At 34.4% G+C, this 72,089-nt stretch overlaps 4 protein-coding genes, 1 long non-coding RNA gene and 1 pseudogene across 6 annotated transcripts; 3 read left to right on the top strand and 3 right to left on the bottom strand.

Moving 5' to 3' along the window:
• The first annotated feature begins 4,646 nt into the window (after positions 1 to 4,646).
• On the top strand, positions 4,647 to 5,811 carry LOC121245034. Its single transcript, XR_005936527.1, has 3 exons — positions 4,647 to 4,799; positions 4,858 to 4,908; positions 5,239 to 5,811. It is a non-coding gene; the product is annotated as an uncharacterized LOC121245034 (long non-coding RNA).
• Positions 5,812 to 13,083: 7,272 nt separating this feature from the next.
• Positions 13,084 to 15,150, top strand: LOC121245032 (transcription repressor MYB6-like). Of its 2 annotated transcripts, none has more exons than XM_041143307.1 (3): positions 13,084 to 13,445; positions 13,523 to 13,652; positions 13,762 to 15,150. In XM_041143307.1, exons 1-3 carry the CDS (start codon positions 13,313 to 13,315, stop codon positions 14,444 to 14,446), a joined length of 948 nt encoding a protein of 315 aa, XP_040999241.1. In that variant the 5' UTR covers positions 13,084 to 13,312; the 3' UTR covers positions 14,447 to 15,150. The 2 variants fall into 2 exon arrangements, with proteins under 2 accessions (XP_040999241.1, XP_040999242.1); XM_041143308.1 differs by having other exon boundaries at positions 13,085 to 13,445; positions 13,765 to 15,150.
• Positions 15,151 to 30,361: 15,211 nt separating this feature from the next.
• LOC121245031 lies at positions 30,362 to 30,841 on the bottom strand (annotated as a pseudogene).
• A 4,437-nt stretch (positions 30,842 to 35,278) lies between these two features.
• On the bottom strand, positions 35,279 to 37,191 carry LOC121245030 (peroxidase 7-like). The gene is made up of 2 exons (XM_041143306.1): positions 36,783 to 37,191; positions 35,279 to 36,168 (listed from the first exon to the last, which is right to left on the bottom strand). The coding sequence occupies exons 1-2, from the start codon at positions 37,035 to 37,037 to the stop codon at positions 35,422 to 35,424; spliced, it is 1,002 nt and encodes a 333-aa protein (XP_040999240.1). The 5' UTR covers positions 37,038 to 37,191; the 3' UTR covers positions 35,279 to 35,421.
• Positions 37,192 to 56,433: 19,242 nt separating this feature from the next.
• On the top strand, positions 56,434 to 59,114 carry LOC121245029. Its single transcript, XM_041143305.1, has 5 exons — positions 56,434 to 57,324; positions 57,409 to 57,466; positions 57,558 to 57,641; positions 57,743 to 57,878; positions 58,286 to 59,114. The coding sequence occupies exons 1-5, from the start codon at positions 56,652 to 56,654 to the stop codon at positions 58,577 to 58,579; spliced, it is 1,245 nt and encodes a 414-aa protein (XP_040999239.1). The 5' UTR covers positions 56,434 to 56,651; the 3' UTR covers positions 58,580 to 59,114.
• An 11,402-nt stretch (positions 59,115 to 70,516) lies between these two features.
• Positions 70,517 to 71,747, bottom strand: LOC121244235. Its single transcript, XM_041142255.1, has 2 exons — positions 71,559 to 71,747; positions 70,517 to 70,846 (listed from the first exon to the last, which is right to left on the bottom strand). The coding sequence occupies exons 1-2, from the start codon at positions 71,745 to 71,747 to the stop codon at positions 70,517 to 70,519; spliced, it is 519 nt and encodes a 172-aa protein (XP_040998189.1).
• Between the last annotated feature and the right edge of the window lie 342 nt (positions 71,748 to 72,089).

Below are 72,089 nucleotides of genomic sequence, written 5' to 3'. Positions count from 1 at the left end.
TGACATATTCTAGTGAAGAGAGCAATTCGAGTGTCCTTCAAAATTTTGTGTCTAGGACAAGGGCATGACCACCAACTTCTCTCGGAGTATGCATGAGAGGAAGGATACTAGTTTGCGGTAATTGCCATAGAGCTTATGAGGGTGATTGCCGACAAACTCTAATCTTATGTTTCCGCTATAGGCAAATGGGACATTATGTGAAAGATTGCCCCCTGGCACCACCAGTGCAACGAGCAAGACAAGGCAGAGGAGGCAGAGACCATAGGCAGACCATGCAAGCCACAGTGTAAGCACTCGCTCCCAAATAAGTTAACGAGGATGCCCCAGAGATCAAGGAGGTAGGCTTTATCAGAGGTACGGAACCATAGTTTACGACTAGCTAATCATGTTCATAGGTATGTAATATAAGTAGTAAACCATAGTTAATCGTACAAATACTATTAAGATACCACACTTATCCACAAGCACACTATTTGACTCAGAAGCTTCAAAATCCTTTGTATTCACTACCTTCGTTAGGACATTTTTGTATTCAAAAATTCTCATGGGTCTAAAAAGATTGACATTTTCTGGTAAGGGAGCAATTCAAGTGTCCCTCAAAAGTTTGTGTCTAGGATAAAGGGATGACTACCAACTACTCTCAGATTATGCATGAAAAGAAGGATAATTGCCATAGAGTCCATAAGGGGGATTGCCAACAGACTTTGTCTTATGTTTTGGGTATAGGCAAATGGGACATTATGCGAAGGATTGCCCCCAAGCGCTACCAGTGTAGCGAGCAAGACAAGGTAGAGGACACAGAGACCATAGGTAAGCCAAGCAATCCATAGTGTACATACTCGCTCCTGAATAAGTCAACAAGGTTTCCCAGAAACCAAGGATACAGGCGTCATCATAGGTACCGAACCATAGTTTATGACTAGCTAATCATGTTCATAGGCATGTAATATAAGTAATAAATTGTAGTTAATTGTACAAATTAACATTGTTAGGATATCACATTTCTACGCAAGCACACCATTTGACTCTGAAGCTTCCCTATCCTTTATATCCACTACATTCGTCAGGACAATTGGTTTTCAAGCTGCGGAACCAATGAGTCAAAAAGTCTCTAAAGCACTACCCTATGAAGGGATAATATACTATATTAAGTTTGTTAGAGAGTGCCCTTTAGAGATAGATGGAACTCCTTTGGAGACGAACCTAGTAGTGTTTGACATGTCGAGATTCGATCTCATTCTAAGGATGGACTGGTTGTTTAGGTATTTTGCCAGTATAGATTGTTGATCAAGAACAGTGACACCCTGTGTGCCAGGAATGGAGGATAGGATCTTCCATAAAAGCAAGATGAGGTCAATGTCGAAGGTAATTACCTTGCTTCAGGCCAAGAAGGATTTGGGGAGTGGGGTTAAGGCCTATTTGGAGCATTTAGTGCATAAGGAGAGAGAGCCTAAGGAAATTGAGGACATACTGATGGTAAGGGAATTTTTGGAAGTCTTTAGAGAATTAGTAGGATTACTCCCTTTAAGAAAATTGAGTTTTTGATTGAGATGGAACCAGAAGCAGCTTTGGTACACAAAGCACCTTAACGAATGGCTCCAATAGAATTGAATGAGTTAAAAGATCGACAACAACAATTGTTAACAAAAGGACTTATCAGGCCAAGCATTTCACATTAGGGAGCACCAATATAATTCGTGAAAAAGAGAGATGTGACCCTTAGAATGTGCATTGACTATCGAGAACTGAATAAGGTGACTATGAAGAATAGGAACCCATTGCCAATGATAAATGATTTATTTGACCAGCTGCAGGAAGCGATAGTGATTTCTAAAATTGATCTTAGGTCTAGGATATCACCAATTGAGGATTAAGGAGGATGACATACCAAAGACAGTCTTTCAGACTAGGTATGGCCATTTATGAATTGACGGTGATTCCTTTCGGATTAATTAGCCCCCCCCCCCCCCCCCCCGTGTCGGGAGGAAACTTTTATGGACATTGTGAATGAGGTGTTTCAGTCATTTTTGGACTTATTCGCAGTAGTCTTCATAGATGACATTTTAGTATATTCTAGACGTATTGAGGAGCATGAGAGTCACCTAAGATTGGTATTTGAGACACTCAAGGACCATTGGTTGTTCGTCAAACTCAGTAAGTGTGAGTTTTAGTTGATGAAGTAAGGTTCCTCGGTCATGTGATATCCAAGGAGGGAGTCTCAGTTAACCCAAGTAAGATTGAGGCGATATTAGGATGTCAGTGACCTACCTTTGTGCAGGAGGTGAAGAGTTTCCTAAGATTGACCAGGTACTATCGAAGGTTTATGGAGGTATTTTCTAGACTGTCGAGTCTAGTCAAAGCTAACTAGGAAAAATGTTAAGTTCTCTTGTATTGACAAGTGTGAACAATTAGTGACACATGTCTCATAAGTCATTCACAGTGTTTAGTGACTCATCGAAGTACAACCTAGGTTGCATTCTGATGCAGGAAGGTATGGTAGTAGCCTATGCATCCCGGAAATTGAAGGATGACAAGAGAAACTAACCAACTTACAACATGGAGTTGGCGGCGATAGTATTTGCCTTGAAGATATGGCGGCACTACCTATATAATGAAGGATGCAAGGTTTATACCTATTACAAGAGTTTAAAGGATCTTTTCATCCAAAAGAACCTTAACATGAGACAACGGAAGTGGTTGGAGGTTATTAGAGACTACTAATGAGAAATAATTACCACCTGGAAAAGACCAATTTAGTCTTCGATGCCCTAAATCACAAGTCAAAGATGAGAAACATAAGAGAGCTCTCAGAATGGGACTCACTCTTGAAAGGGATGAGACACCTGATGATAAAGGATCAACCACCGAAGAAATTTCCATTATCCTGCAGCAGATTAGGGTATGCAATTTCATCGAGCTAAAGGACCATCAAGAAAGGGATCCAAAATTGTTGAGGATTCGAAAGAATCTGTAGAGGCAAAGGATTTATGCATTTCAGCTTGGGTGAGGATGGAACCTTACTGTTCAAAGGGAGGAAAGTGGTTTTGACTAATTTAGAGATTTTAGAATAGATACTAGTCAAAACTCATTCTCACCATATTCGATACACCCTGGAAGAATGGAGATATATCGAGGTCTTAAGAAAGGATTTTGGTATAAAGGAATGAGGCGAGATATCGCCAATTTCATTGAAAGATGTTCAACATGTTAGAGGGTAAAGGTAGAGCACCAAAGGCTAGAAGGGAACTTACAACCTTTACCTATTCCTGAATAAAAACAAGAAGATATCACCATAGATTTTGTGGTTGGACTGCCAAGAACCCCTAGTGGAAAGGATGCCATATTAGAGATCGTAGATCGGTTGACTAGGAGTGCTCGCTTCTTTCACATCACCATTATGGACACAATACGTAAACTCTCCCGGCTGTACATAAGGGAGATTGTTAGATTACATGGAGACCCTAAGACTATAGTATCGAACCAAGATCCGAGGTTTACCTCCCACTTTTGGAAGAGTTTATAAAAGGCGGTGGGCACCAAATTGAAGTTCAGTAGTGCCTATCATCCCCAAACTGATGTACAGTCGGAAAAGATGATACAGATGTTAGAGGGCACGCTGAGAGCTGCGCGTTGGATTTTAAAGGACCTTGGAAAAATCATTTCCCACTCACCGAATTTGCGTACAATAAAAACTACCAAGCGACCATCCAAATGGCCCATTACAAGGCGATGTATGGTAGGAAGTACTGTAGATTGCCGATATATTGGATTGAGATGGGGGAAGCCAAGGTAATTTGACCAAAAATTATCCAAGAGATGGCGAAGTCAGACTTGCATTATGTCACTTTTGCAGTCAACTTGTCTTTTATCACTGGTAATAAGCTTTCAAAGGGATGGAACCTAGTTCATGTTACATTTTACTTGTTAAAGATAAAATCACATTTTACATTCATGATTTGATGTTATGTCTAACACAACTTCATCCATTTATCTATCATGGAGCAAACTACTAGACCGCCTCCATGTATGTTCAGTAATGGCCACAACATGGCCACGAAGACCAAACCATTTGTGGCAACCAATATAGCGTGTAAGAACTTGTCAAAAATGGTAGATTCAATTATTTCAGCTAGCTGATAAAACTTCTTGTAGTTAAGTACAAGATATTACTTCAATATTGAATAACACCTAATCTAAGAAGAAGAGGTAGCAAGCATTACAACAAATTTGTCCATTTCCCATAAGTTTTTTTCCAAGACATAAGTTGGTGGAAAATACTTACATAATGCTACAAACACCTTCCGTGGGAAAAAAAATAACATTTTCCCACAAAATCACATTTGACGACAATAAATTCGTGGGAAAAAGTCACTTTTTGCAACAACTTGTTATCGCCGCAAAAATTCTACCGTATCAAACAATAGAATGAGAAATAAACTAGTTTTTGTGGCGACTTCATGTCGCTGCAATTTTATTATTTGTCATTTGTTGCTTTTTATGGCTACATTATCTCGCGGAAAAAACTGAACAGATGAAAACTGAAAATTATGGCGGGTTTTAATTCTTTTGCAGCGAAAGTAAATCGCTGCAAATGTTCAAAATTGAAAACAAAACCCTTCCCCCGAAAATGGTGTATTTTCCGTTCCCCCTTATTTCTTCCCCCCCCCCCCCCCCCAACCGATGCCCTATTCCTCTAAGTTTTCTCCCATCCCTCCCCACGCCATCCGCCAATTGACAAATTGCCGGCGCCTCACTTAGCCGGCGAGAGTCTTTTTCTTCCATGGGAATGTTCTCTCTGTGTGTGTATCTCTCTCTCTCTCCCCCTTCGTGATCTTAACTATTCTTTTTCTTTGTAAGGCTTGGTGTCTCGTGCTCGCTCTCTCAAGGTTCAGTAAACATTGATCGAAGGTAAGGATTTTTTCAACAATGCCTCCATGTATACTATTTTTGTATCTGTCTTGGTTTTATCCGATTTGGTGGGGTGATTTTATGAGGTTCTAGGATTAGGGTTTGTATGATGGTTGTTGATTTTGGGATTTTAGAAATTTATTTCAGAAATTTTGTGTTAATTTGTCGTGTTCCTCTGTCATGAAGGATGTGAGTTTTCTATTTTCCTCATATCGAGTTCTATCTCTATTTTGATTTGTTTTTTTTTTTTTTTTTTTTTTTTGTGATTTTTGGTTTACCTCTTGTGGGTGTTTTCAATTAATCTATTATGTTGTGATTTTGTTGTCAAAGGATGAAGGGTGAAAAATCAAAGTTTGAATTTTTGATTGAATGGACCCTTACTAGTTACTATGCCTTTGTCTACAAATAGCATGCCACATTATTCGGGATTGAGAGCCTCAAGCTTGAAGGGCCATTGTATGTTTGTATAGTGGCTGCACAGATTTGTACATTGAATGTATTGTGTGAACTCTTGCTTGAATAATGAATGTGTTTGAGTGGATAAGTAGAGGAATATAATGAATTGAACTTATGCAACCATGAGTATGCTTGTCAAGGGGCTTATGAGTTCAACCTACTGCTTGATGAGGTAGAATAAAATTATGCTCTATTTTGGTTTAGGCAATATGAGTATGCATGCCTTTTTGTACCTTCATAAGTGCAATGATTATTTATCTAAATTTGGCTTCTAGGTTGTTGAAATTATGGACAGATATGGTCAGTTTCTAAGGATACGATATTTGTTTTGTTTTATCTTTATTTCTATTTTTTTGGTTATTTTTAGACAATGCCTTATATTTCCAATCATGCTAATTTTTATGGCATATTGCACTGAAAAAGTAGTTATTAAAGAAATACATGTCGATATGGGTCTAACCCATCTGACTTGAACTGGCTGGCTTGAACTGGGTCTTGTGGATTAAAGGAAGATCTCTAGTTATTTAGCAGACTAGTCTCATGATATGTGAATTTGGTTTATGATTGTACAGTTGTGTTATTTATTGTGTTTCCTCAAGTGTTAAATGGATAAAATATCTACATTTGTGTTGGATTGGATTACATGGGTAGCAAGCATGTTGGTATGCCTTACAATTTGACTCTTTGAGTTATATATATGGGAGTGTGAAGTGGAATGATGTGAATTGGTACTAAATATTGAAGTGATATGTTGATTAGGATTGTTGTTGGTGTGTATGAAACTTGAAAGAACATTTATAGATTGATATTAACAGTTGGACAGACTATGTTGAAAGTGATTTTATTGCATTTCTCTTTTTTGCCAGAACAAGTTTTTGCCACCAAATGCTCTAGTGGGTAATACTAATACCCACCAATACCTCTCGCGGTAATTGCTCCTATTCCCACAGGCAAAAAGGAAAATGGACGTGCTTTTGTGACGAGCTTCGTCAGCTCTTGCTTCGAGATGTGTCGTGGGAAAATGTAGGTATTGGCCACAAATTAAACTTTTCGTGGGTTATAATACTTTTTGTGGTGAATTATATGCCACGAGCTTCCCACAACGAAATTTTGTCGGAATAGGGTTTTTTCCACAGAAAAACCATTTTTTGCCATGAAGTTCCTCCCTGGGAAAACACAGTATTTCTCATAGTGAAGATAGAGCAGAAAGACTTAAGTGCGGTTTGAATACTGAGATAAAATGAGATGAAATGGTTTTAGATGAAAGTTGAAAGTTGAATAAAATATTGCTAGAATATTTTTTTTTTAATATTATTATTGTTTTGAGATTTGAAAAAGTTGAATTATTAATTATATTTTGTATAGGAATTTGAAAAAATTGATGAGATGAAATATTGAATTGAGATGAGATAAAACATTTTCACTATCCAAACGGGGCCTTAGTTCCTGTTGTATAAGACTTGGCTTAATTAATATTAGGCCTCAAATGGAGGAACAAAATAAGTTGTCTCATAATTTAAATACATATGCATTCAAGCTTCTTTTTTCTAACCCGGCCAGGTCGTCCGCTGGCTTATAGTACGGGAAACAACTTGGCCAAGGATCACATATGAATGCAAGCTAGCTACCTAAAGCCAAATCGACATATATTTATCAAGAATATATAGTTGTGTAACGTACAAGTCATGTACGTGTGTTGATGGCCCTGCACTAGATCGAAGAATTAGTGCTATCCTCTTATATATTGACGATAAGATGTATAGTTAGTCATGGTATATTGGTCAAAGTTAATATTAGTCATGGTAAACACTTGAGCGTGTGGTTAAGTCTACGAGTTGTTGATATAATCTAGCAGTGCACTTCATGTGTCATGATCATGCACTGAAAAATATTTAATTATTAATTTTATTTACAACATGATTGTATAGTTTTTTAAATGTGACATACACTCTATAGTTTTTTAATAATAGAAGATCTTCTATTATTAACCGTAAAAACTTAGATATAAAAGAAATATGAGGTGTAGGAGAGAATACAAGGCATTCCACACTCTTAGGATTCCATATATATATATAAATATATATATATATATATTTATATATCTACTCTATTATAATAAGTGGCTATCTAATTATAAATAGTAATTTTTGTTTTTTTTCGTTAAGTTTGTTAAATCTTGTTTTATCAAAAAGCCCTTAAAACCCTTGACTATTTGACATGTAGCTTCCTTGTAGAATTTAATAAAGAATCTTGTTTTATCAAAAGGCCCTTAAGACTCTTGACCATTTTACGTGTAACTCTCTCGTAGAATTTAATGATAGATCATGTTTTATCAAAATGCCCTTAATAGCCCGCAGCGCACATGAATTGACTTCTCTTTTTCATGTATTTTTTATTCTAAAAGTGTACTTATTTTTCTTTCTTTTTGTTTGAATTTTTTTTAAATAAAAAATTAATAATATTTTATTATTATATAGAGAGTAAATAGATAATCCAATAATATAGATGCAGACCAATGCTCATATTTTGCTAAAGTTTAGATTTTTTTTTCTTATTTCTTTAACCTTGTATTTTTTTTTTCCCAGACAAATAAGCTACTAACTTTTTCAATTTTTTTATTTAAATCATTATGTCAGGTGCACCCTAGAGCTAACACACCCGGGACCATTCCCTAGTGTGTGTGTGTGTGTATATATATATATATATATCTAAAATGTTAATATGATGATATTTCCAATCTTTTGGTGTCTAATAGTACAAAGTATTTCAAAATTTTAGAAGAAAATCGAACTCGATGACGTGGCTTAACATGGAGCGAAAACCTCCTTGAAAATTATATATTTAGGTTATAAGTTATTAAATTGATCTTAAGCTAAAGATTTAGGTTAAGGTGGTCACGTTTATCCCTTAATTTATAGCAAGGTTTTGCTTGGAGACAAGTAGTCATACCAATATTAGTGGTAGTTGTCTTTTCTTGTCCCCTCTAAACATCATATATAATATCATAGACCATTCAAAATAATAATATGTTAGAATTATATAATTGATTTGCTTGAATTGTAAGCTTAAACATCCAGCAGCTAGCTAAGGCACTTCATCATCTGCACCCTTTTTCTTCATCGCAAGGGTTGAAAAACCAGTATTTCTTGTGAATATAAGAATAGTTAAAAAGAAAGTACTGCAAGTTTGAATTTATATGACTTTTCTCGGCTTCTAGATTTCATGATATGTGACTCATCATGGAATATGTCGTTTAGGAAGAAATTGATCAATTAGCTGTACTTATAATGGTGAAGACTTCTGTTCTGGATAAATAAAACAAAACCAATTATCACATATAGTCATTATTACGTCCTTCATGATTAATGTCTTGCTTTCTTGGGTATTTTTGCTAATCATTAAAAGAAACATTGATTAAGAATGTGACAACTAATTGGGCATATATATCATCAATCTTTAAAGAATGATCTATCTAATTCTCAATTGGTCAATCAATCACCTAAAATAAGGAAGATTTTTACCTCAAAGATAGATTCCCTAGCTATAATAAGCTAAGGTTTTTTCCATAAATACTTTATACAATTCAATCGACGACAATTTCCTATGGGTAAGTTAGGCCATATCGTTAAATAATAAAACAATTCTTCTCATCAGTTACTATTCACCATTATACACCTAACATCATATAAATATTTTCCCACGCTCTAAGAAAACAAAAAACAAAAAAAATAAATTTCCACATCATGTGTGAGGTGTGTAATGTGAATAGTTGCTGATTTGTAGCAAAATTCATACTCACGTTATTTTGTGATCAACCAAGTTACCTTCACACAGAGAGAGAGAGAGAGAGAGAGAGAGAGAGAGAGAGAGAGAGAGAGAGAGAGAGAGAGAGAGAGAGAGAGAGAGAGAGAGAGAGAGAGAGAGAGAGAGAGAGAGAGAGAGAGAGAGAGAGAGAGAGAGAGTTGCTGGTCGAATTTCATGATTTAGTCAAATAGTCGAGTCATAAATAATGAGAGTTACAATATAGCTAGATATGTTTGAAGTGTTAAGTTTAATTATCCACAAGAACACTCCATCTACAAACTGTTATTTTTCTTCATCAGAAAGGCTGATCAAAACCTTTTCCTTTCTTGCAAATAAGCCCAAATAGTTAGCAAACCTGAAACAAGCATATAATAGAACTTAACATTAAGATTATTTTTAGTCAATTCCCAAGAAAAATAATTCCTTTAGATCAAAGAAACTGATCATGACGAATTAGCTGTTACGGGGTGCATAAGCATTGCTTGAAAATTTTTGGTAATCAGTGTTACAAGAAAGTCATTAGAAGGCGGGCCAGAGCACTCTTTTTTAAGTCAATAGCTTACTCAAACTATGCAATCTTTTGGTGACAATATGAGATAGAGACATATCTGCAGACATTCATGAAAGAACGTCAAGAATGGTAAGACTGCTACGCAACCCTAATTTTTTTGTGCTGACAAAGATCAATTAAGACTCAGTACTCTATCTGCAGAAAGGGATCGACGGTGCTGGTTGAAGAACATTACCCTACCCTTTATGTTTGCCTCTCATTCTTAGCCGTTCAAAGTTTTCAACATTAGTATTTGATAATTAATTCTTATGGCGTGTGGAACAATGGATGAGGGCCACCATATATATAACCAATTGTCCAAATATTAATTCTATATATATATATATATATATATATATATATACCAGATGATTAAGACATTAACACTACAAAAAAACTGTTTATTTGTTGTCAGTTATTTCGTGCACAAATACCATTTTTGTTTGTAGTGACATGATATTGGTCCAATCTCGACCACATTGCTCAAAACTAAGAAAGGGTTCTTAAGAAACGTAACGGCCATTAAATTAAATAAACAAAAAATGGAAAACAAGTAACTATATATAATTAATTGAATGGTACGTGCATCATATAATAATTAATCACTTACTTTAAAAATATAAATTAGAATACCAAAGTAAATTTTGGGAGAGAGTCAGAGAGAAGTAATCACACTACATACATATAATAAGGGAAATGCTACTCTCACTGACAGTGTCTACCGGAAAAAGATACCGATTACGTTTTTATTTTATTTTTTTTTTTACTTAAAGACGTGATTTTAAATATTTAAAGAGGTTTTAAATTTTTTGAAAAAAAAAATCAAAAGAAAACAAAATTTACACTCCTCGACGGTAGGGCTCTGGGTGGCGCTAGCCTGCAGCATCATATATAATGTTTACGTAGAACCAGATTAAATATTAATAATATTGTTTCAAATAGATTTTGATCTGGAAGTTCAAAGAAATTAATGGAAATATTTTTTCACTTTTAATCCAAATATTAATTAATACTATATACCTATATGTCGTGATTTTCTAAGCAAAGTCTTTTTGTTTCTATCATGCCATGCACCTCAATATTTTATTTTTATCTTAATTAACTATTCAAATAATTTTAATTTCTTAGAAGAATTATTTTATTTCTCATTTAATATTTATTTCAATAACCTTTCAACACAAAGGACTTGAAATCTTAAAGACCCCGAGTAATTAAACGACACAAATGATAAATCACCGAGGACAAGTGTTGTAGTTATAAAAAAAATTTATAAAAATAAACTCATAAAATTAACATAATTTCATATGATACGTTAGATTTATTTTAATAATTTTAATCTAACGTACCACATCAATCGATAAGAGTGACAAAAACAAGTAACAAACAGAGGACCGCGGCATGAATTACAGACTAAATACTATGAAAATCCATTGCCTAATCGATCATAACAACACATGATGAAGAAAAGGTTGTGTGTCATTGTCGAAATGATTAAGGCTGCGGTGTATTAATGATCTTCCAGTTGGAAATGAGTACTAAATAAAAATAATAATGTGTCCTTCGATAAATATATATATATATATACAAATAATTAACTTTAATTTTACAGCATTTAATATTTAAGATAAAGTGATATTACGTGATATTAAAGACTTTACCGACATTTATATTGTATCTTTTTAAAATAAATATAAATAATTAAATCTATTTTTTTCATGGATTGAAGTTTTTTAGACAAATCATGGTCTCTGATCACATGATATCAAAGACTCTAAACTTCATTCATCAATTATATTCGTTTTATATTTTTTGAAGTTTAATTAATCTCATATATTTATTAGCTATATATTACCCTCTTAAATAGCAATCCAACTATATTTGTGTGTTTATAAGATCAGCAGAGACATATATAGAGAGATCGATGCTTAAAATCTTTTCACCCACTCTCAGCCATAAGAATAAAATAAACTAATTATATACGTTTTTGGGTTTGTGATTTTGATCTCTGTATGTGGTTTTTACTTTGTAGTTTCTTTTTTCTTTTCTGTTTTTTAGAATTATAGTGATAAAGTTATATATATGTTCAAGGATTGAATATCGTTGATGATGTCAATATGGCATTTTAATAAAAGTATTAAAAAGAAGATCGGCCATATAATCTTGAGTAAAGTCCCTCAAATTTTAGAGTGTGTTTGAATGTTGAAGTGAGTTGAGTTGAGATGATAAAATATTATTAGAATATTATTTTTTAATATTATTATTATTTTGAGATTTGAAAAAGTTGAATTGTTTATTATATTTTGTGTTGAAATTTAAAAAAGTTGTAATGATGAGTTAAGATGAGTTGAGAGTAGTTGAAGAGATTAGTTTTCTTTTTAGAAGGAAAAAAAAAAAGAAAAAAAGAAAAACAAAAATGGTGAAGGTTTAAAGTATGATCATGGCCTTCTTTATAGCTTGAGAAATGCATGATAGACAAAAGGGTTTTTTCAGAAAAAGGCTTATAAATAATAGATATAGGTTAATATGGTATATTAGATTATAAAACCTTTTTTTTTTTTTTATAGAAAGCAGATTTAGGCCCTCGTTTAGATTCAAAAAGTGTTTCATCGATCTTATCTCATATCATCATTACAACTTTTCAAATTCTCACACAAAATATAATAAACAATTCAACTTTTTCAAATTTCAATTCAACTTTTTTAAATCTTAAAACAATAATAATATTAAAAAATAATATTCTAACAATATTTTTTTCAACTTTATCTTTTATCTAAAACCCCAATCTAAACAGTGCCTTAATATTTTATATTAAGTTAAATTAGTTTGTAAATTTACTTTTGATAGATCTCTTTGTAGACCTATTAACACTTCTCAATTCCTTATTTTACTTTTTTATAGCACGAAAGTTTAGTTATAAACTTATAGCTTTCACACTCTAACAATATTCCAAATTAAAGCTAATATTCCAAATTAAAGCTTTCCCATATATATCAGTTCATTTTTGGAGTCCTACATACATACATACATACATACATATATATATATATATATATATTGGTCAATGATGAGTTTTGTTGTCAAAGAGTGGGGCGTTATATTAATTGGAGATGAAATGTCCAATGGTTGAAGAGAGAGCCACCACACACTCATGAATTAGAGGTACCCCTCGGGTCCTCCTCATGATGAGTGCAACCCAAGTTACCCATCCAGCACGTTTCTCAAATGGAATTTTCTTTTGGGCCCAAAGGGTCATGATGATCGGGTTTTTTCCTCTTACTTCTGGAGAACAACGTAGCTATTGAAACCTAACCTGAGAATTGGCCAAAGATTAATAATCAATAATATAGATGTATATATATTCATTCACTCGTGGCTAGCTTAAGCAATTTATTACAAACATGAAGACTGATATTTGTAAGGAAACATAACCCGATTGCAGTTATATTTGTTGTGCTAATTATATTATATATTCAGCTTTATGCAAGAGATCTTTCCGTTTCTTTTCAAATTTTTTTCTATTTTTTCCAATGGTGGTTCATTAGGCTTTAGCCAAATTTCTCAAGAAGTTGATCAAACAAAATACACTAAAAGATCATGGGCAGTCATCGTTGCTGCAACAAACAGAAGATTAAACGAGGGCTATGGTCTCCTGAAGAAGATGAGAAGCTCATCCGATATCTCACCACCCGTGGACATGGAAGCTGGAGTTCTGTCCCAAAACTTGCTGGTAATTGCTGCCTCTCTCTCTCTCGCTTGCATGAAACCAAAGAATTGTTTGCTAACTAAGCTGAATTGAAATTGCAGGTTTGCATAGGTGTGGAAAGAGTTGCAGATTGAGATGGATAAACTATCTAAGACCAGATCTTAAGAGGGGTTCGTTCACTCCAGAAGAAGAACAGATCATCATTGATGTTCATAGAATTGTAGGCAACAAGTAAGGCTCATTTCTTCAAAGAAAGCTTAGTATTTCTTCTTTATACTTCTCGATCTCCAACTTTCTTCATCTATATGTTCTAATAGCGTTTTGTGGGGTTAATATTAAGTAGATGGGCTCAGATAGCCAAGCATCTCCCTGGAAGAACAGACAATGAGGTGAAGAACTTTTGGAACTCGTGCATCAAGAAAAGGTTTCTCTCCCAAGGGTTGGACCCAAACACTCACAATCTAATATCTTCTCACCAGAAAGCCTTCGGTAAGGTTGCATGCAGTATATCTCAAGGCCGCCATGATCAACAACCCATTTCAGTTTTCACACTGAATTCTCAGAACTCAGATTCTATGAAAATGGAAATACCTAATCCTCCGCCTTCGTTGCTTCAAACCATGGCCATAACCACCACTGAAGATCGAAACCCTAATGTTGCTTCAAACTTTGGCTGCACACCTTATATTTCTTCATCTTCCTCTTCCTCCTCCTTGAATTCATCTGGGTTTGGGATCATAAATCATGAGAGGGATACTGCTCCTCTCCAACACTGTGGGACACCAAGAATAGAAGGAGAGCGACCAATATTGAGACAAGAACAGCAATTTGAGAAAAATGAGTATCATCAGATTTGTGAGATGGAAACCGATCAAATCAGTGAATTAGCTAAGGGTAACCAGAACATGAATGCTTCAGTTGGGAGCTCTGACTTGGATCTTCTTGATCAGTATATGGAGTCTACACTTATGTCTGGTTTAATGTATTATGATTTGAGCTATATAGACGATCTTGCATGGAAATAGCTATAGCAGGCTTTCATTTGTGTCATGTATAAGTGGGTTTTGCTTTGTAAATCTGTAATGCCCTTCTTGCCCATATATACACAATCGAGATGCTATTTTGAAATCTGGTGACAGGGATCAAGGTGGGTTGAATTTGTAACGTTTGAGATGTGGACAAAAAAAAAAAAAAAAAAAAAAAAAAAAATAGGGATTAGTACATGTGAGAAGAGCTAGAAGCTTGTAAAAAAACAGTGTTTCATATTGGAGTTTTGCCTATCTCTCTGCTCCTCCAGAAATAAAAGCTAGCTCCTCCAAATACCCGCCGGAAAAGTCCACCGGGTAAAGGGAGAAACTCCTCTCCTACTCTAAATTCGGCCTCCCCAGCTCATACTTCCCTTTTTTTCTCCATCTTCCTCGTACTTTTCACTCCATTTTTTTCTCTTTTTTCCTTATTTCTCTTTGCTAATTTGAAGATAGATCTATACATTGCTCCACCTAACTGTTAATCAAGAAAATCAGACGAACCCCAACATCATTAATATTCTCACTCAACAGCCAAATCTTCACAGCTCACAACCAAATCAAGTTCAATCTCCAGGTCCTATTTTGTAGGACTTATCTCATCTTTTCTTACCTTACTTATATTTGAATTGTAATCTTGTATTTGAATTATCTATCTCTTGGTAATGTTTAAATTCTTGTACTTTCTATATATATGAAAATCACTCAAAAAAAAATCTACACAGCCTCTTACTATTCACACAACCTCCACACACCGCACTTTTTTTAATTTTTTTTTTCTTTTATCAAATATTAGTATAAAAAGAATAAACTCAAAAACAAATTTAAAAAAATGAAGTGGTGTGTGGAGGTTAGAGAAGTTGTGTAGCATTGTACTCAAATCACTCATAGTGAGGATATTTTTTTACTGCTAATTTCATTCTCTGCTTTTCTAAACCTTTTATGGTATGTATTAGAGCAGAAGTTCTAAATTCTATCCCTACTTTACTCTTCACCCAATTAATCAAGTACTCCACAATCCAAATGATCGGCTCACTTCTTAAGGAGACTGGTCATCACATGAAGGGATGTTAAATAATATAATAATTAAATCTATATTTTTTCATCAGTTTAGAACCTATTTGGGTTTGCGTTCGGAGTCTTAAAAAGTGCTAAATACCCTTAAAACTTTTTTAACGAAAAAATTAGGTTGTTTGGGTGTTACATATTAAAGTACTTTTTAATTTCAAATAAATTAAAAAGTATGTTTGAAAAAAAAAAACGTTATTTTGATATTTTTCCTCAAGCTTGCTTTTCCATATAATCCAGAATGTAGTTCAAATTCTAAAAACATTGTCAGTAGGCGAAAATATTTATACAACTTTCAAATAATTACAACTTTCAAACTTTTAAAGATATGGTCGTAATTTTTAAAAAAATCAAATGATCATTATTTCTACATCAGAAAACACTTTTTTATAAATTTGTTTACAAACAAATGTGCTTTAAACATATTGTTACCAAACAGTAAATAAATTTTTAATAGTAAAACTTATTACTTAAGCTATAAGTTATAAGCTTTAAAGGTATAAGCTATATTTTCCACCGCAATTATTAATATGCACTTAAGCTAGCCCTTTGAAATAAATCGTGATTTCAAACACACGCCCTCTACCGTTGGAATCGTCACCTACTTCTCCTCTACCCCCCCCCCCCCACCATCCGTAGCTCCAAACCACCAGCGCGTGAATGCATGCTATGCATAACCATGAAGCCATAGTTACTAAATCTCTTGATTTACAATCATATGCCTGACTACAGCCACCGCACGCGTGTTTCCTTGTTCTTATCACTCAAGAATCTATCTTTCGACACTCATGTTGGAACAAAACTCTGAAGCATGTTGGAACAAAACTCTGAAGTGCAAAGGCGGCTCACGTGCCTCCCTTAGTTCAATAGTACGTACGTAGTCAGTAGTACTTCCTCCCTTCCTCCTCTAATGAACAGATCTTTGCCTCCTGTTCTATCGGAGTCACGTGTGTGTGTGTGTGTGTATATATATATGCGTCCTCACTTTCTTTTTCAAGGATATGGAAGTGAAGGACACGGGAAGCTAAATTCTTGGAAACAATCGAGTCTAGTGCAAAATATGCGTGCGGCCAATTAGATTTGCACAGAAAATTGCCTCTTATAATGTTCGTTTCCGTCGAGGAATATGGACTGGCCTGAACCTTTTTTGGGGGTATTTTTGGGGTATTCTTGTATTTATATTCCTCAAAATAGGGGTATTTGCATCAAGCCAAATCTATTGCATATCAGATGCAAAAGACATGTCAAGTATATTCTTCTGGCAATTGGTCGCAAAAACTCAGTTGTTGCAAGCAAGGTAAATATTTCAACGTAGAAAAATCCTGGTGAAGAAAAAAATGCATCAGCCAGCTAGTAAGAAAGATTCTTATAAAACAACTCAAGTAAATAGCTTAGGGATTTACTATGCATCAATCACTATTCATTCTCACACTCCACATCTATTGTTTTTCATAAGGTATAAGAGTGTTTTTCATGGAGTGTAGAGTGATAGTGGCTGATGAGAAGAATTTTTCAATGGCTTAAATGTCCACTTCGAGCAAATTGTTGCCAAACAATATAATAATGGTTCGTAAAAGTTTCTAATCCAAGCAATATAAAATTAAGCTAGCGAGTCACTTTAACCATATGTATAGCCGATCTATTGCCCTTAATTTATTAAACTACTTGCAAAATAAATAAATAAACAATAATTAATTAATAAAATTAATTTAAAGGATAAATATCAGTGAACAATATCTCGTGTGCTACACCCAAACACATGTAAAGCAGAGAAATCAAATGAAATATCCAACCAAGTATTGCCCAAATGTTTGGACATTAGAAATCATGCATACATGCATGTACCTTTTCATTATACACGTTACAAATTAATGCTCCCGCTTGAGTAGTACAAGTGGTCTAAGAATCTTAAATTGCAAGATAATTATAAGACTTCACCAATCACTAAAAAATCTCACCATACTATTACACATTCTACAGTTCTAAAAATACTCTTTAGTATTTTAAATTTTGATTTTATCCCGAATTTTCAAATTCATAAGAAAAATATTTCAATTGATTATATGTCTTCTTTTTTTTTATATAGGAAACATCACAAACTTTTCATTAAAAAACAGCAAACATTACAATTGTTTATCAACCCAAACAGTTTGTTTAATAGAAATAGGAATATCATCACACCAAACATTGACATCTTGGAGATTCAAAGCTAGTCTAGCTAACTTGTGAGCCACCACATTGCATCTCGAAATACATGATGGATAGAACACTTAGACACTCTTTGCATCAATTGTTTAGCATCCTGAAGAATATGCCCCATCAAAGATGAAGAACCAATTGGAGCTTGGATATCTTGAACCACCAATAGTGAGTCACATTTAATCTGTAATTCATGAATACCCATAGGAAGACAAAATTGTTTGTAGTCCAAAATTGCATACCTGTCAGGACTGCAAGCAATTCTACTTCATATGAATCTGTCATAGCCAATTCTTTCTTTGACATTGCCATAAGAACCTCTCCCTTACTGTCTCTTAGTACTAAACCCACACCTGTTGCACCTTGTTCATGAAAAATTGCTCCATCTATATTCAATTTGAGAACATCATTTGCAGAAGGAGAACATCAATCTGTCACATTTGTTTCTTTGAGACAGCTTGAGAAACCACCCATTCAGCTTTTAGCAGTTTGCCGTCAAAAATTTTCTAGTTTCTCCTATACCAGCAGTTCCAAGACAAAAACAGCATAAGTTCCCCCTCTTCTTTAGTTTTTGTTTCGAGAAAGTTTCTTAGAAAGACTAAAAACTGCACATTAGGATCTGATATCTGCAAATCTGGAAACAACTACAACCAGCATTCTTTGATTTGTACACACTGACAATATACATGCACGGTAGTCTCTGGTTGCATATTACATAGCAGGCATTCTTCATTCAACCCTAGAAGTCTCAATTTTAGATTCACTAATGTTGGTAGGCCCTCCAAGCAACCTCTCCATGAGAACACCTTAACTTTATTTGGAATATTCAGTCCCCAAAAAAATTTCCAAACTCTATTCTGGTTACTAGTATTGGATGATTTAGGCAGCCCAGTTCCCATCTCTATTTTAGAAAATAACCTATATGCACTTTTTGTGGTGAAGCAACCACTTCTCTCCATACTCCAAATCATTAAATCTTCATGATTCTTAGAACTTAAAGTAATTTATAGGACCTCATCTGCTACTTGAAGTGGCAGTTCTCTATCCACCCCATGGGCTTGATTTGGAGTATGGATTTCTACGTCTCGGATCACTCCAAAAAAAAAAAGGGGGATGGTAAGGATGTTGTGGGTAGTAGTGTGTGGCCATCAGACATAATTGAGTACTTAATGGCTATTGATTGCAGTTGAGAATGTAAGAGGGTATCTAAAAGTACAAGTGAGTGTGCATGGCTTTGGTAGACAAGAGTCCTATCACGTTATCAAAGTGTGGTAAAAGTTATCTTGGTAGGTACTGGAATGGATTAGACTCTGCGTTAAAGTATTTATGGATTTTAGTTTTAGAAATTTTTAAGAAGTTATTAGAGTGCGCAACGGAAGCGTGATTTTTGATAAGACGATGGTTTGTGAGTAAATTTGGTGATCATTGGGAAATGAGTTATGATGTGAGATCAAGTAGGTTTTTAATATCGAGGCTGTAGATTTCGAGTTTGATGGAATTTAATATTTGAGGTTCTACTGACTATAACAGGTGAGGTCTTGGATATCTATGGCTTTTAGGGAATAATGTTCATATTTGAGGTGTAAGAATTGAGGGACTATAAGGATGATGATGTGGATATCTAAGGTTTGCGATTCTACAAACTTTATCGGTTGAGTTTTGGAATATGAGGTCTGGAGTTTCTGAATAAAAAACAAATGAGGTCAAAAGTTTTGGAAATTCTGTAGGTCCAAGATATGGATACTAAAGGTTTCCGCATTGCATACTTATGGAAGGTTGATGTTAATTTTGAGATTTTGTGGTGTTTAGATTAATCATATTGGAGTATTTGATTTGAAACTGTGAGTTGTACATGTTATTGAAAACTTTGAAGTCTATGACTATATGATTGAGACATGATATTGAGTGACAAGTAGTAACTCTCCGAGCAATCCGGGACCGGGGCGTTAGATGATATCCCTGGTATCCAGTTGTCCTTCCATATTTTGATCGATCTTCCATTACCTAGTCTCCATTTGCAACTAGCAGCCAACCTTTTCTTCACTGACCAAATTCATTACCATGCATAACAGTTGTAAGAGTTGTTTAAGCCCTTTTTTTATTCCATGTAAGTTTTATTAGGAAAATATCTGGCCTTGAATACTTTGTGTAACAAATCGTCCTCACATTGCATTAGCCTCCAACCTTGTTTTGCAAGAAGTGCATCATTAAAAATACTCAAACTTTTGAAACCTATGCCACCTTTAGACTTTGGAGCACACATTCTTTTCCAACTTACCCAATGAATCATCTTCTCTTCCTTTTTCTAGCCCCACCAAAACCTGACCATCATTTGCTCTAGGTCATGACACAAAGAAGAGGGCAACTTAAAATAGCTCATAGAGTAAGTGGGGATTGACATGGCTACTTCTTTAATACGAATCTCCTTTCCACCTTGAGACAAAATCTTTTCTTTTCAATTTTGTAACTTATGTCAAACTTTGTGTTTTATGTCTGAAAATGCATTGTATTTATCCCTTCCTCTCAATGGTGGTAGACCAAGATACCTATCATACTGTTGGAAGGCTTGAATTCCCCTACATTAGAAAAGTTCTAATGGCAGGTTGTAGATTTGCACTGAAAACCGTGGCAGTTTTTTCCCTATTAATCTTTTGTCCAGAAGCTTATTCATAAGACTCTATTAGGTTGTGTACTACACAAGGTTTCACTGACATTAGCCTTACAAAATAGAAGACTATCATCTACAAAAAACAAATGAGTAATCAAAGGTGCCCCTCGACAAACTTTAACCCCACTCAACAGAGCACTTTGTCTTGCTTGATTTATAAGAGAGGTGAGTCCCTCAGTACATAACAAGAATAGGTAAGGGGATAGAGGATCCTCCTGCCTAACACCTCGAGATGGAAAGATAGGACTAGTAGGCTTACCATTAATAAGAACACAAAAACTCACCGATCTCACAGGGAACATAATCATTTGTATCCACTTATCCTAACATCCCATCTGCTGCATAACCCTTCTCAAGATAGCTCCATTCAAGCCAATCTTAGGTTTTACTCATGTCAGTTTGAGTGACATGTAACTCTCATTTCCCCTTCTTTTATTCCTCAAAAAATGAATTATTTCATCGGCCACAAGAATGTTGTCTGATATAATCCTCCTAGGAACAAAAGCTGTTTGAGTTTTTGAGATAATACTAGTTAGAATTTATTTCAGTCTATTAGACAAAACTTTGGAAATGAGTTTATAGATAACATTGCAAATACTAATAGGCTTATACTCACTCACTCACTCTGGTTTTTTTTTTTTTTTTTTTCTTAGGAATCAAAGCAACAAAAGTATGATTTAGTGAACCTGGAAAATGGCCATCATTCAATGCTTGTAAGACAACAGTTGTTATTGAACCTCCCACAATGCTCCAGTATTGTTGAAAAAATATTGGAGCCATTCCATCTGGTCTTAGGGTCTTAGCTAGATTCATCTGATTCAATGCTTCCTCAACCTCTTGTGCCATGAAAAGCTTGGTCAGTTCTACATTCATCTCATTTGTCACCCTTCCATTCAAAGCTGTTAAAAACTCCATCTCTCGTTGCTGAGAAATGGTTGTGAACAAATCTTGGAAATATTGCATTATCAGCTCATCTCTATCTTCCCCTTCCTTCCATGCTCCAACATCATCTCCAACATCATCTTTGAGTCTTATAATTTCATTTCTTTTCTTCCTTTGAAAAGCTTTCCTATGAAAGTATATTGTATCTTGATCACCTTCCTTTTGCCATAGGGCCTTTGACCTTTGTCTCCACAAAATCTCACTTCTTTCCAGCCAAACTTGTAAATATTCCTAAGTTTTATGCAGTTCTTCCCTCTTATGAGTAGACAAAGACTAATTCTGAATGTATTGCAATCTAGTTCTTGCTTCTGAAATTTTTTATTGAACATTGCCAAAAGAATGCTTGTTCGACTTTGCTAGGTTCTCACTGCACACTGTAATTTTTTCCATGATGTCTTGCATACCCCTAAGACCACTATCAAATTGCCGAGATCTCTCAATGATTGAACCACAAGCTGAATCCTTTATCCACATGGCCTCAAACTTGAAAGGTTTTGCCCCTTCCTTCTCTTAATGCTGCCCTCCAACTGAATAAGAATGGGACAATTATCTGAGTATGCAATTATTCAATGAGTAACCCTTGCATAGGGAAATAAAGAGGTCCACAACTCATTGGCCAGAAATCTATCTAGCCTTTCACAAGTATAGCTACCCTCATCTCAATTATTCAACCAAGTAAACTTTGATCCAAAGAAACCCAAGTCTCTTAACTCACAATCATCAATAACCTGTCTAAATTCCTCCATTTGCTTCTCAGATCTTTTCCTTCCCCCAAACTTCTCATTCCTATTTAAAAGCTCGTTCAAATCACCAAACACAAGCCATGCCATACCCTCTCTTCTCAATGATCTCAGCAAGTCCCATGTATCCTTCCTTTTTGTTGTTTCAGGATGACCATAAAACCAAGTCATCCGCCATGTTACAGCTCCCATCCCTTCTTCATTTACTAAGGCATCAAAATGAAATCTGGAATAGCTTTTAATAATGATACCACATGCCTTCCTCCACATCAGCACTAAACCTCCACTCCTCCCTTCACTGGCCAAGGACAAGCAATTTTCAAAATGTAACTGGAATTTCAACATTTCCATACTAATAACAATTGACTTAGTTTCCATTAAAAATAAACATTAGGATCTTCCTTCTTGACAAGGTCACGAAGGGCACGAATTCCACGTGGATTTCTAATCCCACAGGCGTTCCAACTTAAGATTTTCATTACTTTCGGTGGGGCTGATCAACAACCTCCACCAATAGATTCAAAGTTTGGTGCCCATGTCCTACTACCCTTCTCAGCTTCTTTCCCCCAAGGAACTACTTCATCACTGTTCATATCAGGAAATTCCAAAGTTTCTACCTTCCTTTTCTGTTTGTGTCCCATCATAGGTTTAGAAATTTCTTCTCTGCGACCTCTAGTTTTCCTTATCCATTTTCTTGCTTCTGTTAAAAGAATAGCATCAGATTTCTTAGTAACAGAATCTGCTACTAAACTTCCCTCTTATGCTGCTTGAATTGCTCTCTACTCTTGATATCAATTAATGATATGAATAACAACTTAAAACAATAAGACCTATGGCAGAAGCGTAATAACTTGTAAGCGATTGCAATATGAGTAATGCTTTTTGAACCGATGCAGGATCGATGCTTTTGACCAATTCTTGTTTTTTTTTCTTAGTGATTAAGGAAGTGAATATTATTGAATTTTTTTATTTTTTGTAAAAAAAATTATTTAAAGATGTTAAAAAATATTTAAAAGAAAAGAAAAAAAAACTGGAATTGCACTTATCAGTTGGGACTATCAGTTGGGACATCAATCCCAATAGCATCATTCTTGCAATATATAAAATTATTAGGTCTTCAATTCAGAGCTAATAATTTGGTAGGAATTTGAAAAAATTATAATGATTAGATGAAATGAGTTGAGATGAGTTGGGAGGAACTTTGTATCCAAACCAGGACTATCGATATCTTAGGAGAAGCCTTTTTTACAGTATATGGACTATTGAAGATATTCTTTTCTATGTGGAGAGAAACTCTCTCATTAGTACACGAAAATGATTTGTTCCTTCTCTCACTTTGGATTAGAATGGGTATATAAACTTTTTCGTTTTAGAGAGAACGCCTTATTATCTTGTTTTGCATCTTAGGTCTCTATTTTATAGAAGGTCATGGTTGTTTAGAAGGTCACATCTTATTATCTTTAACAAAACCACAGACAAAGTACTCATCAACCCATCTTCAATGAAGTAACCAAGTCTCCAAAAAAAAGATGATCAAAGATCAATAGAGTGATTAAGGCATGATTTGGATAGTGAAACTATTTCAACTCAAATCTCAAAACAAAAATAATACTAAAAAATAATATTCTAATAATATTTTATTCAACTTTCAACTTTTTTCTTGTCTCAACTCAACTTTCAAATTTTAACTTTAATCTCATCTCATCTCAACCCACTCTCCATAATTGTGTATGGAGAGAAAAGACTTTAATGCTCAATATCTTACAAGAAACAAATAGGTACTTATCAAGTAATTATGCTCAAGATCCTAAAAAATGTGCATCACTAGGATTAGATACACTACAACGGAAGTCATTTTTTGGCGACGAGTTTGTTGTCCCCAAAAATTGTGATTTCATCCCAAAAATACTTCTTGGGAAAAAAAAAAATCCTCTCACGGCCATTCCAATAACAGTGTCCCAAAACATATTTTAGGACGAAAGTATCGATTTCGTCCTAAAAAATGTCTTTTGGGATGAAATTAAGCAAAATCATTCGATCGCATTCGAATGGAAATTTGTTTTTGGAACGATTTAGTTTCATCCCAAATTTTTGATCGAATGGTAAAAACATAATGTTCGACTGTTAATTATTTTCGAACGAATACTTAATGAGTGGTCGACCAAAACAAAATTTGTTCAAAAGTAAAACCGTTCCAACATTAACTTTAGTGGTCGAATAGACAAATGTGTTTGAACGTTTTCGATGTATTCAGTAAGCATTCAAATGTTTTTTACATTCGAACAGTTTACGATTGATGTTTGAACGGCTAATATGGAGAAAATTTAAATGATCTATTTCATTGTTCCAATGGTTTAACTGTTTTTGTTCGAACAATTTTGGGTCGTTCGAACAATAACAAATTGATTTTATGTAATAATAAAAAAACCAAATACATGTACATAATATATTAAAAAAATACATTCTAATTTATTCAATACACATAAAATTAGTCTCATAAGTGGGAACAAAATAAATAAAACCGTACTAGTGTTCATCATACAAAAACAAATAAATAAAGTAGTTGCTTGGAAGCCTAAACTGTGCATAAGCATTTACATTTAGACTTGCATCTCTCTCCTAAACTCCTCTTGTTGTTGTTCTTATTGTTTCATGCACATCTGCATATCTGCTTGTTTCGTCAATTGAGTCTCTAACTCATAATGTCTTTTACTCAATTCCTCGATCTTAGAATTTGCTTCCTCTAATGCTCCAGATTTGTTGGTGGCAAACCCAGATGATGAGGAAGGCTAGAAGGCTTTTACATAGCGACCCAAACTCCTCAGATATCCTGAACGTGGACCCAGAACTTGTGTAAAGCTTTCGACATCACTTGTTTAAGAATTGATCTGACGCAAATTCAGTATGTATGGTAACCATTTTTTCTTACGCACAAGAAAAATAATTAATATCGCCACAAATATTCAAATATGTTTAATTAAAATAGATAATAATACTTACATAATTTTCACGAGCATCAGGATGAGTCCACTCTCCATTACAATAAGTATGTGATGCAGCATATAATTTTGTCAAATCATAATTGGTATCAGACTCTTGCTACAAGAGAGATATTTGTTGAAATATAAAGTCATTACAATACATCCAAATAACATACAATATACAATACAAAAATACAAAATAACATTACCAATTTCTTATAGAAGCGATGGAAAGATCTTAAACATGCATGATGATAAGTCTTCAATTTCGATCTATTTGTTTTGTTTATAAAACTTTGCTTCTATATAAAAGTTGTAAATATTAGGAAACGAAAATTATAAAATAGGACACATAAAACAATTAATTTAATTTGCCTTATATGATGGATCCTCAACATATCACAAAGGATGTTGGCTTGCCTCTTCCTTGTTTTCGAACTTATTATAATACTCGTAATACCTCACCTTATATTTGCGAAATGCATTACACATAAGCTCATCGACAATTTTACGCTCCTCTCTCAAACTAAAATTTAGTTTGAAATCATCCTTGAAAAAATAAATACACAAAGAGATTATCACTTGCATATTCTATATTTTTCACACATATTAAATAATATTATAAATTAAGAAATTTTAAATATTACCAAACAGTGTTTTTTATAAGCTCTTTCACATCTTGAGAGACTTTCTGGCATGAGCTCGTAACCAAAGATGCATAAGTTCGTGTAAGAGCAACCACATGCAATGCAAGCCAAGTTGTTGTTGTCCTTCATGAAGGTGATGACCTCCGGTATGTTCGTCAGGAATGTTAACATTAATTTTACCCACTTTACGATATTTTTCCAACGTCACGCCTCTAGTGGTGTTTCAACCTCGACAAGATTGTACTATTAACTCTAAAAATATAATATTCATTGTAGAAACAAAATAAATGATGGTTAGAAACGATGTAATATGTATGAATTACCTTAATTGAAACAAAATGATTATCAGATTTTTACCTTCTTTTGTAGAGTTTACCCTGAGTCAGACAATGAGCTGGGAACCGGTGGAGACAGGCTATGAACTTCTTTCCTCTTTGGTGTCATAATTTCGAAGCACTGATACATTCATTACATAAAACATTTGTCATAAAGTGTCATTTGAACACAAAACCGGTCCATGATTTGTATTAGCTTCAGGTGACCATTGGCCCTCGTCATCTGTAGATATTTTAGATGACTTAAAATTTTACTCAACTGATACACCAACAATTTTAGCATCAATATCTTCCCTATATAATGAAATCATCTCATACTGGCTCAAATCCACAAAAAAGTTAAAGACGGTTTGACTCTTTTGGTATGCTTCTTGAGTAGAGGGATCATGTTCCTTTTCATCTTCTCTCTCCTCCTCGGGGATAATATCATATACATTTCTTGGAGAAAACTTTTATACCACTCGCCATTGATTTCCTAACTCAAAATCATCTAAGTAGAATACTTGAGACGATTGGGAAACCAAAACAAAATGATCATCTTCATACCATTCTTTTGATGTATTAACACTCAAGAAATATCATCATCACGCACTCCCCTTCGAGAATTGGCTAAATCTCACTAATCACACTTAAACAAATAAACCATAAGCCCCCCCCCCCCCCCAAAAAAAAATATCTCATTCCAATTATATCGACAATAACCTCATAGAAATCAATATTTTCTCTGTCACAACTTCCTTCGACTAGAACACTACTATTTTGCATTTTTGAATGGTATTCTTGATTCATTGTGTGATACTAGTTCCCCAAGAAATACGTGCAGAATATCGAGCAGCGCGTCTTGAGGGGCCACGCGCCAGTGCATACAGTTCGTCCAACATATTGTTTGAATTACTCGCATGCATTTGTACAACCTACATATTGAATAAAGCATAAACATAAAAAAAATAAACAATCATAATATTTTTTTGGTAATTCAAACTCACATCTGTAATGTCATTACCTATTGTTCAAACTATTTCGAAAAATCGTCTTCATGTTTTTTATTTATATCATTTACTCTCAATTCTTTGAGCACATTCATATGATCACTAAAATTAAAGATTAAAAAATACTGACAACTTAATTCAAGTGAGTTTCTATCTCAGGGCAATTGTTTAGCACGTACCATTGAGCTTTTTCGAACTCTCTTCCACACAGATCATAACCACGCGCTGCACCAAGTGGACATACGTATTGGGAAAACACAGAAAACCCATTTCGTTGTCTTGCTTGGTCAACATCAAAATTTTTTTTTAGCCGATCAAACCTCGTGTCAACTCCATGGAAGTATTTGGAATAGAATGTATGTTACTCATCGTCAATATATGTTTCTACAATTGACCCTTTTGGGCAGGCCATGTTACCCACTATGCGTTTCAATTTTCCAAAAAATCATTCAATAGGATAAATTCATTTATACTATACTGGTCCTACAAGTCAAGTCTCACATGGCAAATGAACGGCTAAATGAACCATGATGTCGAATAATGACGGTGGGTAAATACTCTCTAGTTTACGTAATATTATAGCAATTTCTCATTCCATATGATCCAAAACTTTTACATTCAACGTTCTAGAACATAAGTTTTTAAAAAATACACCCAACTCAATCAAAGTCACGCGCATATCTCTTGTCAAGTACCCACAAATACCAATAGGCAAGATACTTTGTAAAAATACTTGACAATCCTGACTTTTTAATCTAGTAATTTTTTAGTTATTTGTTCACACACACCTTGTTAGATTCAAGTTATAATCGTCCGGTAATTTAATATTTATTAACCACTCACAAAATGTAGTCATTTCGTTCCTTAACAATGTGTATCACCCAATCGATATGTAAAAAGATTCTACCGATAAGGCATAATACCTTTTTTATTTTATGTTTTATTTTTTTTAATTTTTTTATTTCTTTAATCAAAAAAATATGTCGGTAGACACCATCGCGACCTAAGTTTCAGTGGGTTTAGCTTTATGTACAATGTTAGGGTGCACACCAAATATGCACCCAAAATATGCACACTATTGCAAATGACTTTTTTTATTTTTCTATAAATATTTTTTAAACATCCTTAACTAATAGTCACTTTCTTAACCATTAAAAAAATATAAAAATATATATATATGAGTGGGTACATTTGGTGGGTATATTTGAGAGTCATACTATCATTTTCCTATCTTTATTGTTAGTAGTATATTAGTGCATACGAGGTACCCTTCGAACGTCAAATATTGGCTTTCGAACAGTACCTCGTAGACAACATCAGTCGAATGTTTCATTTTAACATTTGAGCAGTATTGTTCGAACGTAAAACACATTTAAACAGCGTCTGAACTTCCTGATAGATCGCATTCTCTCTCTATAAACCCCACACTTTCAAACCCGTAGAACGCTCCTCCTGCCTTTGAACCATCGTCGCCAATGCCGTGTCATTATTTTGTGTTATTGTCATTATTTTTTTTTATAAAAAATAGAAAAATGAATAGTTTTCATCAATATAGACCATAGGTGGCCGGAAAACACAAGGTCGGGATACTTTTATGCACATCCCAGCCTTGTATGTATATAATTTGTGGAAGAATGAAAGGAATCGGTGGATTCCTCTCGTTTCAATGGCTACCGAGTTGACTCGGCCATTGCTGAGCTCGATCCAAAAATCGTTCGAACGGGTGTGACTCATGCATCAAATGGTTAAATGACCATCAAAAGCGTTTTAATACAGATGTTTGATGTTCGAACGCTTTTCTGCTTTCAATAACGTTTGAACGATTGTGTAACCATTCGAAATTTTTGTATTGTTTGAACGCTTAGTTTTTTGTTTGAATGGTATAACACAAAACAGTTTTAAATTAAATTAATTAGTATATAATTTTGTGAGGTTTACATATGATATTTTATAACTAATTTTCTTAATTTTATTTTTTAAATTTCAGGTTGACAATGTCTTATAGGGGATGAAAGCGTATTTTGTTAGAGGACTATTTTGTTAGAACGTCAGGTGAAGATCTCTGACTTTCAGGATCTTCTCTAAGAGGGTCATTACTTGCCAACTGTCTTCCTCGAGCGTGGTTGGACACCAATCCTCGACTAGAAGGATGAAGCATGGGATCTTGTTTCCTATATCGACATCGTCTTAAAGTTTTATATAGAGCTTGGTCATTCCAGTCGAGATGATGATGAATCATATATTTTTTTGGTCTCCAAAGCCTTAGTTACATTTTCAGTGGACAGACTCGTCAATTTCATTAGTATCCCACGATTGCGTATAGTGTATTCGAACGTAGTGTCCATGGAATCTTCAGCTACGAGTGATGAGAATACGACTGAGGATGAGGGCTCTAATAGAAATGTACACAATGGCCTCTCTAATCATGAGATGAGACTATTAGTTGTTGGTCCAAATGCTCCTCCCTATAATGGGACGAAGAGCATCAAACAAGCAGATCTATATAGTTTCTTCAAGATCATGAACTTGATCATCGCCAACAACATTGATCATCGACAGCACAAGACAGAGGTTAGCATAGATAGGGCGAAGTTTATGATACTCGTCACTCGTGGGGTGTTTATCGACCTAGTGGGTTATCTATTCATTACAATTCAATTAGAAGTCCAGTATATTACAATAGATATATTGCCATTTGGGATCTGATCACACGATTTCTACTACATGCCGGGGTCCTGACAGATATTATTGAGTGTGTTTGGAAGCCGATTGAATCGATCAATGCCTCCACCCTATCACGAAGCACACCCAAGAGATCATGGAGTATCAGCCAGTATGACATCCATGTAGGCCGAGACATCATGCATATCTACTCATGAGGAGATGGTAGTTATAGTGCATGTAGAGATCCGTAGACAGATATCAGTGGTGATTGATGCAGTGCATACGGAGATACATAGTGTCATCTCTAACTTACGTACAGAAATTGATGTCATGTCTACGACTTAGGTTACGATCAATACTCGGCTAACACAGCTAAAGACACCCTTAGCTGCAGTCGAGGATGTGTGCAGAGAGTTGAGATCGTAGTAGTCTATATCTTTATCAATTTTGCTAGGTATAGTCAATATATGCAAGAGGCAAGTAAACGTGAGAATAAAAAAGTAAAAAGGACAAAACAAACTAGACCCCTCTCTCTCTCTCTTTCTCCTTCTTCTTTCCCAAGAACTTTTCTTTCCTCTTCATTTTTTTCTTTCTCATCTCTCTCTCTCTCTCTCTCTCTCTCTCTTTTTGGGATCAATTATTTGTGGTTGGTTCTGTGTTTTTGTCCAACAACAGCACACGTTCAATTACTTCCAACTTCTATTGCCTTGATGACTAGTTTCTTCACCTTCGCTTTGGGAACAGTAACAGTGAGAGCCCCGTTTTCTATCACAGCCTTAATCTCATCCATCTTTGCATTCTTTGACAGCTTGAACCTCCTCAAGAACTTGCCACTGTTATGCTCCACCCTGTGCCAGGTGTCAGTCTTGTCTTCCTTCTCCACATTCCCCTCCCAGCTTATCTAAAGCACTCTGTCGTCTTCAACTATAACATTCACTTCCTCCTTCTTAAGCCCAGGGAGATCCTTGAACACGTGGGCTTCTGGGATCTCCTTCCAATCCACACGAGAATTGACAAAAGCAGACTTCTCCCTCGCAAATTAAGATCCTGATAGAGAAGAAGAAGCGAGTAGAAAATTCTTAAAGGGATCCCATATTTTGAGCGAGCATGGATTGAAGACATTGCTTCATCTGCCACAAAATGAACTTGGAATCAACGACATCTTCACTTGTTTTCTTGACACTTAGAATGGTGGGGTCTCCAATCCAGTAGAGAACGGGCCATCATAAAAAAGAAGTGGAGAGAAAGTGAGAGGAAGAAAGTGAGTTATCAGAAAAAAGAAGTGGAGAGAAAGAGAGAGGAAGAAAGTGGGAGGAAGAAAAGAGTGGGACCCAATGTCAGACGATTGTATTTCGACTGCACACAACGATTGTATGTAGAGTTTTCTATCTTTATTTGCATTTTTTGTGTTTTTTGTATAGAAAATATTTTGTGTTTTGTAAATTTAATTTAGTTATAAATCATATTTGTATTTTCTAAATTAATTAATGATTTCTATTGTATATATTATTTAATTGCTAATTTTTATATAAATTAAATATTTGTTAATAATTAAGTAAGGTATTGTCATAAAAAATTTTAAAAATTTATGTCACCATTCGAACGGAATATACACAGTTCAAACATTTGTCAATTCCCGCTAGATATTTTTACAATAAAGCTCTATTCAAACTCTTTATTTTACATTCAAATATTAATTAACCAATTCGTTCGAACCTTATAATAATATGTTCGAACGGTAAGTCAATGTTTCTCTAAATTTAGTGACTTGACCTGCCAATTTCTCATTCGATCATATATAATATATGTTCAAACATTTATTAACTTTGACATTCAAATGTTGTTGTATATTGTTCAAATAGGTCAATGTCCTGCTAAATTTTGTCACTTAACTTCTCATTCGACCATAAATAATATCCGTTTGAATGTTTATTTTACTTTGTTTGAACGTTTTTAGTCAATATTCGAACAGTTATTTTATTATGAAGGAAATTTTTCATCCCTACATATACCGTTCAAACGGTAAACATCTTCCGTCATTTTTTAAAAACGAAATTTGAATTTCGTCTCTACATCTCTTTTTTTTTTTGGACAATTTTGATTTCATCTCAAACAAAAATCGTCCCAAAATTAAATTTTTGTTATAGTGATAAGCGGTGCTCAAAGCAAGTTTAATTAATTGGGATTTAGAAATTACCTGATATGCAACAAATTTCGGCAATATAGTACTTGGTTGGGGCTTTTCACTCACGTCTAGCAAGTCAATTTACTAATTGATTAAACGTCTTAACGAGACGTTTAGCGTGAACACTCTCAAAGTCTCAAAGTCTTGGTTGACCAATTAACCATCTCACGAAAGTCAAGTGAATTGATTTAGTTCTTCAATTTTAATCAAATTTCAAACCAGACTAAGCTGTAATTACTTTGTCGTTAGAATATGTGATGCCGAACCAAATAAGAATTATTTTGAAGATTAGGTAATCCACAGAAACTAGAGATTGAGACTAATAATTAAGAAAATATGAAACAAAAAAAGAAAACTCTAATGATAGTATTTACTAATAAAAATCAAAAATTGATTCTGAACCCTGCATCAACATGTCAGTATTATAATTATTTACATTAATAAATTATGAAATACACATTATTTAAATTGAGACTTCATATTTACTTTAAAGTCAACATCAAATGATGTGTTTATTAGGTAATTATCCCAAAATTTACCTAGCAAAGTTGATGTATATGAAAAATGAAATTGCTGTATAACCTGATCCCCATATTCATCCGTGGTGATCTACCCACTCCCAAAAATAATGCCTCTTGCATAGATGTTCTGCTAAAAAAAAAAATATCAATTCCTTCCGGAGGCATGTTGCAAATGACATCTAGAGAAGTGACAAAAGCTCTGTTCAAAAGTGGGAAAGATTTGAAGATGACTCTCTGTTTATGTGGGATAAATGTAGGAGTTCTCTAAACAAGGGCCAGCTGGGGGAGATGACAGTAACTCTTAGGAAAGTTTGGCTTCGAGTGAATGGTGTGGTCTTTGAAAACATAATGGAATGTCCTAATAGACTAATGCTATCTACTAAGACTATTGTAAGGGACTACCAAGTAGTGTAGAATTTCAGCAATTCAGACAGTCAAGTGCAGATCAGAGGTGCCAACATTCTGAGGTGGGAAAAACCAGATTGTGGATATTTCAAAATTAATTGAGATGCTTCATTAGATAAAAAAAAAAATGAAAATAGGGATTATAATTAGAGATGAGACTGGAAAGGTCTTAACTGTTGTGTGCGATCAGAAAGAACATGTAGAAGAGGCAATCATTGCAGAATGTCAACCATTGAGGATAGCAGTGGAGCTGTGCAATGATCTTCATTTGAAGGGGATGCAAGGGAGGTCATCCTAGCAGTTTGTAGTGAAGAAGAGATGCTAACTTGTTATGGTAGATTAGTAGAAGATGTTACATTTCATTTTAAGAACAATACACACTGGTCAATACAATTTGCTCATAGAGAGAAAAACATGATTGCTCATACCTTAGCCAAAAAACCTTTGTTTATAGAAGGAAAGAAAGTTTGGATTGAGGACTTCCTAGAATTTATTGTGGGATGCCTAAATAGCGATCAATTGTATTACATGATAAATTAATGAAATGCAGAGGTTTATTAAAAAAAAAAATAATTCCTTCATGAGGGAAATTAATTACTCAAATTTGTTTAAAAAGCCCAATCTTTCAAGTGGTTGAGCTCTGGCCCAATCCAATTAAAGAGCACTTGACCCAATCTTTAAAGCTATAAGCAACCTTAGCCCAGCTGCAATCCAGTTCACTAGGGTGCCAACTCCAGCATGTATACCACAGCTCAAGCATTTGAGTTGTGAGCTCAATATATAATTGTGTGGCATTTGAGCATTCCACGACTGTATCTAACATTACTAAAAAATATGTATATATTATGTATGTAAGCAAAGAAAATAAAATTGATTGTACTTTATACTTATATGTTCCATTCAAACTTTATATAATTTGAATAAGCTTAATGTGGATCTATCAATTGATTTTCTTCTTTTGTACCTACATGATACGAAAAAATAAAATTATAAATTACCAGTAAAATTAAGTTACCGCTTTTAACGAACTATTGACCAGGTTGATCAATAACCCATCAAAAACCCTTTACACAAAAAAGGTTGAGGGAGTTAATAGTTTAGAAATCTAACATTCTATATCTTGGTATGTACCTAATAATTAGGAGGAATATATATAATAGGATTTCCAGGAATATAATATAAGCTTCTTGTGATTACTCTATGAGTAATGCTATTACGCTCACTAATTTATATCACTCACTTTACTTCTTTAACTTTGCACCACAATATTGTATTATGTGGCTTATTAAAAAATTAAAAAAATAATAAATAAAAAATTATATAAAAAGGTAGAGAGAATCTAGAGTTCTAGTCTTCTTATTTTTATATTCTCGGGCTCCATTTTATTTTAAATATATATATTTTAAACTTTTAGTTCCTAGCGTCCGGTCTATTTTAAGTACAAGGACCTTCAATTCGTGGTTTTCTTTCAATTCCTAAATAGAATTTGTATGTATCTAACACAAATTTTAAATTCATTTTTATCTATCCAATTAAAACCTTATTTTTTTTTCCTTTTTCAGTGGAATCAAATAGATACTTGTTTTTATAGGGAGATTTTATATATATAGATGTTCATAATGAAAGAAACAAAAATAGATTTAGTAAATAATGATAACAAAATTCAACTTAGAGAAATTAAGTAATTAACAAAAAATAACCATAACAATTTAAAGTTTTCAATGAGAAAATGCTATATATATAATTTAAAACCTGATCATCAAGGTTATTTTTATCTATTAAAGTAAAACAACTCTCCAGAGGTGATGAGAATGTAGATTTCAACCAACTGCAAAGGAATTCATATTCCTTGGAAAGTGGGTTGGGTGAGAATCCAAATTCCCATTAACATTTGAAATTTCTTCATTTAAATGAGCCTTGTAACATAATTAATTTATACATATCACATCAAGATCTCCTAAAGTGATTGCTCTCATTTTGGAACTTAAAAAGTGGAAGATAAATAGGCACATAAAGTATGTATTACAATGTCTATATTTATTCGAGTGGCTTTCTTGACCAACATATTAGTTGAGATTTGAATAATGAATTGAAATGAAATTAATTCAGATGAAAGTTAAAAGTTGAATAAAATATTATTAGAATATTATTTGTTAATATTATTATTGTTTTGGGATTTAAAAATATTGAATTATTTATTGTATTTTATGTTGGGAATAGTATATTCCGTTTGAATTTTGATCTTAACAGCATCAAATGCTCATAAATATTGTAAAAGTCACAAATTTTTATGTATTTTATCTCCCACTTCAAAGTGATTAACAATTTCACAACAAAATGAATCCATTTTAATATTTGACAGGAAGTAGTACTACAAGTTTGATAACTATAAAAAAATTATATATTCTAATTAATATATATATATATATATATATATATATATATATATATATATACACTCCGATTTATAAGAAGCAAAATCTTCGTCAAAATACAAGAGTTATCACTTATAATTAATGAACCAATATTCAAACTCCCAACAATATTTCAAATCACAGAAGGTCAGGTTTCATGAGTTATTGAATAAAAGCATTGGGAAAATAATTTGGAAGTACTGAACAATATTACCCTTCAACGGGCATTAATATAATTGCAATTCACTCGAACTTCACCTTCATTCCCAGTAAGAACTTGAACATTTCCAAGCTTTGTCATAGATACCAAAAACTGGTTCTCAAACAAGAAGGGTTGAGATGACATTGCTTCTACAAAAGGAGCAGTTCTTGGATCTGAGTAGAGGTCTTGATCTGTTGTTAACAATCCAGCCTTCCTCTTGAGATTTGTGTAGAAAACAGTGTCAAAAGTCCTCGGAGTTATGGCATCGAGATAAACAAGGTCAGTTGAGTGCCTGCATCTCTTCTTCAACAGTTTCAAGTAATAGGTATTGAGAGAGGGATCAGGCTTTCTTGTTCCATTAAAGTTATACAGCCTATTTAGAAATGGACCACAAGTTGATCTTCCAATGGTGTGTGCCCCAGAAAGAGTGACTAAATCAAGAATATCCAATCCTTTAGCTTTGAAAAGTTGGATTAAAGCTGTAACATTTTCATGGCCTTGAGGAACCATTTCGGCTTCTTTGGCTAGAGAAATTCTCCCATCTTTACGCCCAAATGGGACTTCCCAGAATGGACCTCCAGCAAAAACAGTGGCATCTCTAGCTGCAGCAGTGAGAATATCAGCACAAGACACTGTTCTTGGACACTTCTTCTCGAGTGCTTCCTTAATGTCATCGATCATTTGGAAACCTCTCAGACTGCTGCTGACATATGCTGCCCTCTCGCTTCCTCTATAGTTCAACAGAATGGATGCATCACAGCCCTGCAATAATGCACAATTATTAATTTCTTTTTTCAGAAAAGCTACACCTCCGTATAATTACATGATAAACTATTTCGAGATAATTTTGAACGTAAAAATTTAATCGTTTAATTTATATTATAGCATTAGCCCTTGTGAAAAATGATATTTGCAGTCATAGAGTGTATAAGCGCCGCGCATTCTTTTTGAAAAAGTAAGTAAATCTAGGATCCAAATGAAAAAATTAATTTTTTAATAGTGAACCCAACTCTTTTTCAAAATGAGTACGTGGTGCTTGCATAACACATGAATATATCTAGCATTACTCTATATATAACTCATGCCTAATTTTTTTTTTTTTTTTTTTTTTTTTGAGAAAATAAGTTTATCTATATATCTCACATACAAAGGCGCACGCATATCACACACACACATGTATGTATGTAAATGTGTATGTATGTTTGCATAACATTTATACTAACTTATTATCTAGTGTAATGTAATTGGACAATCTTCCCTTTCTATGCAAAGTGATTTTCAAACTTATAATTAACTTCTTATTAAGGAAAATTATTAGGACTTTCATTTGATAGATAGAAACTGTATCAATGTTAGGTACATGTCCCTAAGCTTACCCTAACAGCACAATCGTGGAAGTGCAAACGAATGATGCTGGCAGCCAAGGTGAAATCCTTCTGAATCCAGGCTCCTACTTTTTGCTGGATGATGCCCTCAGCCTCTGGACATTTTTTAAGGTAGTAGCCTAAAGATAGGAAATCTGCCGGATTCCGGGAAACACCCTTCTTAGGAGCTGCTGCATTTATAGATTGAATGGCCACCAAATGATGAACAAGGATGATAAAGATTGCCAAATAACAAAACTTGATCATAATTGATGCTGGAAATTAAAGAATAGTAAGCTGGAAAGGTGTCTGTGTTTGCTGAATTATGCCTTAGTCTGTTGTATAAATAGTTCTTGATAATTGATGCTGTTTTCCTGTTTAAAGAATAGTGAAAACGTGAGAACCACTCTCCATACATAAGGTTGACATGCAAACATGTAGATTTGGCAAATCACTCTCAAGTCAAAGAATAATACTATATTTATTTAATTATATATATAATTTTTTTGGGTTTTTAGTGGTGAAGACAGCATCAAGGGGAAGCCTCATGTGCTGTCAAAATGGGCTAACTGTAAAGTTTCAACAGTGCTAGCTGTATTATTTCTCAAAGATATATAATTTAAAATATAAAGTCCATTACCACTTTGTTTCCTTAAAAAGTCAGATTATAGGAAATGTTTTAAGCTCCCAATGATGATTTCAGTTCAAGTTGTATTGGAAGTCCTGCAAAATAAAGGAAGAATGTGACCACGAAGTCCTTATAAGAAATCTCTTTCAATGTTGATTATCAGTAGTGACAATGTTTGAGGATATGTAAGAGACACATGATATCCCTCTAGGACTAGTAAGCTGTATCTCTGTGTGTCCAAAATCATTCTGAAGATCAGTCATATATCATCTGATCATCAAGACTTTGTTGCATTTTCTTTTGATTCGAATCACGACCAATTTAATCATCTTAAATAAGACACCATGCCAGCCTAGAAGGTCACAAACAATTAAGAGCATTTTTTTCTTTTTTTTTACGAGAAATGCTAGCTACAATCGGAAAGAACTAAATCTTACAAAAGTAAACAACCTACAAGCTAACATGTGACTTCATATGATACTATATATGTTAGATCTACTTTACAATAAAAGTAACTTTATAATAAAAATAATTTTATAATTTAATTTACCGCATCAAGTTATGTCAATTTATAGAACATTTACTTTTTTAGAATATCTTTGCTTGGTCGGCCAAGTACCGAACAACACTAGCTAGCTTTCTTTACCTTAACACTTCGTTCACTGCTGGCCTTAGAACTATTACTGAACCGGCCTTCGAGACGGAAGGAACGAAAGCAGCGGGCTACATTTCACCACAGTCCAGTACGTAGGTAACGATCGACATCCTTGTTGCCATTTCTGCCATAATTGGGAGACCTCCAGTTATTTACGTGTAATGAATATAGTAGAAGCAGCTAGCTAGCTTCTTATAATTCTATAAAAGTAAATATTGACTATTGAAGACCTTATCTTGATCATCATGTGTGCAACGTACAGCTCGAGAAAAGCCTCAAATAGTGTCTTTCTCAAGCTCTAGATCTCTTGATATATATGGAGAGAATAGGCTGGGATTGGAGGGTATGTACGTAGTGGGCCTATTGACCAACCAATTGAGGGTTTGATTCACTTTCAGTCCTTAGGTTGCTTAGTTTGCAGTTGATGTCGAACTTAGTCTATCAATTATATCTATTTAACTGTCGGAATTTAACCAATACTCGTCCTGACATAAGAGAAATTAGTCACAAAATCAAGCAATCCAAGTACTTTCTAATTTCTCGTGAATGGTATATAAATTAAGTACATAAGGATGGTTTAAATTACTTTCTTTCGTGGTCTAATGGCACGTTTGGACATTTAGAATCTCTCAAGATTCTGTAAATAGTAGTGAAATAGTTTAAGTTAAAATGTTTTATTGAGTTTTAGAAAATAAGAGAGAAAAAGTTAAATAAAAATATTATAAAGTTAAAAAAAATGTTTGAATATTATTTTTATTTTGAAGTTTATGAAAGTTATATAGGTTTTTGTGTTTGAATAATAATTAGGTAATAATTAGATGAAAAAGTTAAAAATTTGAAATTAAAAAATATTTTATATTTGAGTGATATTTGAGAACGAAATTGTGAGAAGTTTTGAACATTTTGAGTGTTAGAATATTATCATACTTAGAATATATTCATAATATTATAGTATGTATGGTAATATAACTTATTCTCTACTATATTTAGTTTATTATGGAAATCAATTTGTATCAATTAGTATAATTGATTTATTGTATTTTCATTATTTCTCTAATCTCATTCATCTATAAATAGGACAGATGTTATATATTCAAGAACAATTGATAACAATAAAAATGTAGCCCTCAAATTATGTCTCCCTCCTCTCTTCCTCTCTCATTTTCTATTTTATTTTATTTTCTACATGGTATTAGAGTTATTGGTTAACGTCACGCTCAATTCTGTGAACTAGTTCTTTTAAAGTTCTTCAGCTAACTTTACCTCTCACAAAATTTTCTCAATTACGTCCCCTTTTTAATATAGTTTTTCTCATATTTGACCACCAATTGACTGCACTAGCTAGTTGTCATCGGCATTTTGGCATCAGAGTCATCGACTTCATAGTGTCTCTCGCAACATTTTTTTAATTCTTGATAAATCTCATATTCAACGTATTATTTGATATTTTTTTTCCATTCACCACATGTTCTTTATAGGCTTCCTAAGCACTCACTTAATAGATTGCCTTCATGATAAGTCTCATATTTAACGTATTATTTGGTGTTCTTTTCTATTCACCACACATTCTCCAAAAACTTCCTACACACTTAACGACTCGTCATTTATGAGAAGCCTCATATTCAAAGTGTTCTTCGGTATTCTTTTCATTCACCACACGTCCTCCAGAGACTTTCTACACTAATTAACAGATCTTCATTCGTGACAAGTCTCATATACAATGTGTTCTTTTGTGTTCTATTCCACTCACCATACGTCCTTCAAAGGCTTTCTATATACTTAACGGATCGATATCCTCATTTTCATCATCAATTTCGTACATCGGTTTGTTTTTGCCCGCCATCCACTTGCACCACAGAGACACCTTTTGTGGGTTCGTCAGTCGGATCCAAAAGTCTCACCCATATGGTCGGCAACTTGATTTTATCTACAAACTCAAGGTGTCGTCTTCATCATCATCCTGAGTTTAAGGGACATGTTAAAATGTTAACATATTTAGAATTATAGTATATATGGTAATATGACTTATTCTCTACTATATTTAATTTATTGTGTAAATCAATTTATAATAACAATTAGTATAATTTATTTATTGTATTTTTATTATTTCTCTAGCTCCTTTCGTCTATAATTAAGGACAGATATAATGTATTCAAGAATAGTTTACAATAGCAAAAATGTAGCTGGCCTCATGTTTTGTCTCATCCTTCTCTCTTCTGGTCTCCTTTTTCTATTATATTTTATTTTATTTTATTTTGTATATTGAGAATTTTATGTGTTATCACTGCATCCAAACACCCAAATCCCTCTCGTCCAGTTCTCAGCCAGTAAACTAGTATTTTGGTTAGACCCAAATAAGAAAGCCACTTACAACTGCGTCCTCTGCCCTTTGTTATTCAAACAAAATATCCATTGAAAAACCAAAATGTTAGCCTATGCTTTAAATGCAGGGCTGCCAGATCAGGTTCGATCCCTAAGATTCGTAAGATTAAAAAATGCAATCAGTTATCGTACATGTGACTTTTTTTCTTTTCCATAAATATTAATAGTCACCTCTGCCATGATTGACATGCTGATTTTATTTCCTTTTTTCTAATTTATTTTTTATTTTATTTTATTTAAATAAAATAAATTATTTAATTTTTTTAAATCATAAAATAAAAATAATATTAAAAAATATATTTTAATAACATTTTATTTAATTTTTTAATTTTAATCTCAACTCATCTCATCTCACCTTACATTTTAATATGATTACGACTCTAAAAAAGCCTACAGAAAATGATCATCATATATCAGCAGACAGACAAAAGAAATCCTAAAATTATGAAAAACATAAGTGGGGTGGCTGTTAGTAGTTAGGCCTTGTTTTGTCCGAAAAGAATGGAACTACTTTATTGATAGGGATTTTCATCGTTGGCTTTATATACCTAAGAAAGATCAAGAATCTTTTTTCTTGGCATAAGGTTAAATATTTGCCAAACATATAAATTATAATACACCTACTAAGAGAATTTTACTTACAAGCTGTTGGCCGCATCCTCAATTTGTATAATTGGTTGCTTTTCCCTCTTCTAATTAATTTATTTGCACCATTGCTAGCTTTAACTTCATTTTCATTTTCCAAGATGAAACCGAGGATAATGGAAAAGAGAGGAAATCATGGTATGGAAAGTCTTCATCATCTTTTGTGTCAATCATGTACAAGAGATTTGAAAATATTTAAATATCTTATATTAGTCATGATAGATACCGTCTTAAAAAGTACAATTCTACATACAATCGTGTAAAATACGTAAACGTCGCGTATATAATAAATTGCTTTAAAAAATAATAGAGTCTACTATAAAAAAAATTAATTTTTTTCATGTGGGTCACTGTTTTATTCATTTTTTTCAAAATGATTACGCGGCAATTACATAATTCACGATTGTAAATATCTTTTCTCTTATAAAAATAAGATTTTTTTTTTATGTAAATTCTAAATTTGTTAAGTTTTTTAAAAAAATTTAGTATGTAAAATTTGCACACTCGAGAACCATACAAACCATTCCAATCTTATATGAGCAGCACGAGTTGGTCCCGATAAAGAACTAAAAAATATATATATATATCACAATATCATTAAAAAGAAAAATCTTAATCACCAAGTAAAATAAAAAATAAAAAATAAAAAAAATTGTATTGGGACAAATTCTCGTTGATTTACACGGGTGATTTAGCATTTCTGATCTTATATTCTCACATGGGTACGTATATGTCAATCCCAAATGAAAAGATGACTTATCGCATTTAATGATTTGGGATCCACAATTGCGTCAATCCCTATTCAAAATTTTGAAAGAGACATAAAACTCAATGAAAAAATACCAATGGCAAAAATTAAGTAGGTTTGGAAACTTAGATGAGTTATAAAATTTTTATCTAATCTCATTTTATCTTATTTTATTTTATTTTTAAATATAATTTAAATATAAAATTTTTAAATTAAACATTATAATTTTTTCAAACTTTTAAATAAAAAATAATTCTAACTTTCTCAAATCTCCAAACAAAAATAATATTATAAAACTATATTATTACAATATTTTAACTTTATAATATTTTTTATTCAAATTTTTCTCTCTCTTTTCTCAAAACTTAAAAAATACTCAACTCAAACTATCTTACTACTATTCACAAACTGAAAAATATTAGTATGCCGCTTGAGTTTATCCCCTCAATTTGACCGCTCATGTACTTAATTTTTTTAATTATTTTTTACTTAATGTTTAAGAAATTGACTTTTAGTGGTGTATTTTTTTATTTTTTAAATATATTTAAATATATTTAAAAAATATAAAAAATAAAAAAATAAATTTGTCTAGGTGGCATGCCCAACAGTCATTGCTGAGTGTCAATCTAGCACTATTCTCACAAACTATCTTATTATTATTTATAAAATTCACATCTCATCTCATCATCCAAATAAATTAATACAATCTACATAATCCTAATTAAAAGTTCAACCACCCATAACCAATCAACTTTTCGTTGGGTCATAAATACAATTTATGTTACTTAAAATAGACCAAATTAACTGAAATGCTACTCGAGCATACTTTAAATGCCATAGGTCATCTTTTCATTGTTAGGTTGAATTGGCACGTCCTTCAAGTATCTACAAAATTTCATCATGCCCGTCAATTGGGAGGTGATTACCTTCACCGATGAATGGATTCTATTACAAATTGACATACAACGGAAAGCATAATAAGGAAAGCAATTCTTCTCCTTATAGTCGCTTGACGCAAGCGGTGGGGGAGTCATTGACACCACATCAGCCGAAAAAAAATAGAGACAAAAAGACAAAAGGCGTGAAAGAAAAAAGAAGAAAGATAAAACAGAATTATCAGATTTCGTCTAGCTTTCTTCTTCGTGTTCAATTGTCTATAACCCATCAATCCATGCAACCCAACTTTCCTTCTTTACATCCCAACCAAATCTACTTGATTTGCATCAAAGTTTTTGAAGTTTCAAATTCCATGGCTCTCCTTCACTGTTACAATTCCTCGTAATGGCCACGGGAAGAAGTAGAGAAAAAGAAAGCACGTACATTATCTTAATCTTGCACCCAAAGATCTCACATATCAAATCTTAAAGCTTTTAACTTTACTTTCATTGATTAGCCAAACAAACAGTGAAGTTTAAAAGCAAGCTAGAGAGCAGAGATACTCCTAGAGGCAATAGCGGTAGAGACTGAACAAGGGAGGTAGAAAAATAGGGTTCACCATGAGTTTGAATCTGCTACTTATCGTAGCCATGGTGGCCACCAACATCCTCTCCCTCTACCATCTCTCCTCCACAATTCAAACTTCTAGGAAATCCACAGCTCCGCCTCCTGTCCCTAATCGACTTCTTCACCAGCTCAACACCATACGCGCCACCATCAACCACCTCACCTGCCTCCAACCCACTCCGAATCCTGTCACCAAAGCTATCGTCGCCACTACCACCATACCATCAGATCTCCTCCTCTACTCCCTCCTCTCTCCCATCGCCACCTCCTGTCACTACCACCTAGACCTCCTCCACCAATGTATGAATTATACTTCATTCTCTCTCTACCCCCAGGACTTCAATGGGGTGGCCGAGTCCCTCTTCCTACGTGGTTGCCATCCATTCCCTTGCCGCTAATGCTTCTCCAAAACCCCACTGAAACCCATAGTCTCTTTCCTACGATAAAACGATTATTTGTGATAAAAATGATTATTTATAATAAAAATAGACTTATTTTAATAGGAAATAGTGGTCATTTTCTTATATGGTTATAAGCTTAAAACCAGGATTGTTCACCCGACCCGACCCGACCCAAAAATCCATATTCCGACATGACTCGATTTAGGTATATGCCGATTACTCGATTAGCTGTTTTGAAACAAGTTTCAAAAGAATCGGGTGTCCAACCCGACCTGATTACACAGGACGAAAGATTCAACTATATGCTTCATTCAAAACCAAACTATATTGCACACAAGATGCTTACTTCAAAACTCTGAAAACGAAACAAATCCACATCATCTTCAAACTAATGAATCAAAACACAATGCTCCAAAAGCTACTACAACAAAACCAACCCAAAAAACCACAGAACCCATATCATTAGTGTCAAGATTCGAAATCTAGCAATTACCAAAACCAAGACCAACAACCTTCTTATAACCCCTAAAACAAAATTAATCCCCAAAACATACAAACCTATTTTAATCCACTAAGAGCATCTTCATTGGCTTGGCCAAATCCAACTTCAAAATTTAGTCAATATCACACTTTTTTACATTTGTCTATTTCATTTAAATTCAATCTCCACATTAAATTATTCATTTGCTCATTATATAATAATAAAAGAGAAATGATATTTACAATCATGAAATGCGTAAGTGTTGCACACACTTTTGAAAAAAAAATGAGTAAAGATGAGACCAATATAAAAAAATTAATTTTTAAATAGTAAATTCCACTCTTTTTTTTAAAGAAGTGTACGGTGCTTGTACAATCCATAACTGTATCTAACATTACTCATAATAAAATATTATTAATTTAATAATTTTTTTATTTAATTTATTTTTATCACATTTTGCAGCTCTACCAATTAAATGTTAATAATAATTATATTCTAATTAAATTAATATTAAAAAAACCATATTTTCAAAAAGTCATTTAATATTAATAACAAAAAATATTTAATTAAACTCATCTAGAATTCTATCTAAGTTTATTAATTACAAATCAAATAGTATTTTTGCTTGGAGTGAGAAATTAATATTTTAATGTTTGCTTAGAATGAGAAATTAATATTTTAATATTTGATGAATCAATTGTAGTTTTTATCTTTGACTAACTACTGTAACAAAAATTTAAATTATTTTAGATTTGTTTAATTCAATGCGAAATTTTTTTATATCAATTATATAAATTTTAACTAATTTTTTTCTTTGACCAAATCGATGAAGGTGCCCTAAGCTCAGAACGAACCCAGAAACCAATAGGCTCCAAATCATGCCTCAGGCAAAAGCAAAACTTTTAAGTCCATTAAATAAGAAACCAACCTTCAATAAAACAGAAACTAAAACCCACAAAATCATACTGAAAGACAGACATACAGACCTCTTTTTTCACATCAGCCTTCCTAGCTATCACTACAGCGAATAGCAGCCTGGGCACGCAATCTAACTCGAAAGCCTCGATTTTTGGAGGCTAATCAGAGGTTCACGAAGATATGATATTGGTTAAGATGAATTGAGATGAATTAAATTTTTTTTTTATATATATAAATCGGGCCTAAATCGGTAGGTTTGTTAAAAGAAAAAAAAGGGGGATAAGGTAGGGAACGGAATTTAATTGTTCAGCCCTACTTAAAACAATAACAACATTAAATACATGTTCTCATTCTAGCCGAAAAAGAAGATGGGAAAAGAACAAAAATAACAAAAAAAATGAGCTTTTAGGTGAACAGATAGATATACACTTGTACATATGTACAAAATAGGTACACAATAAATGGAATTGTACCTTTTCCTTTTTTATCCTCGGATCCTCAATAATTATATATATATATATATATATAAATGTAACTAGGAAAGATAAAGATCATGAGTTGTATCCCTTGTGTTAAATGCAAGACAACTAAGAAAGCAAGCATTTCCCTCCAATATTGATGAGTAGTACCAGGATGCAGGCACAATAATGCAATTTGGCCGTTTTCTGGGTTCTAAAAAATCTGCATGAAAGGTCATATTCCAATATCTCCCATGGCTGCCATGTGTTTGAACCTCCTCTAATGATAACGACCTTACACATGCATGCCGTTTCTTTAACTTTGTAAGTTTATGTAGGGACAATTTCTGATGGCTCTGTTCAGTGCTAGCTAGCTTGTGCATCATTTTCCGCGCCCATAAAAACTTGACTATTGTCACTATCATCATCTTATAAATTTGTATCTTGGGATCATAAAGAATTACTCATGGGAACTCCAATCCACCTTCATTTTCTTGGATATAGGAAAAGTTGGTCCATTTCATCATAAATCACATAATTATGATATTTTGAGATTTTTTTTTTTTTTTTCCTCTCAACTACTTAAATTTTTTGAATAAACAGTAATTTTACATTGTATCAGAATAGAAATCATGAATTCTAATTCTGACTAGTATACACTCTATTCTATTTAATTACATATTCTATGCACGTGTTAGCACTACATGGAAAAATGAACATTTGTGATAAATTATTTGTGATGATAATAATTATTTGTGACGAATACAAATTTATTTTAATAGGAAATAATCATTTTTACAGAAAATAACTAGACATAAATAAACAATTTTCTTGTAATATAGCTTGACACATGTACTCATTGAATGAGATTTTGACTCCGTAGATAAAGAGATGTGTTAAGAATATAATATAAATATTATGTATTTTATTTTATGGGAAAAATAGATTTAATGAAACTAAAAGATAATGGTATATATGCTGGATGGGAATCCTTACTAATATAACAAAATAATCATTAGAATGTGGAAAAGAAAAACAAATCGAGAAATGAGTTCTAATGATTTTGATTCTATAATTTCCCAAATTGTGATCGAGAAAAGGACCTCATCAGTTATCATAAAGGTAATCTGTCGACTAAAAGATAATTCATCAACATTAGCTAGTGTCTGCATTGAAACTATCTGTATTAATTTGAGTTGGTGGTTGAGGATATGATATCTCCTCCCCCGCAATATTGTTGCATAATAATTAGTGGGGCGTGAAGGTCGTAGCTCTCAAAAAAAAAAAAATATATATATATATATATATGGAGTCAATTGTTTTTCATTTTTTTCATTTTTGGGTTTTTTAATTTTATTTTTCTTTTATTATTTTTCATGAAAAGAATATTTAAAAAAATTATAAAATACCAATATATTTTATTATTGTAGCATCCACTTCATATATAGTATATTCGATCGGTATGCTGAAAAATATGTTTGCAAACAGATTTATTCTTCTAACGAAACAAAGATATATAGTTGCCCGGCCCTCTTGAAGTCAACATACTCATCAATGGAGCAGGCAGTAATTGAGAAAGCATCTTATGAATTAATTGCTCCATCTTCAATGAATGGTTAATTCACTGCAATAAATACCTCCTTTGGCCGCGAGGGATTATGGTAGCAAAAAGCAAAATTTTGAATACTATTTCGGTTAAGGCCGTATTAGAACGAAATATTTTAATATCGGTACCATTATAGATACCGTTTCGAGATAGTCTATATATAGATAAATTAATTATATATGTATAAATTATATTTCAAAATAATATCAATGCAAGTCTTAGAAAGTTAAAACACATATTTATAAAACTCAATAATACTTTTAAGTTCTCAATTCAACTATTAAAAAAATAATAACTCGTCTTCAACATGAAAAGGGGAGTAGAGATTTGATTTTCAGTCCTCAAGAAAATGAAATTAAAAAAAGTAAAGAAAATGGTTTTCAAATGTGAGAATTGAAGTAAAAATTATGAAAATACACTAAAAATACAAAAAATCCACTAATTTTGGCCGGTACACCAAAACCGGCTGGTATTGACCGAAATGCACCGGTGTGACCGGTATTTGACCCGGTACGAAACACATAGTTTTCCTGTATCGGTCACTATCCCGACACGGTAAATACCAGTTGTATCGGCTAGTAGGACACAATATTTAAAACTCTGGCAAAAAACCTCCCTTCTTTTCCTACAAATTTTAATCGTGAGATGCTCGTAGAATAAAATTGGTGACATAATGTGTTTTTCTCCACGAAAAGTCCAACTTATGGGAAATGTGCTCATTTTTCTACAAGATTAGTCGCGAGAAAAAAAAAATTTTATCGTGAAAATTATGATAACCTTTAGTAGAAAATCATGGGAAAAAAGTATTTACAAAGAACTTTTATCGAGAGAAATAATCATTTATGACAAGAGAAAAATTATTTGCCACGAGTTATATTCATGGAAAATGCTAAGATATTTAAAAAAGAAAAAAACCAAAATTGTAAAACCAAAGGCAAGCTATCTCATATACATCACAATAATAATTGAAGAAAAAATGAAATGAAAGAAAAGACTAGAAGGAGAGAATTATAGATGGCTAGGCTACATAAAGACTAGGGCACAATGGTTCCTTTGAAGTGATCGATGTGTCGTAAAGGAGCTTGCACTTGCATTTGCCATAGAGAATTATGAAAGAAAATACTACAACATACCTAGTTCCCCAACCAACTTGCACTTGCTGGCTGCAAAGGGTAAAAATCAGTATTTAGATTAAAAAAAAAAAAAAAAACTTAAAAGAAGAGGAAGAAAAAATAGAAATAACAAAAGGTTTATTGGTATAACTAGATCACAACTATATCCCACCAAGTATTCACTATAATCATTTTTTCTTTACATTTTTTTTCCTTTCATTTCTATATAACTAAACTCAATGCCAGATGTTTAGAAAATGAGGCAGTATCTCAGTTCTTCCATCACGTATCATATTGATAGCAGCAACCACAACTTCCAGATAAAGCCAAAAGCTATGACAATCTACCAAAATTGAAATCCAAACTACAACATGATACCATTCCTCGGACACTACTTTTCCTCCATACATATACAATCCAACATCAACTCAAATTTCCATTCACTTCCTCTCATACACACGTATAACATAATCCGAAATAAGTGTACATATACATGAATCGACCAAACACACACATGTACCAGAACCCATTATCACCTAATATCAACATACAATCTATTTAAATATCCAATTGTTCTTACAAGCTCCATCCATACATAATACATTTAAGGTACACGAATTTATTCAATATATGTAACCAGTTAATTTACACATGTACCCTATCATTTTTATCACCTTAGATCAACATGCAATTCACCAGTCTTGATATACTCAACTTCAGCCATACTTCATAAAACTCCAGCCGAGGACACCCCATGCCATCTTTACATATAAATACAATTTCTCCATTTAATCCCAACACTTAACACAATCCATTTTAATCCAAACTAATTCATGCATTCATAACAACACCTCAATACAATCAATTAGGAAGCATAATCATATAATTACAAACCACTTTTATACTCAATCATCAAATACAAATAGATTTAAAGATAACCAATATTAGATATGTCCAATGAATACCACAAACACGAAGATACACACTCGATTCATTTATCACTTGTGCCCAACTTAAATCCATCTCACAATCCATCGTTCATGCAAAGCACACCCAACATAATGAAATATGTCCAATTCTTTCAAGAGTGTCCTTATAAAATTCTTATGCTACTTAGTAGAACTTATGCACCTCCAAAATACTGACATGTTGCAACTATACATCATACATACTCCACACAAACATAAATTACAAGAAAATCAATTTAAACACAATTTGTCCAGCCACTTAAACCAACACACAGTTGGTCTTTCCAGCTTCATACACACACCATCAACAATCTAATCAACATATCACTTCAACATCTAATATCAATTTGCATTATTCTACTCCACACTTCTATATACATGACTCAATTTATAAAATATATTACTAACGTACTTGCTGCCCATATACATCAACCCAACATATGAATTAGAATCAACAAATATTACTATGCTCAATTGACGACTCCATACAACCTCAACCTTCATATTTACTTCATTCAATTAATAAGCCTATTAATAATAAATAAAACATACATATTCAATTCATCATGGCCATTTAAACTCAATATACGCAAACCAACACAAAATACACATACTAAATCTATAGTCCATTTAAACTCTACATAAAACAAACCAACACAACCCCCATACTTCACAATCTCCACGCTTTACTTACAACTCCATTACAATCCCAACCAAACCTTACTTCACACGGCACATCTAACTACATAGTCCATCCTGACACCACACATGGCATCCGTCCACTTCACCACTACATAATCACCCCATCATTTCACACAACACACAACTCCACAGACAATTTTTGTGCCATCAACTTAGTATTTGCCATGTGTGTTGTGTGAAATGATGGGGTGATTATGTAGTGGTATGATGGGGTGAAATGATGGGGTGATTATTTGCGACACATGGCATCTCGCTGTAAAAGGGCCTGTTCTTTTTCTACGGACAATTTTTGTGCCATCAACTTAGTATTTGCCACGATGGTAGATCTTGAAAAAAAACCCGTGGAAAAAAACAAATTTCTTGTAGTGATTTTACTTATTGAAGGTCATTAATTAAGAAAGTACCAATTGACATGCAAGCTAGGATATATATATATATATATATATATATATATATATAGTACTTATGGCATGCACCTTCTTAGTTAACCGGTTTTATTGGCACTGTATTTGCAATAAAACTTAATTAATTTCTACTACTTTTAGGCTGGACAATGAATAAATAAAATTATTACAGCCGTAAAAAGATTTTATAAAAGTAAACTAGTTTACAAACTGACATAGTTTTATATGACATATTAAATATATTTTATAATAAAAATAATTTTACAATCTATGAGATTACATCAAATCACATCAATTTATGAGTTTATTTTTATGAAATCTTTCGGTGGCCAACTAAAACACATTTCTCATTAGAAAATACACCAAACCATTTATTAACATGACCGCACGTACATATATATGTAGAGAGGTAGATCATGATCAGAGAATAGAATCAAATCTGGATAATTCAGATTAATGGCCGATCGAAGCCTCTTGGAAAGAAAGAAGAAGCTAGCTAGCTAGCTTGTAGTTCATCATGTGGGGTCCTTAAACATTTATATAGAAACAAATAAAAGAAGAAGAACACATGCATGAAAGGGATAGAATATTATGCATGGCAGATTGACATTTCAGAAGCAAGCATGATCGATGTATGTTGTTCGTTAGAATAATGCAAGTGTCAGCTTACATAATCACATGGGATGTCCCTTTTGTGCCATCAGTTTATAATGCCAAAGGTTGATACGTGGTAGCTGCCTAGCTTGCTTGCTATAAATATATTTATTTATATATATATATATATATATATATTATTCCAAGCCCTAACCCTAAAAACGAAACTTCTAACTTCAAACCAATTATTAGCATGCAGCAGCTCATGTGCTGGCCGGTGATCATCAATGGTGTGTGTGTATATATATATATATATATATATATATATATATATATATATATCATGCATCAAACCACCCACAACAAAGTAGGCCCATTCATCAAGGTCGAGTATTTTCCAACCCAGTCTGGAACCCGGTTATTCGGGTTCCGGCTCGGAAGAAATCCGAGCCGGTACCTGCATAGAAAAACTCAAGTAAACCCGGTACCCCTTTTTTTCGGTTTGAATGTTTTGATTTTCTTTTTTTTTTGGTTCCTTCCTAGCAACAAAATGGACAGAAACTCAAAAGAAAAATGCATATTACATCCAATGAATCATCCATTTTATGTTTTTGTTTTTTTTACTCTTTTCTCCATGTGGTTTTTTATTGGTGGTTAAGGAACATTCAGGCTTAGATTTAAAAAATTAAATAAATAGAGTCTGAATGCTGCATCAACATTTTTTCATAAAAAAATATTCATAACATATAGGCTTTAATTTAAAAAAATTAAAAATTTAAAAAACCGGGTGCAATCCGGAACCTGGTTCTGGATTTTTAAAAACCGATTTCAATGCGGGTTCCAGCCCGGGTTTGACCCGGGCTAACCCAATCCAGGTTCCAGCAGAGTTCTCGAGCCAGAACCCAGATGAACAATACTACAACAAAAGTAGACTATGGATTGGGAGAATTGAAAGATCACGTTCTCTATTAATTATTATCTTTTAAATTTGGGGTTTCAAGTCAAGGAGATTCACTACAAAGAAAAATATTTATAAGCAATAGTCAGTCTCGTCACAAATACTCGTTTTTTTTTATAGTGAGAGACAGACATCAAGTAAAATTATATATTTTACTGCATTTGTAATATTTATACAAATTATAACAATAAATAATTGTATGATCAACTTTATATACCTATATATCTCTCATATTTAAAAGACAAAAGAAATCTATGGACAGGTGATTCTCTAGTACTAGCTATAATTTGTTTTCACATGAGTTAAGTTTTTTCCACTTGGTATAAAAAACCAAAAAAATTGGCATGCATGCATATGTAAGTGATCTCATCTCTTTATATAAAATATTACTTCCATCAAAATTTAAGTCCCTAACTTTTATCCATGCATGCATGAATGAGACCTAAGCCGACCCGTGTTATATATTTTTTTTTTAAATTATTCTTGTAAATATATGTTCTTTTTGGCCACTAGAGAATGGACAGTAAACTATATATAATGCAAGAATTTAGGATGAATGATGGTAGGTAAGGTAAAACCTGGCTGTGGAGGGATCTAGAATTGATAAGATAATAATAGAAAAAAGTGTCTCATTCATGATCCATGCATTTCACACCTTATTCTTTTTGAGGTAATTAGAGTTGATCGGACATTTTGTCTTTTTGGGTTCCTTGTGAATGCACCTAGATGGTGTAGTATCAATTGGTTGGTAAAACCTAGCAATGATGCCACATGGGCCAAGAATAATAGTAGCAATATTGGAAGAGCAGCACTATATTTATCGAAAAAATATCCTGAATAGATATCTCGAAAAGTATATTTTATTTTTTTATTTTTATGTATTTTTTTAATCATCATAAATATTTTTAAAAAAATAAAAAATAATTTATAACATTATTAAAAAATAATTTCTTAATTATTAAATAAAAAAAATCATTCGAAACACCTTTTAGGTCCCGAAATCGAGAACCAGAGCATTTCTCATATTGGAAACAATACATGATGCATGCAGTATAAATTGGTTAAGACTTTGTTTTTTATGGTAATCCGAAATGAGTTTTTGTTTTCACAGTTAATTGTAAAATTAGTATTTGATTTACAGGATTTTACAAATTGAGATCTAGCTATCTCTTTTATCTTTTATAAAATGAAGAATTCTATGTATCAGTCACTATTCACTTTCACATTTTAAATTTATAGTTTTTTTTATAAGATACTGTATGAGTATTTTTTATAGAGTGTGGAGATATTTTTTATAGGATGTGGGATAGTGATTAATGATTGATGAAAAAAATTTTTCTTATAAAATTAATATTTAAATTTTAAAATACTCGTAATTAGATCTCTCTGTCAATCTCGCACTAATCTCGCCACGTTTCAACGTTTTCTAATGGGAGATTGACTAAAATATCTAATTGCGGATTTTTTAAAGTTTAAGCATCAATTTTGCGAAAATTGAAAACCTAAGTCTAGACTTGTAAAAATGTGAAAACTCAAGTACTAGTTTTACAATTAACCCCATTTTTTAATACATCCTTTATGATTTGAACTTTGAATAGATGGATATAAACACAATACCTTTACAAATTTATATAAAATAGAAGATGATATGCAACATTTAAAATTAAATCAACAAAAGTATTTATTTTAAATACTAGTATTTTAATAAAGTGATAATAGTCTTTAGGATTTTTCATTATAAGTTTTAAGTTTAAAAGTTAATTAAGTACACAACCCTTATTATTTAAATTGAGAGTACTATTTTTATAAAACGATATTATTTTTATAAATTATTTATAAAAATCATGTTCTTCAGTATGTGTATCAATTTCCTTAAAAGTTTTGGTTAATTACATTTTACCCTCTTAAACTTTTACTCAATTTATAATGTACCTCCAAAATTAATAATTGCATCAAAGTGGACCCGCTTATTTTCAAAACTTATCAATCCCCCCTTCCATCTACCAACACCGTCAAATGTAACGGAAAGTGTCTCCACGTGTTGCTTACATGCATAACATTCACTGTAAAAATATAATTTTCATCTAATTTATTATCATTGACCATATAAAATATAAAATAATATATGCCATCAATAATTATTAATAATTATGTAAACTAAAGAGTAAAGTCTAAGTTAGTAAGTAGTAACTATCAACATCATAAATATAATTATAGTAAAAAAAATTTAATTGATAGCATATATTATTAATTGATAGCATATATTGTTTTATATGGTTAATGATAATAAATTAGATAAAAATTATATCTTTACAGTGAATATTATACACATGAGTAGCACATGGAGGCACTTTTCGTTACATTTGACGGTGCTAATAGACGGAAGAGAGGGATTGATAAATTTTGAAAGTAAGCTAGTCCATTTTGATATAATTTTAGTTTTAGAGACACATTATAAATTGAGTGAAAATTCGAGGGGGTAAAATGTAATTAACAAGTTTCAATTAATGCTTGTAAAACATGTAATTTTCAGATTCATTCAGCATCCAACTATCAGTCAACGTTACTGTTTGTTTCTATTCTTATGACAAGCACCAAAGCTCTGTGATCTGAATTTACATTGCAGCACCAACTCTTGCTCAGTCGATTCTAACGGTACATGTGCATGCATTCCGCCTCCTCCTAAAAAAGAAAAGTAGAAAGTAAAATATATATAATGGGGGGAGGGCTAGTCTCACTTTCAAGCAAGGTTTCGTATTCTCTGACTCTTGAGAAATGAGGCCCCCCCGCTCTCTAATATTCTTGCTAATATAGCTCAGTAAAGGGGCCACATCCCAAAAATTCCAAGGATATAATAATTTCAAGCCATCATCTATTATCTACTCTCAAAGTTATGAAATCATAAGTTGTTTTAAAAGTTTAAATAGATGAAAATATGAAGATTTAGATCTCGTTTGGAAATCCATCTAATTTCAAAAATTTTCATAATTTCGTTTTCAAATATCACTCAAACATAAATATTTTTTAATTTTTTCATATAATCATTACCTAATCATTTATAAATTTTTTAAACTTTCAAACAAAACACAACAAATAATTCAGATTATTCAAATTCCTAAACAAAAATTATATTAAAAATTATATTTTAATAATATTTTAATTTTATAATATTTTTATTTAACTTTTTCTCTCTCGTTTTTCAAAACTCAATAAAATATCTTAACTCGAACTATTTCACTACTATTTACAGATTTTTCATTTCATCTTATCTCATTTCATTTCGAATATGAGTTAGATGAGTTGTAAATAGTAGTGAGATAAGTTGTAAATAGTAGTGAGATTTATGAGTTAAATTTGATAAATAATAGTGAATAGTAGTGAGATGAGTTGAAATGAGTTAAGATGGGTTGTGAATCCAAATCGGGTTTAATAATTTATATTATATTCTTAACATTCATCTCAAGATTCGAATCTAGACGACGAGGAGAAGCAGATTTAATTATTATATTCATTCGCAAAAGGTAACCCCAAAAGTAGTAGTTAGTTCGTAAGCATAAATAAGATAATATTTTCATCATACTTTAAAATATTAAATAATTAGCATTATTTATATAAATATTTATCAATTTAATAATTTGACATTCCCTGATAAAATTAGATTACCAAGTACGTATCCATACTTCAAAATCACGTAATACTTGGTCCTGAATTTTACTTACGATGGTCAACATGACATCGTTTGTAGTAGGAAAGTCTTCAGAAAAAACGATCCATTGGTTTAACAAGTTTTGAACACTTCGATTTTTTTTTTTAGATTCCAGAGTTAGGGAATTTAGTTGTGTGCGCTACTAAACCAACGGCTCAATTGTATTATTAATATATGAAAATTGGCTTATTAATTCTCTTTATGTCCTCTCTCTTATAATGTACAGGGAGAGAGTGCAAGAAAAAAAAAGCTTTGGTGAACATAAATATATGAAAAGCCACTAAAAAGTGTTATTGTAATATCTAGATTTTCTTCGACTTAAATTTTATCATCCTCAATCACATATATTATATAACATATTTAAATAATTAGTATATAATATATATAATCACTTAAAATATGTCCTAGTAAGTGTAGGCACAAAAAGCAATATGAAAAATGATATGTGCAGTTCAGGGAGTGTATGCCCAACGCACTCATTTTAAAAAAAATTAGATAAATCTAAGACTCAAAATGAAAAAAAAAATCATTTTTTTTAATAATGTTCTCTACTTTTTTTTTAAAGAAAAAATGTAAGACTTACACATTTTAAAACTGTATCTAAAATGAGCATTTGTTAAAAGAAAGTTTGGCATTAATGGCAGAAAGAAAAGAGGATGAAGTTGGTCTAAAACGGTGCCTTTTGGATCATTAAACTAGATTTAAGAATGACATGTTCTGGAACTTGAAAGGAATTCTATAATGGAGGAGGAGGTGTGTTCTGACATGTCAATTTAAAACTAGTTCTTTTCCCGGAGTTATGAAAATGGAAAGGAAGAAAGAGCATCATGCACATGGCAGACCTCAACCTCCCCCCCATGTTACAAGTTCCCTCCCTTTTATCTGTCCCCACTTTTCCCCTTTATAAAACCCCCACCTGCCTCCCCTTCCTCCTCTGCCACACATCCACCCTCAAAATCACACTCCTTCCTTCCTTCCCTGCCTTCAATTTTCCTGCCATTTCTTCTGCACCATGTGCAGCTCCAAGGCCAAAGTGACTGTTGGCATTGATGCCATTCCAACCCCCACTGTTGCTAGAATCAATGGCAGGCCGGTGCTTCAACCCACCTGTAATCTTGTTCCTAGATTGGAAAGGCGTAACTCATTGAAGAAAGCGTCCCCAACACCTTCCCCTCTGGCACCACCACCACCTCTGCCAACTTCTGCTACTAGTCCTAATACCAAGGCTTTGCTAACACCTCCTATCTCTCCAAAGTTGAAATCCCCGAGACCACCTGCAGTTAAGCGAGGGAATGACCCCAATGGCTTGAGTTTGAGTGCAGAGAAGATTGTCATCCCAAAAGTTTCCACCAAAACTCCCACTTTAGAGAGGAAGAAGTCGAAAAGTTTCAAGGGTATTATTTATGGTGATGGAGCTGCAGTGAGTTGTGTTGGGGTTTCTCCTCTTGTGGAGGCATCCTTGAGTTACTCTTCATCTTTGATCACTGAGTCTCCAGGAAGCATTGCTGCGGGGAGGAGGGAACAAATGGCTCTGATACAGGCTCAGAGAAAGATGAGAATTGCCCATTATGGAAGATCAAAGTCTGAAAAGTTTGAGAAAGTGGTTCCCTTCGATTCTTCGAGAGATATCACAACAAAAAACAGTGAAGAAGAGAAGAGATGCAGTTTTATCACTCCCAATTCAGGTATGTAAATACAATGATTCTTATTATTTTACTTTGAAAATGCTATGAGCTGTGCTGATCAATATCTTCTTTTTTCATGCACAGATCCCATCTATGTCGCTTACCATGATGAAGAATGGGGAGTTCCTGTCCATGATGACAAGTAAGCCTCTCTGTCCCTCTTTCCTCTCTCTCTCACATTCACACACACGCCCATAATATGACTGATTTCCTATCCCTTCTCTGTCAAGCAGGATGTTGCTTGAATTGTTGGTCTTAAGTGGTGCTCAGGTTGGTTCAGATTGGAGCTCAATCTTGAAAAGACGCCAAGATTTCAGGTTGGGTTCTTTCTTTCCACCAACACACACAATGGAATTAGTTTTTGTGTCATATTTTCTCGTGAGATTAACAGATACAAAACATTTTTTTCTTGATTCAGGAATGCATTTTCAGGATTTGATGCAGAAACTATTGCCAAGTTGAGTGATAAACAAATGATGTCAATTAGTTCAGAATATGGCATTGACATAAGCCGAGTTAGGGGCGTCGTCGACAACTCTAACCGAATTCTTGAGGTAATTAAACTATTAAGGCATCCTATTTCATTCTACCAGAAAAGGATAAAAAGAACAGAAAATAGTAAAAGCATCAAACCACACAAACCATTGGTCCTTTTCACTCTTCAATCTGTCTTCAGCTCCTTCTTTTCAAGACCTTATGATCGATCACACTTAAAATGCAATTTTTCCTGGTTTAAATGGACTTTCAAGTAGGAAAGGACAAATCCAAATGCGCATTGCTACAGTATCTGAATCGATTGTCAACAGCTTTTTAAACTGCCCCGATTTTAAAAAGCAGGCCCCACATGCCCAGTTAAACTCTATGCAAAATGTGAAGAAATTTTTGTCATATTATATAGCAAAAAAAGGGATTTCCACGAGTTTTCTAAACGTTTATTGTCATGCAAATTTTGCTGTCTCAGCTCAAGAAAGAGTTTGGGTCATTTGACAAGTATATCTGGGGGTTTGTCAATCACAAGCCAATCTCCACTCAATACAAAGCAGGCCACAAAATCCCTGTGAAGACATCAAAATCAGAGAGCATTAGCAAAGACATGGTGAGGAGGAACTTCAGGTTCGTTGGTCCGACTGTAGTTCATTCGTTTATGCAAGCCGCCGGCCTCACCAACGACCACCTGATCACTTGCCACAGGCACCTCCAGTGTTCCTTGATGGCAGCCACCTGCCGCGCCGCCAAAGAACCGGCTGATCTATAGACTCAAATGACATCAAAGAATAAGGAGAGAAGATAATCTAGAAGTGCTCAAAACATTAAAGTATGCAGATTGCATAGTTTGCTAACTATATTTTGGGGTTAATGGTTGTGTACATTACTGAAAAGATAGTAAGTGGATTCACTTGTGAGATGCTGTGACTTTTTTTTTTTTTTTTTTATGACATTGTGTGTATTTGAAATAGATAATTTAGAAGAGATTGATTGTTAGGGAGTAGAAGGGATAGGGATATGGGTGTGGTGCAAAGGTGGGATCAGGGGGCCAAGGAGATTGGAAGCAATGGGAAGGCAATGGCATGTGTTGGTGTCAGTTTGCTTTTTTTATTGCATGTGATCAACAAGACTTTGCATTATTTGGGTTTTCCTTTAACAGCCTGTGTGGGATAATGGTAGAGGGAAAGTAGGACCACCTTTCCTTCTATCTTGCTTTGTTTTATTGAGTTGTACTTTATTTTTCTAACTTATTTAGGTTGTGGGGAATATTTATACCCTTAATGTATCCTGTATTTGGTGTGGTTTTTCTGAGTTGTATTGATACATTTGCATGTGCTTTTATACTGTTTGCTTAATAATTTATACTTTTTAAGATGTTAACCACATAAAGATTGGTATCTTCTCCACTTACCCACTTTTCTTTTTCTTGCAAATATCCTCCCGTTTTTGGTCTTTCTTCACTCCCCCTCTCTCTCTCTCTCTCATTATCACTGCAATAAGTTAGTACATTTGAGATAAAAACAAAATCCATGCCTAAAAGTGATTTTTAGAGACGGGCTTCGTTTGGTACATAAACTCATCTGAACTCATCATTATAATTTTTTCAAATCTCAATATAAAATATAATAAATAATTCAAATTTTTTAAATTCTAAAATAAAAATAATATTAAAAAATAATATTCTAACAATATTTTATCATCTCAACTCAATTCAACATCTAAATACAGCCTTAGGTTTGGATAGCAACATACTCTCGTCTCATTTCAATATTCAAACAGCACAATTATAAACATTTTTTAATTTTAATTTTTAATTTTTTTATCTAATCATTATAAATTTTTTAAATTTTTAAATAAAATATAAAAAATAATTCAACTGAGGTCGGATGGAAATAGTCCTTTTATTTTTTGGCGTGACAACTCGACCCTAACTAACTACTATTTGGGTATAAGATTCCAGTCTTGTACAGGTGAACATGAAAGACTTGACTTTTGTTAACATCTTGACCACACTACCTCCAGATTTTAAAGCACACGGAAAAAGCCGTTACAATATAATAAAGTGATCTCTATTGAATAAAAACCATAATTTATAAAAGTAATGGACAAGTTCGTGCAAGTTTTAAATAATTTTTTTTTGTTAAAAAATAGATCTCACGAAAAAAAAAAATCACACTTTTTATGTTTTATAAAACACATCTCGATACACTACATCGAGCAAAATTAGTTGAAGTTGCAACAAATTACAACACACTAGCAAGAGATTTCGTAATAGAAAAAAGAGTAATGCTAGATATAAATTTTAAATAGATAAGTCTCATATAATCTTTTTGTAAAAATATGGGTCTCACTAATAATGAATAGTCTTCTTAGATAAGGCCACATAGGGTCGTTTGGAAATATAACTATTTTAAGATATTCTTAATTTCGTAGATTAATTTACTATAATTTATAAACTATTTATTACTATTTTTGTTACTATTCATAAATCTTCTGTAATACTCTTAGTATCTAAATGGAGTCTTACTATATTGACTAAGGTCTCACCTGTACAAGGTAACCAAAAATAAAAGTGTAAATTTTTATTTGTTAGAAAGAAAAATGTCATTACATTAAATAAAAATTTAAAAAGAGGCGCATTTTAAATATTTTCTCATGTGTGCAAACTGCAAGGCGGCAAGGCCACATGATACCAAAATAAATATATATTCAAAAAAATATAATAAAACCTCATTTTATTTAAAATTTTGAACAATATGTAATATAGTGATATATATTTCATTTTATTATAAATAAATAAAATAATATCATTTTAAATTTTACCTTAGAATTCGATTTGTCTTAAATCGCCCCTAAAGAAGAAGATAATAATAGACTATCTCTTACTCTTTTTATTATAAAAAGAGAAATAGAGAAATAAAATACATAATAAAGTTTGAAAATATAATGGAATAAAATAGAACCAAAAAAAAAAAAAAAAACTAACTAACTACTAGTAGATGGCCACCACCCGATTGGTTAGGGCATGCAAACCGCTGGGCGGTCAAAAGTGGCCACCCTATGGGTGACCCACCTTATATGAGCCACCCAAATGGGTAGCCACCTTCAGTACCCTTTTTAGGCTGCCCAAAGGGGTGGACCGGGTGGTCATCAAGGGCCTTGGTGGCCACCCCTCATTGATGGGCTTTTATTTTCCAAATTTTTTTATTATTTTTTTTTTTTAAGTATATTTTGCTCTTTATTATTTATAAATTTAATCAATTATTTTCTTAAAATTGATTTTATGAATTTTATTTTTTTTTATCATTTTTTAGGTTTCATTTTTTAGTTTTGATGTGTTTTTTTAATTAATTTAGTTTGTTAAGATAATCTACATCTTCTTATCAGTTTAAATTTTTTAGACAAACGGATAATTTTACATAATTTTTTTTTTTAATTTTAGAACTTTTAAATGGGCCAAAGAAAATATATATATATATATATATAAACCCATAATCTATCTGAAAATATAGAAAGGTTCATAAGTATAAGCTGGTTGCATTTGTGTAGTGAGGTGATCTCAAATAGTCTGCGAATAGTAGTGAAAAAGTAATAAAAAATAATGATAGAATATTGAATATTTGTAAATAGTAATTAAAAGTAGGTGAAAAGTAATAATAAAATAATGAACAGTAGTAAAGTATTCTCATCCACTACCCAAACTAGCCTGCTAGAACGTATCCATTAATATGGATAATGCAGATACTCAATCTTTAAATATTTGAATGCAAGTAGGTATTCGCTCAGATGTGGATGGAAATGGATATGCGAGTCATCTGTAGTTACACTCGAATACGGATCCAGATTTCTTAAGATGTCCTAATCCGGATACGAAAGAGTAGGCTTACAACCGAGTTGAAATACAAAAGATATATTTTAGTTACTTCAACTCTTTTGACTAGCTAGCAACTCCCCTAATGAATTTATCAGTATTTATATTTTAAAGAACTTCTTACCATATAGACAAATATGATAAAGTAATGCTAATGGTTTCAAGGACATTGGTTTAATAATCTTCAAACCACACAAGAAATTAAGCAACTAATGATGAAGATAAAAGAAAGTTGCTGATGAAGTGAAACCCTTTATAGAACTTATTAAAGATAAAATATTCAGAAGAAATCTACCCAAAAGAAACCAATCCACTGTTTAAAGAAAACATACAAGCAATACAATTACAAAACCTTTGCAATCATTCCCTTCTACAAAATCATTATGAAACCATAATCCCTAATTGAAGTGTCAAATGACCCCGACTGCTATAATAGTCAGAAGTCTCGTGATTTTTAAACTTGGTTTCTTCTATTGGAACTTAAGTGGTTGAACTCGTCCCAAATTACACTAGTAACCATATTTGTGTTTTGTGTAGTTTGCAATAAGTCCAATAGATATTTGTTTGCGAAAGCTTGAAAATCATTTTTTCCCTTTTGGCTAGTCAAAATAATTGCTCAATATATAAAGTAGCTATTTTGAAAATGAATTTCTTGCTCCTTTTTTCAGCTCTTAGGTTGATGGAGCCTCATAATTCACTAGTAGGCAATCTGAGCACATTAGACTAAAAAAAATATATTCTGCTAACATATATATATATAAATAATTCTATTTAAAAGTCTTTACATCACACACCATCTGCATGACATAATTTGATTTGAAAAATAAATTTTAAAATTTAAATCTTACAAACAAAATTAGGTCATATAGATGATGTGTAGTACTATAGACTACTCATATGTATATTACTAAAACAAAAAACCAAGTTTCGTTACTAACAAAGAAACAATGCAACATGCGAGACTCAAGTAAGATGCCAACAGATTAGAGAACAAATAAAAGCAAGATTGCACTGAATTTTGTAGAGAATGTCAAGGGTTTGAAATACGTACCTTGAATATGATCATATGGTAGGTCCCGTGATTGAAGATTGGATATGCATAGCATATGCATGTATGCAGTTTGCCAAGCTAACTTGGTACGTGTGGAGACGATGATGAAAAAAGTAAGTTTAAGGGCCATGATCATGAGGGGATTATGCAGTGCAATTGGCTTGCTAGTCCCTTTAAAACAAAGGCTTTGAAAATGAGACTCCACATTAGTAGCAAATCAAGCTTGAGGCAAAGGAAAATGGCTTTCGAGGGAGTTTTGGCAATGGTGCCAGTGATGAGAACAGTATTGAGATTCACCATCCATGGCAGGTTCTCTTTTGGGAAGCGAGGTGGGGTTAAAAGAAAACCAACGAGGTCGTGGATGAAAAAAAAAACAATTGAATTGGTCGAAAACATTAGCCCTGTGTGGGTGGAAAAGTTTATAGAAGAATAAGGAAAAAGAGTACGTTCAAAGAAGAGAATAAAATGCCTTGCTTGATAGGTGAAGTGCTGCAATAAATGGCTTAAATATTGTTGGCTTAATGAACAATATAGCCTATTCTGAACAGTGAATTTTGCTCCAAAGTATATTTTTCATTCCTCAGTATAATAAGATTCTCTGCAACTCTGTTGACATAGGTACATTACCAAACCATGTTAATTTTGTGTTATGTGATTGTTTATTCGCTTGATAGTGTCATTCCCACATTTTCTTAACAAATGGGGATGACACTTATCAAGACATAGGCAAATGAATTTTGAATTTGTTGATTTTAGCCTCGTGACATTTGGATACAAGAAAATATGTGAGATTTTAGACATCCTCTTGTGTCCAAATATCAAACTTATGTCATTTGATGGTGTGTCATTGTCGCCACTCTATGACAACCATCAATAACTATCACCATGAACCAGACATAAAGTTAAGCTTGAGCCTAAATTTTTTTATTAGAATTGAATCCATGGAATGTGACACACGTATTCCACATCCATAATGGCCTAGTTCCTATTACTCGATCCAGTAGTGAGAGAAGGTGGGAAATGCTTTTGGGCAAAGAAGAAAGCAAAAGTTCATATTTTTAATGTAAAGACGTGTATCGTAACCCCCATCCTTGAACCGCATCTTGAATTTGTAAAAGAAATAAGATAGGGTGGTTAGGTGTGTCTGGACCAGCTCCGATGCCCAGGTCAGAAGAAGGTTTTCCTGGAGAACTATAGAGAAAAGAGAGAGAGAGAGAGAGTCAGGGATGCGTACAGAGTGATTCCCCTTTCCTTTGTTAGCTTTACGCTACTTATATCCCTCATGTTGGGGTCTTGTTAGCTCAAATTGCCATATTGCCCCCATTAAATGCGGCAGTTCCTTGTCAACAATAGGATCTCCAGTCGGGATCTCATGCTCGCACTTCATACCGGTGCATTTAATGCGGCGCAACCTTTTGCCCATTACTCGAATGGGGATGCGCCGTTGCTTATGCCTATTCAGGCCTTCTTCCTATATCAGTGGGCCAAGTATGATTATGCCAGTTTTTAGGCCTTGAAGCATTATAGACATAAACCTGATCCATTCAAAGGGGAGAGGGGGGAATATTCGCTTCTAGTTACCCCGTTAATTCTTACCATGCAAACAATGGAAATTGTCCTTGCTGCCTCCATGATGTTTCCGTACCCCCACGACCAACACCCATGACAGTTTGTGATCATGAGCCTAGGGCAGCATGCGACACCTCATTTTCTACGCTCACCCATAGGACGGGAGTTATGAACCTTGTGCCTGACACCCCACTTATATTGACACCTGTCACTACTTCAACTGTCCTATAGGCTTAGAGGGCCTATTTAAACCAACGAACTCAAGTAGCCAATCTTTCCCTGCCTATATTATCTTCTCTCCTCTCTTGTTGACTCGTCTTTCAACTGCTCAAACCCTAGGACATGGCCCCTAGGAATGCTTCCCGTCCCTCATCCCGAGATTCACATTCGCTGCGTCCCGAAGCCCCCCTTTAGGGTTTGGGGCATCTATCCCACGACGTCTCCCAATATTTTAAGGGATACCACTGGTGAGCATCTATCTCTCGCCCAAATATGTATGTTGTGTGTGATTCATTCGAGATATTAGACTACATTATCTTGGAGATCTCGGGACCCAGCCAGAGGGCCATGGACTATGAGGGGTTCACTGAGAAAATGGCTTTGTTCTCTATGATGTTCTCAAACGGGTAGCGACTTCCTTTGTGCAGCCCTGTTCAGGATTTTATGGACTTTGTTGGGCTAGCCCCGGCGCAACTTCACCCTAATGCGTGGAGTATATTGATGTCATGCTGCATCTTTTGGTGCATGGTGCTGGGTGTGAAGGATGAGGAGTATCCTGACCTGACAGCTAGGGAGTTCTTATACACCCATCAAATTCAGGACCGTGAGGGCAACGTGTGTAGTTTTAGATCCCGACCCAAATTTCTGGTAGGCCACCACGAACAACGATTCTCCCACATCAAGTATTGGTTCAAGAAGTTCTTCTTTGTGTCGAGAGAAGGTTTGGAATTCCCCGTCCAGGCCGTGTGGGGAGTTGTCCTTGACGACAAGGAGTTCACGATAAACTCGTCTACCCCACGAGCGTGCACACATCGGGAGGGTTTATGCCTACTAGAAAGGCACTAGGAGGAGGTTTGGAGTGAGGCTCTACTGCCAAGGTGAACATCGAACGGTTTGTAGTAATGCCTAACCAATTGAGTGTTTCTGGCTGCAACTTCCTAATGGAGACATTTGATTTTCATGGTGAGAAGAGGCGCAACAGTCTTGTCGCAGAGGATAAGAGAAAAAGGAATCGCGTCGAGACTAAATGGGGGTTGTCGAACTCCACTGGTAGCTAGGGGGAAGGGTTTCTTCCCGCCCTTGAAGCTCAAGTTAAACTCCACGAGCTCAGCCCGTCTTGTCGATTAGGGCATTGCCTCAACTAGCACAACAAGCTAAGCAAACAAGGAGGGTGATGAGTGTACTCTAAATACCCTATTATTGGAATAAAATACTAAAATGTGAATAGAAATCATAAAAATTAACTTGTATTCTTGAATTGAGTTTCTATTTACTTTGGGATACTCTTAAGCAGATTTTTATGTTTAATTTTAGGGTTTATAAAAGAGCATGTCAAAATCCAGTCAAATTCAAAGAAGGACTTTCAATTGGGTAAGACGTTGTTCCAACCTAAGAACTTTTAACGAGTATAGGACTCTGCAAATAAGGATAATGATGAGTTTGAGAGTAATTCAGATCAGAGTCCAAAATGTGCTAGGAGATAGCCTGGATATACTTTAGTATTTTAATCGTAACTTTCCACTCACATATCGGATTGATGTGATTCTTAATTAATTGGAAAGTTATATTAAAGGGCTACAAATATGTCTCTATTAAGGATTTCTAAATTCGAACTCTTAAAGTGCGTACATGGCTGCCAAGATAAATCCTAAAATTTAGGCGATTTTTTATGCAGGAATTATGAAGACATTAGGGTTTCTTTCCTACTATATTTAAGTATATCATTAGCACGAAATTGGGGAGTTTTGGAAGGGAGGAGGTACAGTTCTAGAGAAGAGAAAAATATCATTTTTATCTTTTAGTTCTTCTATGGAGAATTAAATCTTGGGTACAGCCTATGGCGAAAATTGATTAGTGAAAATACTTCGACTATATTTCAATTCATAGATTAAGTTTTATTGTTTAAGATTCTAGAATTTAATTCTCTATTTGTTTTGGATATTATAAGTTTGAGACAATTATATTAAATCTTGTTATGATTTGATTTTGTTGAGTTATAGGATTATGAATATATAATTGTGACTTAAACAGGCTTTTCATACCATTGATGTGATCTTTTGCTGCATTATTGTTTGTGAACATAGTGTTGTCTCTAGATTTGATATTCATTTTTATATATGAAAACCGTGGTTTGTAAAAGGAGAATAGATTCTAGAATTAAATTTGAGAAAGTAGATGAATCTAATGTCATATCTTCCGATTAAGAATTTAGTGCTATAATTCTTAATTGTGTATGTTGTTTAGATTGAAAAAGTCAGAGTATTGGATTCGGTTGATTAAAGCTCAAAGCTTTACTTGCCTTATTATCCGTGCCCTAATCTCATTTTAAATGCGTGCTTTATGTAGAACTTTCAGATTCTTGTCATATTATAATTTGATCTTTTCTTTTAAGCTTACGTCTTGTTGTGTTTCTTCCGACTCCCTGTGGATCGATACCTTGAACTATACTATAACACCGCGTATAATTTGGGCGTAATCAGAGGGCGATGGCTCAGCATAGCCCATCCTCCCCAAATGACGTTCAAGCCGTCATGGAGCAAGTAGAGGTCGATTTCGCAGCAGCGATGGGAGTCGACTGCCCAACTCCCTTCTCGAGGGGTGATTTGACACAAGAGCTCCTACCCCGCCGGGCGATTAGGATTAGTCCATGGTGTCTGACCAGGTAGAGCGAAAGCTCAATATGGCCTTCTTCGTGACCTTCATATACCTCGTCTCGGTGGGTTCATTCGCTATTGGTGTCCTTTTCAAGGGTGTAGATGAGACATCTTCAGCTATGACCACAGTTGAGGCAACGGGGGAATCGTTTGGGGGAGAACTTTCCCCATTCACTCCCCTCAATGGCGTCTGGAGGCGAAACCCTCCACTTTTTGCTCGGCTTCTCTCCAACCCATCTAAGTGAGCTAGTGGGGCCAGGGCGTGTCCCTCGGGGAAAAGGACAAGGCACATCAAGATTTTCTGTAGTTGGCCCGAGCATAGGCGATGCCTAGGCGAAAGCCATTCGAGACACAACTGCTTGCTCAAAGGGCTATTTTCCCTGGTAAGCTTCTTTCACAGGATATCAATCACCTGGCGGCTTGGATTGATGATGGGAGGGCTGACTTAGAATTGGAGGTTTGTGGGCTACGAGCCTTTGCGACCAAACCTAAGAAGAAGTACTCAAGGCCTGGACGAAAAGAAACTATGGGATGGAAGCTCTCATCAACAGGTTTTGGAGGTGGCACAAGGAGTAGAGGGGGGTGCTCCCACCTTCGCGAAAGGGATAAGGAGATAGGGCACCACCATCTTAAGTTCAAGATGCTAGTCAAGAAGCGAGATGCCAATAGGGAGAGGCTATCCCGCCAGGAGGTCGAGCTGCTGGAGTTAAGAGAGTTTTGCTGGGAGCATGACAGAGTTGTCTTGGAGGTTAAGAAATCCTTCTAGGACTTGGAAATGTAGGGTGCTCGGGGAGAGACAGTGGCTCGAGGAGGAGATCAGATCTCGGGATTGGTTTCTTGCGGGACTTAACGACTCCCTTAGACGGAGTAGGGAAGAGATTGGATCCCGAGACGGACAACTCGAGGCCCTAAGATCCAAGTTGACCTCGACCAGGGGTGAGATCGTTGCCTGTGACCTTAGGGTTGCTTCCTTAGAGGCCTAGTTGACCTCGTCTCAAGGAAACCTGTTGCTGATGTCTCCTCAGTTAACAATGGTTAGTACTGTCCACAATAGGGCTTGGGGCTATGGTTATCAGGACGACTTGGAAAAGATGTGAGACATTGTTCTTGAGAACTCTGAGGTCAACCTCCTTTAACTCGACTTAAAGTCCCTACGTCCCAATAATTCCTCGCTCTAGTTCCTTGATTTCTTGGGCTGTGATTTGATGCCCAATGCTTTCCCATCCCCGACACCTCATCCCTAATTTGTTAATAATGCCTGTATACATGCTTTTCTTTATTATTTTATAGCACTACCATGTTTGCTACCCCACCTTGGCATGGGGAATTTTGTACTTGGTTGCACTTCGAACGCATAATGAACGTGATTCTTAACATACATAACTGTTGATTGTTCTTTGCAAGTACATGTTCAAGTTTTTTTCCTACCTATTGTCATTTTTGTAATTCTATGTTTTTCATCTCGACCTGACTTAGGGCTCGATTGAGTCTCCTTCGTTGCAGGGTGTTTCTCGCAAGTGTGTTTGTCCCCCATTGGGGTTTGACATGGGTTGGGGTCTTCGATCGAACCAGTTGCGAGCGTTGCACGTGCACTGGATGGCGAGGAGAGAATGAGACACTTGGGAGATGTGTTCCCTCCTATAATCGTCGGGATGCGAGTACGGAGCATCAGCTTAGATAATTACGCGGGTGAAGGACTCGACTACGCTGGATGACGAGGAGAGACTGGGACACTTGTGAAAGGTATTACCTCCTATAATCGGTGGGGTGTGAGCACGAAGTATCAACTTAGATAACCAGGTGGGAAATGAACTCGGCTGCGTTGGGTGACGAGGAAAGACTATGACACTTGGGAGAGGTGTTTCCTTCTATAATCGTCGGGGTGCGAGCGCAGAGCATCAGATTAGATAACCAGGCGGGAGATAGACTCGACTGCGCTAGGTGGCCAGGAGAGACTGAGACACTTGGGAGATGTGTTCCCTCCTATAATCACCAGGGTACTAGTACAGAGCATCAATTTAGATAACAAGGCGGGAGATTAACTTGTCCGGGCTAGGTGGCGAGGAGAGACTGGGACACTTGGGAGAGGTGCTCCCTCCTATAATTGTTGGGGTACGAGCGCAAAACATGAACCTAGATAGCCAGGCTGGAGATGGACTCGACTGCTCTGGGTGGTGAGGAAAGACTAGAAAACTTGGGAGAGGTGTTCCCTCCTATAATCACCAGGGTGCGAGCTTGGAGCATCGGCTTAGATACCCAAACGAGAGATGGACTTGACCGTGCAGGGTGGCAAGAAGAGACTGGGATGCTTGGGAGATGTGTTCCTTTCTATAATCGTCGAGGTGCAAGCACAAAATATCGGCTTAGATAACCAGGCAGGAGATAGACTCGATTTTGCTGGGAGGTGAGAAGAGACTGTGACACTTGGGAGAGGTGTTTCCTTCTATAATTTCCACGGTGCAAGTGCAAAACATCGACTTAGATAGCCAGATGGGAGATGGACTCGACCGCACTGGATGGCGAGGAGAGACTGAGACATTTGGGAGAGGTGTTCCCTCCTATAATTGCCACGGTACTAGCGTGGAGCATCGGTTTAGATAACCAGGCGGGAGATGGATTCAACCGCTCTGGGTGGCGAGGAGAAACTGGGACATTTGGGAGAGGTGTTCTCTTCTATAATCACCACGGTGCAAGCATGGAGCGTCGACTTAGATAACCAGGCGGGAGATGGACTCAATCGCGTTGGTTGGCGAGAAGAGACTGTGACACTTGGGAGAGGCATTCTCTCCTATAATCGCCGGGGTGTGAGCGCGAAGCATCAGATTAGATAGTTCCTATGACATGTTAGTAATAAGGTAATGATAAAAACATTTTCAGTGAAATATTTTACTTACACGACTAGATGAGAATGTCTCCCATTTAGGGAAACTTTCATACAAAATATGTTTGACATTCTACGGGCACGACAACTCATTTCCTTCAGAATCATTAAGCTAGTAGGTTCTAGGTCGATGGCAAGCTATGACCACGTATGGCCCTTCCTATTTTGGATCAAGCTTCCTTTCTTCCTAGGAGGTCACTCATGTCTTCTTAAGCACCTAATGTTCTTCTTTGAAGGACCGCAGTTTGACTCTTCGGTTAAAGTATTGTTCTGTTTTTCTCTTGCCAGTCGTCACCTTTACCTCGGCCTCGTCTCTCCTCTCTTCCATTAAGTCCAAATTTATACGTAGATCTTCTTCATTTGTTTCTTCTTTGAAATAGACTCTGAAGCTCGACATACCTACCTCCACTAGGTGACCCATACAACTCTGGTGACTGTTGCCCATGGTAGCTCCATGGGTCTCAATCGTGGTCGCATATAGTTAGCGCATGTCCTTTCAGGGGATTCACTCGATGGCAAAGCCTTAAATGGTCGCACTCTTTCCACACCTGTTGCAGATAGAGATGGAGTCTTTCGATCTTCGCCACATATTTCCCTTTCACCTGATTCACAACAACCTTGGAGTCTGCCATCACCTTCACATTTGTCACACCCAGGGTCCTCAAGATGGCAAGACCTACTAGTAAAGCCTCATATTCTGCTTCATTGTTGGTAGTTTTGAACTCGAGCATTATCAGGTAGTAGGTCTCACAGCCTTCGTCGGGGATCATATGTACTCCTGCACCTCCTTTCTGGCACGACAATCGATAAATGTAGATGTGCCACTAGTTGCCTTCTGGTGGGGTGGGTGCATCTCTAGAGGGTCCAGTAATCTCTAAAACAAAGTTTACTAGGGCTTGCCTTTTGATGGTTGTCTGGGGGACATAGTCGATGTCGAACTCACTTAGCCCAAATTACTAATTAACTAGGCACCCAGACGTGTTTGAGCATTGAAGAACCTTCTTTAGCAACGTTTTCGTAAGAACTTTTATCAGATGCACTTGAAAGTAAGGCCTTAGTTGGCGGGCAGCTACCATTAGTGAAAACGCTAATAGCTCCATCAGTGGATATCTCGGCTCCGTTCCTTTTAACACCCTGCCGGTGTAGTAAACAAGCCTTTGCGTCTTGCCCTCCTCCCTAATTTGTGCTGTGGAGAAGGCAACAGTCGTGACCGATAGATAGAGATATAAGATCTCTCCCGAAATGGTTTGGCTTAGAAGGGGCTAGTTAGCGAGGTATTCCTTAAGCCGAATAAATGCCTCTTCGCAATCGTCATTCCACTCAGGAACTTTCTGCAACACTTGGAAGAATGACAAGCATTTGTCAGTTGACTTGGAAACAAACTGGTTTAGAGCCACAATTCTACCCCATAAGCCTTTGTACTTCGTTGATGGTGTGAGGGGACTTCATGTTGATCACGGCCTGAATATTTTATGGATTAGCTTTGATGTATCTTTCTGAGACCTTGAATCTGAGAAACTTTCCCGACTCTACCCCGAAAGTGTACTTTGTTGGATTGAGTTCCATCCTGTACTTCTTGAGGACCGCAAAGGCCTCTTGTAGATCGTCGAGATGCCCCTTGGGCTCCTTGCTTTTGACGAGCAGATCATCGATGTATACTTCCACCTTACAACCGATTTGATCCTTGAACATTCGGCTAACTAACCTCTAGTATGTGGTGGCTCTGCGTTTCTTAGCACCAAAAAACATTACCACGTAACAGTATATGCCTCGGTTTATAATGTAAGTAGTCTTTTCTTCGTCTTTAGGGCTTATCTGGATTTGGTTGTATCTGGAGTAGGCATCCATAAAACTCAGCATTTTGTGCCCAACTGTTGAGTCAATGATTAGGTTGATGCATGGCAATGGGAAGCTGTCCTTTGGGCATGCCTTGTTCAAGTCGGTGAAGTTGACTCACATCCTCCACTTGCCATTTGACTTTCAAACTAGGACCACATTGGAAAGACATTTTGGGTAATGGGCTTCATGGATAAA

This window comes from Juglans microcarpa x Juglans regia, chromosome 8S, assembly GCF_004785595.1.
Source record: "Juglans microcarpa x Juglans regia isolate MS1-56 chromosome 8S, Jm3101_v1.0, whole genome shotgun sequence".
NCBI classification, from domain to species: Eukaryota; Viridiplantae; Streptophyta; class Magnoliopsida; order Fagales; family Juglandaceae; genus Juglans; species Juglans microcarpa x Juglans regia.
The sequence above is the reverse complement of the archived record's forward strand: the minus strand, read 5'-3'. Positions and strand labels throughout refer to the sequence as shown.

Coding starts and splice junctions, on each gene's coding strand:
- LOC121244235 (XM_041142255.1), bottom strand. CDS start 71,747: ATGTTCAAGGATCAAATCGGTTGTAAGGTGGAAGTATACATCGATGAT. Junction 70,847..71,558: donor GAAAGTTTCTCAGATTCAAG/GTCTCAGAAAGA, acceptor TTGTCGTGCCAG/AAAGGAGGTGCAGGAGTACA.
- LOC121245029 (XM_041143305.1), top strand. CDS start 56,652: ATGTGCAGCTCCAAGGCCAAAGTGACTGTTGGCATTGATGCCATTCCA. Junction 57,325..57,408: donor TTTTATCACTCCCAATTCAG/GTATGTAAATAC, acceptor TTTCATGCACAG/ATCCCATCTATGTCGCTTAC. Junction 57,467..57,557: donor GTTCCTGTCCATGATGACAA/GTAAGCCTCTCT, acceptor TCTGTCAAGCAG/GATGTTGCTTGAATTGTTGG.
- LOC121245032 (XM_041143307.1), top strand. CDS start 13,313: ATGGGCAGTCATCGTTGCTGCAACAAACAGAAGATTAAACGAGGGCTA. Junction 13,446..13,522: donor TTCTGTCCCAAAACTTGCTG/GTAATTGCTGCC, acceptor TTGAAATTGCAG/GTTTGCATAGGTGTGGAAAG. Junction 13,653..13,761: donor CATAGAATTGTAGGCAACAA/GTAAGGCTCATT, acceptor GTTAATATTAAG/TAGATGGGCTCAGATAGCCA.
- LOC121245030 (XM_041143306.1), bottom strand. CDS start 37,037: ATGATCAAGTTTTGTTATTTGGCAATCTTTATCATCCTTGTTCATCAT. Junction 36,169..36,782: donor TCCACGATTGTGCTGTTAGG/GTAAGCTTAGGG, acceptor GCATTATTGCAG/GGCTGTGATGCATCCATTCT.